The sequence below is a fragment of the Phoca vitulina genome, unplaced genomic scaffold (genome assembly GCF_004348235.1).
Source record: "Phoca vitulina isolate PV1807 unplaced genomic scaffold, GSC_HSeal_1.0 scaffold46, whole genome shotgun sequence".
Taxonomy (NCBI): domain Eukaryota; kingdom Metazoa; phylum Chordata; class Mammalia; order Carnivora; family Phocidae; genus Phoca; species Phoca vitulina.
Genome location: NW_022589749.1, coordinates 7,998,274 through 8,069,184, shown reverse-complemented (window position 1 = coordinate 8,069,184; position 70,911 = coordinate 7,998,274). Strand labels below are relative to the sequence as shown.

At 47.3% G+C, this 70,911-nt stretch overlaps 2 protein-coding genes across 2 annotated transcripts; one reads left to right on the top strand and one right to left on the bottom strand.

Annotated features, from left to right (window-relative positions):
- The first annotated feature begins 10,996 nt into the window (after positions 1-10,996).
- On the top strand, positions 10,997-41,535 carry CCDC63 (coiled-coil domain containing 63). Its single transcript, XM_032431607.1, has 10 exons — positions 10,997-11,070; positions 13,720-13,909; positions 19,752-19,871; positions 23,257-23,438; positions 24,494-24,675; positions 26,376-26,596; positions 31,886-31,960; positions 35,805-35,997; positions 38,962-39,165; positions 41,390-41,535. The coding sequence occupies exons 1-10, from the start codon at positions 11,012-11,014 to the stop codon at positions 41,533-41,535; spliced, it is 1,572 nt and encodes a 523-aa protein (XP_032287498.1). The 5' UTR covers positions 10,997-11,011.
- A 664-nt stretch (positions 41,536-42,199) lies between these two features.
- Positions 42,200-49,991, bottom strand: MYL2 (myosin light chain 2). Its single transcript, XM_032431331.1, has 7 exons — positions 49,967-49,991; positions 48,399-48,488; positions 46,167-46,242; positions 44,948-45,052; positions 44,263-44,341; positions 44,127-44,175; positions 42,200-42,531 (listed from the first exon to the last, which is right to left on the bottom strand). The coding sequence occupies exons 1-7, from the start codon at positions 49,967-49,969 to the stop codon at positions 42,433-42,435; spliced, it is 501 nt and encodes a 166-aa protein (XP_032287222.1). The 5' UTR covers positions 49,970-49,991; the 3' UTR covers positions 42,200-42,432.
- Positions 49,992-70,911: the final 20,920 nt, after the last annotated feature.

Sequence of the window (70,911 nt, the reverse complement as noted above, 5' to 3'; positions counted from 1 at the left end):
CCACCCAGGCGCCCCTCATAGAGATATTTGAATGAATGTTTGCAAATGCCCAGCACGGTGTCCGGCAGGTGGTAAAAAGCACTACATATAAATGTAAATATATCAGTTCCAAATGCTTTAGGAACTGTGTCAGGAACCAGGATTTCAAAGACCACAAGATGCTTCTGGGGCTCTCGTCACTTAGGAAATTCCAAGGGTTTTAGCAGTTCTGTGCCAGAATTGGGGGCTGAGACAAATACAGTTGACCACTGAACAAAGTAGGGGTTGGTGGCACTGACCCCCTGCCACGGTCAAAAATCCCTGTATAACTTTTGAATTCCCCAACATTTAACTACTAATAGCCTACTGTTGACCAGAAGCCTTGCTGATAACATAAACAGTTGATTAATACAATTTTGTATGTTATATGTATTATATACTATATTCTTACAATAAAGTAAGCTAGAGGGAAAAATGTTAAAAATCATAAGGAAGTGAAAGCACATTTATAGCATGTACTGTTATTTATTGAAAAAAATCCACGTAAATGTGGACCCATGCAGTTCAAACTCATGTGGTCTGAGGGTCCGCTGTGTGTATGTTTTCTATTATTTCACAGGGGGCCACATGGCAAAGCACCACAGTCAGGCAGGAGGTAGAGGGAGCGAGGGGAAAACGTGGGCAAGAGACTTTATTGTGATTTCTGCAGGAAGGATGGGCAAGCCAGGGTAAGCAAGCTGAGAAGGTTGAAGATTGGCTCATTTGAATAATTACAGCAGGCCTCAGGGTGCAGGCTCTGTCCCCAGTTGTCGCTCCCTGGCCCTGGGGTGATTAGGACTGGGGGATAGTAGCTGGGAGCTAAGAGCTTGATAAAGTAGGCATTGGAATTGGCTGGTTTGCATGTGAAAAGTGCGCTCGCACGTGGGTTGTTGGCTGTCTCTGGGAAGGAGCTAACCTTGGGAGAGGCTGTCTTTCCCGAGTCAGCAAGGCCCCGGGAGGCCGAAGCATCAGAATAGAAAGACAAGCTTACTGCCGCGCCTACAAGCATCAGCTCACTCTGTATCTGTGACCAATCTGCTGTACCAGTTGGAGTGACTTCGGCAGTTGGTACCAGAAGAACTGATTAAGAAGGCTTAAGGAATAAGATGCTTAATTCAATCTGACATAACAAGAGGGCTTGAGGTGGAAGCTTCCAGCTTCAGCTTGTCAGCTCAACAGTATCATCCAGGACGCACACCGTTTCTCTCCTTTGCCTTTTTTCCTGCCCAGCATGTTGATGATGTCTCTCCCTGTGGTCCCAAGAAGGAGAGAGGCTTCAGTGACTATTGCAATGGAACCATGCCAGAACTTTGTCGTGTAAAACAATGCAATTATTTCTTACATTCGGCGGGTGGACATGACTACAACTGGATGGTGTTTCTGTCCCATGTTGCGCAGGGACAGGACGGGAGTGGGGCCAGCCACTGAACTGCCTTCGGCTGGCAGCTGGGCTAGGCTGGAAGGTTCAAGAAGGCTTTGTTCACGTGTCTAGGGCTTTGGTGCTCCTCTGGGTGGCCTCGAGTCCCATGGCTAGCTTGGGCTTCCACACAATATGGTGGTCTCAGAGTGATCAGACGCCCCTCCCAGTGGCTGGCTTCCAGGGCCAAAGAGGGGGTGCCAGGCCTTCTTTAAGGCCTCACTTCTACTGCATTCTTTTGGTCAAAGCCAGTCACAAGGCCAGCTCCAATTCGAGGGGAGTTTTTAGAGTTGGGCACCTGCCACTCCCAGTAAAAGTCAGAAAAAGAAAGAAAGGAAGGAGAGAGTGGATCTGGTGAGACAACTGGTAGTATCTGCCACACTCAAGCTTCAGTGTCCCATGCAGGGGAGGCCAGACAGAGGTGGTCTTTTGTTAGAGCAACGGGGTGGCATGACGGGTATTCGTACTTCTTGGAGCACCAGGCTAATCTAGGGCATCCAGAGTCTTTTCTTTCCCTCTCTCTCTCCCTAGCTCAGCGTGCTCTATTTGTCCATAGCCTCGCCTGGTGGGGGGGGGGGGCAGGACCATGGGGGGGGAGAGGATGATGACACATATGGGGAGGGGGCAGGGCCCAGTTATTTAAAAAAGATGGAAGCATTTGGCACAGCTCCTGGTGCCAAAATGAAATTAATGCTGGCTTCACTCCCAGGCTGGTTCCCACCCCCTCCAGAGGGCAGAATCTCTGCAGCACGGAGTCCGGGAAGGGCATTTGCTTGTCACAGGGGCAGGTTGGGGAGAGGCCGTGACGGTCAGGGTCCCAGAAGAAAACTGAATCCCATGCAGCTGGGTCAAGGGACTTTAAAGAAGAAACTTCTCTCAGAGTGTGGACACGGTTAGGGGTATGAGAAGAGAGGTTGATGCACAGAGAGAGTGGCAACACAGGGAAGTCATTACTACCCTTAATAAAGGCTTAAGAACGAAGATGCTTAATTCAATCTGACCTAATGGGAAATCTTGAGGTGGAAGCTCCCAGCTTTAGTTTGTCAACTCAACAGTAGACAGGAAGATAGGAAGGACCCAGAATGATGGAAGCCCAGAGAGGGCTGGGGCTGGGGAGAGCCATCCAGACAGAAGCCACAGCTGGAGGTACGAGGTGGCCACCACTAGAGACGTGATGCTCAAACAAAGGAGTTTGAAAGAAATGCCCCACCCCCCTCCCCCCCAGCCTTCTGATCTCCTGCTGGTCCCTCCCATTGGCTACACCCAACAGGAAGCTGGAAGACAAGGGAGCCCATGGGTGATGTGGACTCAGGGCAGGCAGAGAAGGGTAGACAAAGAACTCGGGTAGGGTGGGCAAACGATACAGGGGTGTTAAGCACATGCCCAAGAGAGGTGGTTGTTTTTGTAATTATTTTTCAATATTCCAGAATGTCCCATTAATAGATACGCCACCATGTAAAAAATTAAAATAAAAAAAAATCCCTCTCTCGTTCATCTCTGTAGAAAACTTTTTAATTGAAGCACAATATACATATATAAGGGGGACATATCAGAATAGCAGTTCGATGAGTTTTCACAAGTGAGCTTATCCATGTAACCAGATCAAGAAATAGAACATTCAAAGTCTCCTGACTCCCCGTCAGTATGTCTGCTTCCACTCCCCTCCAGCAGATAACCTGTATTCTGACTTCTAATTGCACAGGTTCATCCTCCCCAATTTTGTACTTTACATGAATGGCATCCTTCAGTATGAGCCCCTTGGGGTCTGGCTTCTTTCACTCCAATGGCTATTTTATTGCTCTTTACTTATTTCCACTTGTCCCTGTAGAGATATTATTACAAGGGGCATCTTTGTGTCTATGGATTTTTTTTTTTTTGCCTTTGCCTTTTTTTCTTTTTAAGATTTATTTATTTGAGAGAGAGAGTGAGAGAGAGCACGAAAGCAGGGGGAGGGGCAGAGGGAGAGGGAGAAAAGAAGACTCCCTGCTGAGCAGGGTGCCTGTGACATGCTTAATCCCAGGACCCCGAGATCATGCCCTGAGCTGAAATTAAGAGCCAGATACTCAAACAACTGAGTCACCCGGGGACCCTGCCTTTGACTTATTTTTTTTTAGGAAGAATCCCCAGATTTAGGTTTCCTGGGTTGAAGGGTGTAAACATTTTTAGAGCTCTTGCTGTGGGAGGCCACATTACTTTCTGAAGGATGTGCGGTTCTCATCACTCCTTATGTTAGAAGGCTGCCACTGAGATTACCATCGCTCTTTTGGGCTTTAGTGGAAGGAAGGGCAAGAGGGAGTCAGTTTTGAATCCCGCTGGGGAGGACTCTGAAGCTCTAAATATGAATTAGGGACACCCAAACCATATGTACTTTTTCCAAAATTATTTGTTATTTTGTTTAAAAAAGCATTATGTCAGAAGTCAGAATCCCATCAGACTGCTTGACCCTTATCTTATGGATTACTACTGTTTTTATTTTGAACCCATAGGTGGAGTGAAATATTTTATGATCTTTTTAGGCTTTCAAGTTCTCAATTCCACCCTGGTAGTCTCAAGAAATTAAGGCTCAGAGAGGTCAACTGACTTTCCTAAGGGCACACAGCAAATCAGTGGCAGAGCCAGGACTAGAACCTGGGTATCTTAACAATTTGTTCAGTGTCCTCTCCACTGTAACACTGTGCCCTCCCTGCCTGTTCTCCCGTTTGTGAGATTACTTTCACAGTTCCTACAAAGGGGCTATTGTGTTCCCTCATCATGGTTCCCAGACCCCATGTGACTGGGCCGACAGTGGACATCAGATCTAGACTGAGCCAATTGGATTCTCTTTCCTAAGAAGTTGAGATTAGAACATCAATGTGTTTTGGTTTTTTGGTTTTGTTTTGTTTTGTTTTTAAACTGGGCTCCAAAGTGGGAACTCAAAAGAAGCAAGCTGGGAGGAGAGGAGAGCAAAATAAACAGTCTTTAAAAAGAGGAGGTCAGGGGCACCTGACCGGCTCAGTCAGTAGAGCATGCAACTCTTGATCTCGGGGTTGTGAGTTCAAGCCCCTTGTTGGGGGTAAAGTTTACTTTAAAAAATAAATAAAAATAAAAACAAGAGGTCAGTTTGCGAGACCAGGTAGTTTGAAAGACAGAGTTGGAGAGAAGAGCTGATTTGGTTTCTGATAGCTTTCTAGTTCTTAGTTCTTGTTCTTCATGGGGATGTGCCTCTAGTTCACACACAATAACCCTGGTATTCCTATAATTTAGCATGATTTTGGCTGCAGTAAGAAAATTTATGAATTTTTACAACAGGAAGTACAGAGCCAAGGTGGATTTCAGGCATGGTATAATCAGAGTTCTAGGCTCTTCCCTCCATTGTGTGTTGGCTTTGATCTCACACTGGTTTCTCTCATGGTTACAAGAGGGGCCATCAACAACAGGGGCAACACTCCTCCTGTTCCCAGCCACGGAGCTAGAAAAAGCATTTCCTCTCCAACCTCGGACTATAAATACTTCCCTTCTGTCTGATTAGGCCCCTGTCAGTTATGTACCTATTCTTGAATGCCTTGCAGTCTCCAGGAGAATGCCATGCCGTGATTGGCTTGCATTTGTGTTCCTGGTCCAATCATTGGCAAGGAGGATGGAAAGGCTTGGCTAAGGGTAATCGGGATCTACCCTGGAGATACATGTGCAAATCAACTTCAGTCAGCTGAATGGGAGAGGCTGGTTACCTGAACAAATTGGGATCTGCTAGGGAGGAAGAAGGGGGAACAGATGCTGGAGAAGGAAAAAAATAATCATTTTGGACTATTTCGAGTGGATTTCTGATCCTTGTAGCCAAAGAGTCATTTGGACCATCAGCTTCCTGGTCTGAAGCCAAATGCCTTTGCCCAGCTCCTCTGCAGCTTGATTCTAATTTCCTCCTCCATTCTGTGGACTCTGTTATCACCAACATTTCTCACCACTGGCTCATTGCTTTGGCAAGCTGGCATCTCACTCTGCTCCAAGCCCTGCTGATGGAGCTGAAGATCCCTTTAGCAGAATCAATTCTGGCAGGTTCTAATTTAAAAAGCCTCACACTTCTCTGCATGGGGGCTGCTGAGGTCTGTGCCCATAAAGGCAGGGAGAGTAAATTCTGCTGAGGAGAGCCTATTCTAGCCTATTCTTAACAAGCCCTGAACCTAATTGAACTTAATCACTTTTCAGTCACTGACACTTGAAATGTGTGAGTCACTAGGCTATGTATGGAGCTGAGGGCTACGGTGGCCCTTTAAATACCAAAGAGATGGTAGCTGTCAGCTTCCAGGAGGGCTGCTAGGGTGTGGGGCTGTGGTTTCACTCAGGGTTGCCCCCGAGACAGACAGCCCTGGATTCCAATCCTGGCTTCTCCACTTACTGCAACAGTCACTCCGTTTCTTCAAGCCTGTTTCCTCATCTGTAAAATGAGGATGGGAACACTTGCCCCAAAACACTTCATGTGAATCATCAAGGCCTGACACGAGGCTGCTTGAAATCTTTATTCTACTTGGCATGAATATTCATATGTTTCCTTGCAGAAATGTTAATGTGTCTGGTTATGACATGTTGCCCAAATCCCATACATGATATACCATTACACTAACTTTCCTCATGGTTACAACGTGGCTGCCAGCAACATCAGGGACAACATGTTTCCTTGTGCACCTTATTACCTTTCTGAAACCAAAAATATGGTAAGTTCTAAAACACATCCTGTCCCGAGAGTTTAGGGATAAGAGTATGGAGATCTTAGTGTGGCTGAGCTACAATTATTCCAGGGCCTAGTAGGGAAGGTAGAAATCACATGGAATCAAGATTACCCTAGGAAACCAGTACCCCCAATCATTTGCCTTGAGCAATGTGGCTGCTTCTTGAATTTAGCCCCGCAAGAAGTGGTCAGCTTGTGTTTCGGGGCCATTTGTATGAAAAATGTTTATCTTTAAACTACCAGACTGCATTCGGCCTGTGACAAATGCTCATGCCAGGAGTCACTGGTGACCTGGGTCAGGCCAGGGTTCCCTGTGTCATGCTCATAGAGGGTGGGTGTGGGTCCTCCTGAAGAAAAATGACGGGCCAATTCCCCCGCGCTGGTGAAGTTCTTTTTTGTCTTAAATTGTTTCTCTCGTTTTGCAGAGCAGGAAGAAATGGTCCCTTTTAGTGCGTGTCGAGGGTGTACCCAACGTGGCTGCGGTAGGGATGCGGGGCTGTGAGAGCCCGAGTGAGGAGAGCGGGAATGCAGATGCCAGCGATGTGGGAGCACCTGAGGTGACAGCTGAGTGGCGCTGTGAGGGGCTGTTACTGAGTATCGTGAGGGGCGCTACTCCGGAAAGGGGCCGCTGAGAGGTGTGTCGCTCCCCCACCCTCCGCCTTCTCGCCTTCGCTTGGGTCCTCTTCCAGCGCCTTCCAGGGGAGAACGCCCGTCTGTGCGGGTCACAAAGGCGCCCGTTCCAGGGGTCCGAGAACTCCCAGACGCGGGGCCGGGGGTGGGTGCAGCGGGGCCGCGCAGCAAGCCCTCGTCTTGGTGCGGTCGGACCCGCAGCGGCGGTCGGACCCGCAGGGGGGGCTGCCGGCCCCCGGTAAGTTTCACGCCCTGGCGGCCGCGCTTGCCGCTCCACAGCTCCCCCTGCTGGTGGCGGCCCCTCGCCCATGTCCTTTAAGCTGCCTTAAACCTGGAAAATATCAGAAGCCCCCTCAATTAAACACAAATAAATTACAATGTGTAAAATAACTTCAAAAAGTACAACAAACTTCCATTTCACCCCCAAAAGATCCCATTTTTAAAAAAGATTTTATTTATTCATTTAATTGACAGAGAGACAGCGAGAGAGGGAACACAAGCAGAGGGAGTGGGAGAGGGAGAAGCAGGCTTCCCGCCGAGCAGGGAGCCCGATGCGGGGCTCGATCCCAGGATCATGACCTGAGTCGAAGGCAGTCGCTTAACCAACTGAGCCACCCAGGCGCCCCCAAAAGATCCCATTTTAAAAAATAATGTTTTGTGTTTCTGTACCCCTACTTGGCTAGCACCCCAAGCATATCTTTAACTTACTACCAGGTTAGGCAGCCTTGGTTCAGGTTTTACAGGCTCCTCTCTCAGACCTGGCATTTTATAACCCACGTAGTCGTGAGTCTGGCTTTTCCTTTAATGGCAGATTGTGAACATTCAGCAGCAGAGGAGGAACCTGCCTCCCTACCCCAGCTAATTAAATGTTAGTTGGTAAAGGTGATCTCTTCATTCATTCAAACACTATTTGCTAAGAGCTTATCCTATGCCCCAGATTATAGAGATACTGTAGCGGATGGACGGAGGCCCAGGGCACCCGAGGGCATGTGCCTGAGGGCAGGCTTTGAGTTTAAGCTCTGGAATTGCCAACTCAAATTCCTGCTAGCTCCAGGCAGTTGCAGGGAATGTGGGAATTGGAGAGAGGAGTTAGGTAGGCACTCAGGAGCAGGGAAGTCTGTAGCCAGGAAAGTCAGTACATTGCCCACATTCACATTTTAAAACACTGATTGATAAACAGGATGGAAGGTAGGTTGAACCTGCCCGTAGGCGTCAAGTTTGAAACCCTGGAATGAGAAGGCAGCGAGCCAGGGGCCAGGATACTGGTGGGGCTCTGAAGGCCCAGCTGTGAGAATGGGGGTGAATCTCTCTGTAGGGAACAGAATGAGCCCAGCCCAGTGGGCACAGACAGAGAAAGGCCTATGTTGGTGTCTGGAAGCTGGAGACAGCCCAGGCGGAGACTGGCTCTGTGTGTGTGAGTGGTATCAGCAAAAATGTGGGAAGTTGATGGTGCCTCCAGCTCCTGGGGAAAAACACAAAACACAAAAACACAACCAAATAACTCAAGGGCAAGACAAACTGATACTTGACAATCCTGAGTCACAAACAAGGTAGATTCATCAAACACCTGTTATGTGCTAGGCCGTGTGCTAAGAGCTTTATAAACATTAGTTTATGCGAAGAGGTGGGTGTGAGTATCCCCATTCTACAGATGAGGAGACTGAGGCTCAGAGAGGTAGAATCACACCGTCAGTGATTGTCAGGTTTACTTGAGTCCTGCTTTTAGAAAGGTATAAGGTATATCACAGATCCACGGAGGTCCAGAAGAGCCCTTGAACATAGAAAAGCTCCTGGGCAATATGAAATTAGAGCTGCATAAAACTCCCGAGTAGAAAGAGGTCCCAAAGTGAGTATCTTTTGCCTAAACTTTATCGGTCAAGTAAATCCTGCTACAGCCTGTCCCCCACCTTGAGCTCTCTTACACACTGATCTTATTACTTTCTTGCTTTTAAGGAACATCCAGACTTTTCCAGACTTCTTTGCCATTCACTTCCCACTGGATGCTGCCACCTACCCTAGATCACACACCATTCTCAGAACACTCCTTTCACCCACTTGCCTCTCAGCCTTTGCCCAGGCAGTTCTCTCTACCCAGAATTCTACCCACTTTTCTTCTCTGCTTGTTGAGCTCCCATTCATCCTTCAAAACCCAAATTAAAACTTACCTCCTTCTTTTCCACTATTTTACCCTGGACAGAATTCATACTACCTTGAAGGCTGACTTACCACTGCGTTCCCTAAAGTGTTTAGCACTCAGTAGGGGCTTAGTCTGTGTGCTAAATGGATCGAAGCACTTCGGGCATGAGAACTCATTTGGTTACAAGTGATAGAAAACTCCTCTCAGATTGTTTTAAGAGAATATGTTGATTCATGTAACTGGACATGACCCAGAGGTATCTTCAGGCTTGGTTAAGCCCAGGGGTTTGGATGATGTCCCCAAGTTTCAGTCTCTCACCATTTTGTCTTCTCCATGTTAGCTTTATTCTCAGGCTCCCTGCAGAGGCAAGAAGGTTGCCAGCCACTCCCTACCTCATTCAGTAGGCTCAAGAGCAGCAAGAAACAAAGTCCCTCTCTTCTGAGTGTTCAAGATTAAACCCCACTATTCACTCTGCTGGGACAAGTCAGGGATACGTTCCCATCCCTGACAGGATCACACTGGCAGGAGTTGGGGGGTGGGGGTGGGATTATGCAGATCAGCTAGGGATCTGGCACTCTGATTGGCCCTTCCAGAGTCTCATGCTCCAATCCGATAGGGAGGGGTGGGGTCAGTCCGGGGGAGAAAAACATGACCGGGTGGTTTCCCAGAACAAATCCAGGTGTTGTGACCAGGAGCTAGAGGAATGCTGCACACTCCTCAAGCCTTCACAAACGGTTATTACCCTGGACCTTCACCAGATGAAACAACCCATACGATACCATATCATACCAGCCCCTGTTTACTGAGCACTTACTATGTGCCAGGCTCAGTGAGGTGCCTTAAGGCTTCCCAACCTGTGAGGTGCCTTCTAGAACTTCTCTTATTTTCCAGAGGAGGAAATGAGGCCCAGAGGACGGAAGTGACTTGCCCAAGGTTAGTAAGTGGAGGAGGAGGAAATTTGTCGAGATCTGATGATTGACACAACTAATACTTTATTTTTTAAAAAAGGTTTTATTTAGGGGCGCCTGGGTGGCTCAGTCGTTAAGCGTCTGCCTTCGGTTCAGATCTTGATCCCAGGGTCCTGGGATCGAGCCCCGCATCGGGCTCTCTGCTCAGCGGGAAGCCTGCTTCTCCCTCTCCCACTCCCCCTGCTTGTGTTCCCTCTCTCACTGTGTCTCTCTCTGTCAAATAAATAAATAAAATCTTTTATTTTTAAAAAAGATTTTATTTATTTGACACAGAGACAAATAAATAAATAAAATCTTTTATTATTTTTTAAAGATTTTATTTATTTGACAGAGACAAATCAATAAATAAAATCTTTTATTATTATTTTTTTAAAGATTTTATTTATTTGAGGAAGAGGAAGAAGAAGAAGGCTCTTCTCACACCCGGGCAGCCATCTGCTGAGTTCTCCACATGCGCCAAAGTGGTGGGAGGAGGAAGGGACTGAAGGGGGGGGTAAGGGAGAAGGTGCCACTGGGCCCCACACTGCCAGCGGGTGGCTCACACATTGTCTTCCTTTTGCCGCTGTGGACAGGACATTGCAGAGAGAGAGAAGAGCACTCACTGACTTTGACCTCCCTGGTGTCTGAGCATAGCGAAAGCACAATTCCTTCAAAATGCCGATGGTAGGTATTAGCTCCTGTGTGTGGAACGCTTACTGTGGGTCAGGCACTGTGCTAGCCGCTAGGCACATACTAGCTCATCTAATCCTGACAAATCTATATGCACCCATTTTAGAGATGAGAGACTGGAGGCTCAGAAATGTTAAGTGATTCACCCAAGGTCACACAGCGAGGCCGCCTTTCAGTATGCAATAATGAGGCCCAGCCTCCTCTCTACCCTGGCAACCCAGAGCAGGTTTTCCATGTAACAGATAAGCAGTTGACATCACCCAAGGGTGTTCTTCCACCTCTAGCCCTGCCCCCAGACACCTTCCTGTCCTCTCTGGTCACCTAACCCGTTGCTCAATGCCTCTCCCCATCTCACCCAGTCAAAGAAGCACAGGAGAAAAAGCTCCGAAACCATCCAGGAACTTTCGGAGAAGGTCAAAGAGCAGCTGGCTGAGGCTGAGCTTCGGAAGCTGAGGCAGCAGTTCAGGAAGATGGTGGAAAGTCGGAAGTCCTTTAACTTCCGCTCCCAGCAGAAGATCTCCAACCAGCAGTAAGCGATGGCCAGAGTTTTATACTGAGTGAACTTGGAGAAAACTTTGGATTTGGTTTCATGCGGTGTGCCTTCTCATGTGGCCTCTGAGCAGGGACCCGATTCTGAACCCAATCTGGGTATCTAGGTGGGATAGCTTCAGTAGCCGGGGGTATTTATTCGCAGAATCCAGGCTGTCACCAGGACTCCAAGGGGGAGCACCACACCAAGAGGCCCCCGTGGGAATCAATTCCAATCCCAAACTCCCAGGAAAGGGGGAATCTGATTGGCTTAGTTTGGGTCAGGTGTCTAATCCTGGTCCTGGTCCAGTCAGCTGTGGCCAGGGGGCGGGGACTGAGCCTTAGGATACAAAACGGCTCTTGAGTGTCACTCGCATGGTTCTAGCAACCCGGATGGGGGAGTTCTCAGAGGAGGGGAAATAACCAGGCTGTGGCTATCACAAAAGATGTTTCCTGCTATGCGTCCTTACGGAATCTGCAAGATCAAATATTTGAAATTTGGTTGTCCTAGAAATTATGATGTGGATAGCTTTTTTAGACAATAGAAAAGTGTTCCCTGGGGTTGAATAAACAAATATCCTTAGATTCCCTCCAAAGGAATGTAATTCCTTAGCTACCTCCATAACGTTTATACAGGCAGAAACTGCCCATTATTAGAAAGAAAATCTTACTGTTTGATGTTATGTGAAGTTCAGAGGATAGGGGAAGCGGGGCGGTTCAGAGTTTCTATGGATTTAACTCCGACAGTCCATACGGGATCTTCATGTGAATTAGAAAAAAGCACCCTTTCTCAAGACACTTTACTGCCATCTGTTGGAAACACTGTCATTACCTAGGGATTTTGTTCGAACAAGATGAAGCGTCTCCCAGGAAAGTATAGTAAGTCAAGAAATCAATGATTGCTTTTCAAGCAGACAGAGCTCCCTTGGACAGTGCAGTCCACAACCTGCACATCTGTGCCTGGCAGCCCTGATTCAGAGCCTACCCCTGGTGGGCATCAGGAAAAGCCTCCTTCCTGGTGGGTCTCTGACAGTTTTTCTCGAATCTTACCCTTCATCCTACTTTTACCCTAGTCCATTTGATCTGGTTTCACTGTGATGGACCTGAAGGGGAGGGGTGGAAAAGTGGAGATCTCAGATTCTTCAAGTGAAACACCTGTAAACAGGGGCCAGGACTGAGATGAGCTGAGTGAGTTGCCTAGCATGCAATATTTAAGGAGACACTTTTTCCTCAGTGCTTGTCCTGCACCTGTACCCCGAGAGTGAGGGCCTCCTTAAATTTGGGAGCACCTCACTCCCAGTCCCAGCCCAGCTGATGAGACAGACAAACCTTCCTTTTGCTTTTACTGAGTCCTCTGAACTCCCAACTCTGGTGGACTCTTGTGCTCTTTTTTTCTCTCCACCTTAACAAAGACCCCCTCCCAAGAGTGGCTTAAGAGGGGGAGAAAGGTCCCAGCTGCCAGATTTAGAAGACGAGTAGCTCTAGAATTAGGGGTACACCCCCACATGGGGCTATTTACATTTGTAGTTGATGAAAGAACATTAAAAATTCAGTTCTGCAGTTGCACTAGCCACATTTCAAGTGCTCCATAGTCTTGATGCCTGGTGGATGCTATCGGAGAGTAGACAGAGAACATTCCCATAACTACAGAAATTCTACTGGACATGGGCGCCTGGGGGGCTCAGTCGGTTAAGCGTCTGCCTTCGGCTCAGGTCATGATCCCAGGATCCTGGGATCTGGCCCTAAATTGGGCTCCCTGTTCAGCAGGGAGTCTCCTTCTCCTTCTCCCTCTGCGCTCTCTCTCTCCCTCACTCTCTCAAATAAATAAATAAGATCTTTTTTAAAAATGTGCATATGCGTGACTTGAGGATCTTGTCACAAAGCAGATTCTGATTCAATAGGTCCTGGGTTGGGGCCTGAGCTTCTGCATTTCTCCAAGCTGCCAAAGGATATGGAGTCTGCAGACTGCACTGCCCAGGGCGCTGGGTGCCCAGACTTTGCCAGAAACTCGGCCTCTGCGCCATTTCCCGTTGTTCAGTTGCCGTCTCCTGAGCCTTTTTTCTTTTCAAAAGCCCCGTTTGTCCACACTCCGACCCCTCTCCTCTCCAGAGTAGGGAGAGGGAGAGGGAGAGAGAGGAGACTCCTGTCAGCTGATTTAATAAATCATTAGCACCCTGCGTAGAGAAACTGGGCGAGGTTGGAGGTTACGGCGCATCTCTGTGTTGATGCGAAATTGAAAATGCCTGCCTGATGGGCTTGCTTCTCATTACCAGAGATAATTGGCTGTAAAGTCTGGAAAGAAAGTCAGCAAAATCAGACAGATGCCCGTGAACTGCTGGCAAAAGAGAGGACCTGCCCCCCGCTACCCCCCCCCCCGTCGCCCCCATCCCGTCTAGGTAATGGGTTTTGACAGGCACAGCTGCAAATTGTTCCCTAGGAAGAAAAGGCCCCCTAGCGAGGGGGCGGAGCCGTGGAGCTGCAGGCGCTCAGAGTTCTGGACCTGGACCAACCCCACCCCCGGCCCCGCCCCAGCCACCTGCCGGGGTGGGTGGTACCTCTCTGTGTCTCCTTGCCGCGCTAAGGAGCCTGGAGCGGCAGAGCAAGGCAAACTCGGCGGTTCAGGGTTAATCACGCGCTGCTTTCCCCACAGCAAGGAAATCAAGGCCCTGCAGGGAGAGCAGGAAGAGATCACTCTGCTTTTGGGTCTCATCAAGTCCTCGAAGAACTTGGATCTGAATGAGAAGAACTACATGGAGCTGTGTTTCCTGCTGCAGACCAAGGACGACTATGAGGCCCTGATTAAGTCAATGAAAGTGCTGTTGGCAGAACTGGATGAGAAGGTGTGGTCCTTCCCTTAGAGGGTTAACTGGAGCGCAGGGCAAGGGGAGGAGGCGGGGTGGAATGGGGGGGGAGGGGGTACCCATGATGCCTTAGGCCAGATCTGACACCCCATATTCTAAAGGTGACGGTGCTTACTCTGCCACCTTGTGACCCCTTACTCTCCCAGGCCATTCCTCCGCTGTGTTTCCCCAGCACCTCCCCACTCCACTTAGAGTAAATTCCCAAACCCTTACTGTGCCAGTCAGGAGAGGTTAGGTTATGTGGCAGTAACACCCCTGCTCACCACTCAGTGGTTTAAAACAATAAAGGTTTCTTCCCCATTCATGCTGTCTCTCATGGATTGGCTGTGGGCTCTTCTATCTTCTCCTCCTGAGACCAGGCTGATGGGGTATCCACCATCTTGAATATTGCCAGGTGTTGTGACAGAGACAAAGAGAGTTCTGGAAAGTCTCACACTGGCAGTTGAATGCTGCAGCCTGGATGTGGCACGTCACTTCTGTCCATGACCCAGAGGCTCAAAACTGTCTACCAAATCCATATATAGCCCAACTGCCCATCCCCAAAATAGTCAACTCTATCCATCCGCAAAAGTGTCTAGGAAGTGCGTGTATCCAGAAGGCAAAGAGCTAGAGACATTTGCTGAACAGTGTTAATGGTCCTATCCCTTCCCATGGCTTGAAAGGCCCTGCATGATCTAGCCCCTGCCTGCCCCTCTGTCCTCAACCCATGTCATTCCTTCCTCAACTCATCTCAGCCAGCTGCAGAAGACTTTTTTTTTTTTCAAATATGTGAAAACTGTTCTTACCTCATGTTCCCCTGATCTCTGCTTCTTGCCCTTTATGGCTCAGCCTAAATGTGACTTTCTCAGGGAGGCCTTTTCTATACCCTTTCTCCTGTTTAAAGTATATCCCCCTTGCATTAATTAATAATTGCCAAAACAAATAGTATGCTCAGTAAGGTACCTTTGAGAAGAGTTTTCTGAGGCTGTATTTACAAGGGTGTGAGCACAGAGTAGGAACATTGACGCACTGTAGGGTTAGCTGCAGTGGGCAGGGCAGACACTCTGGAACCTGAAGACAGAGAGCAAACCAGGGGGAATAGATACCCCAACCTCTGTCTTCTCACCCACGGGCCCCCAGTGCAAGGGAGTCATCATGGGATCCTGCCGGGTCAGCCTCTTGGGGCCCAGAGCAGGGTGGGTGGAACAGAGTGGAGAGTGAACCTCAGGGGGCAAACAAGATCTCAGCACACTCCCTTAACTCCTTTCATGACACCCCATGGCACTTCCCTCATAGCACCTCTGCTTGTGGTAATTATACTTTAACACAGGTGTCATCTGTCCATAGTCTGTCACCTCCAGGAGGGCAAGGACCATGTCTGTTTTGTTCCCCTCTCTACCCATCCTGTGCGTATCCCAGTGCCTGGCACATAGTAGGTCCTCAATAAATATTTACTGACTGAAAGAATCTGGAAATCTCATTCCATCTTTCCTCTGCTTCAAACCCTTCAGTAATTTCCTATTGTTCTGAGATGAGGGCCAAACTCCCCAGTGTGGTTTGTGGGCTCTGCTGCCTTGTGTCCCTCCTGCCCCTCCCACCTTCTCTCCTGCGCCCCCCTCCTCTGTTTTCAGTCCACACTGGCCACTTTCATGAACCCATAGTGCTGTCTCTCATTTGCACGCCTTTGCACCTGCTGTTCCCTCTGCCTGGATTGCCCTTCCCCGTCTTCTCTGCCTGGGGAGCTCCTATTCATCCTTCGGGTCTCAGCCCAAATGCTATTTCTGCTGGATGGTTGTCCCTTCATTTCCTCTCCAGATGCTCCTGCTGTCTGTGTCCAAAATACCTTACCTCTCCCTTTTCCCAGGACTAACTGTGCTTCGCAGCTCGTTTCCAGCCCTAGTGTTGAGGTCAGGGACCATCATACTGTCTTGGTTGCCTTCATACCCTTAGTTGTCTGGCACAGAGCAGGTGTTTGATAATCATTGATGAATGAATATATGAATGAATGAGAAAGGCAGTAACAGTGAAGAAAGTGGAAAATTGAAGAAAAAAATGGGGATGTGGGTCCTCAGAAACAGTAGGAAAAGGCAAGCTACTTTTTAAAAAGGATTTTATTTACTTATTTGTCAGAGAGAGAGAGAGAGAGAGAGCACAAGCAGGGGGAGTGGCGGGCAGAGGGAGAAGCAGACTCCCCGCGGAGCAAGGAGCCCAATGTGGGGTCGATCCCAGGACCCCGGGATGATGACCTGAGCTGAAGGCAGACGCTTAACGACTGAGCCACCCAGGCATCCCAGCTACTTTGGGATCCTCAAAAGAATATGGCACTCACTGCCCTGTACGGAAACCCTCTTTGCCCAGTTCCATCCCAGGGTGGGCAGGTCTCAGAATCCCCTGCGGCTGTGCCCACCACACAATGTCCAGAGCTGCTCCCTTGCAAGAGGTCACTGGAGGCAGGGACCTCACCGGGCCCAGCCTGGCCTCAAAAAGCAGATAAGCCTGTGCCTTTATGCTGAAGAGAGCACCTCACGTAGGCGATGCCCTCCTCCGTCTGCGCAGGCTTGGCTGTGTCTCCCGTCGGGCAGAGGCCTAATTACTCTCCGCGACACAAGAACAACGTCTGACACAAAGGTGCCAAAGGGAATAGGAGGCTGAATTTAATCACAGGAGCAACAGGGAAGTGCTGACACACACCTTCCTTCGTCAAGGAGCTGGAACCTGAGGTCTCTGGGTCAACTCAGGGGCGGGCACGAGGAAACGCTGCAGTCTAGAGAGGCTGCCTGCCCATAACACAGAAGAGGAGAACCGAGTAGAACAGGGATCTGACTTGACTTGATCCAAAGCCTGGCTGCTAATATCACTCACGCACAGCCTTCACGTGCCTTATGAGATCGTGTGAGACCCAGCGGTTCCCCTGATGCCTGATCATCTGAGCTGCCGTCTTGCTTGATGTACCAGTGAGAATAGATTGGGCTGCAGGTAAAGCAATTCTTGACTAGAAGTGGCTGGAAGAACAGAAGTTTGTTTTTCTCACATAGTAAGATGTCTATCTGGAAAAAGGTCCTCCCAGGGATTTTTTAGTAGCTCTGCAATGATAGGTTGGTCTTTTTCTCTCTGATCCTCTTGGTTGGCCCTCCCCTCATGGTCTCAAGATGGCTGCCAAAGCTTAGCTGGTGTAGCTTCTCACATCATCCCATTCAGTGATGTGAAGAAGGGATGAGGGGCTGATTCTTACATGATATCCGCTCTTATGGGGGAGAGACTTTTTCACAAAATCTCTCTAGCTGGTTTTCCTTCATTGGCTAGGGCTAGAGCATATATCTACTTCTAGGCCAATCACTGGCAAAGGGAAATGAAGAGACAGACTGTCTCTTCTTATGATGCTTTTTTAGGAAATGAAACTTTTTCTGGAAGCTTCTCTAGCAATCACACCTTCTGAATTCAGAGGCCCCAAGTGGTTAAGTCCAGCCCATCCCTGATGAATAAATCATAGGCAGAGGGGGTAAAGTCACCATGGTTGGTTTGGATCAGTCTTCTGGGGTGGGATGGGTGTTGGGGCGGTCAACCACCCACCATGTCCCCCACAGTTGTGGTTGTTGTCCCCTCTTCCAGCTACCTGGCTCTGGACCACTCTTTTGTCTTCTGCTTGGCATCTCTTGCTGCCTAAACCATCTTTCATCGGTCTACTGTGGTTCCTTCAAGACCTTAAAATATGGGTGTAGACCAAATTGGTGATCTTCAGGACAGATTAAGCCTGACAACATGAAGGCTTTGGCCTGTTCAGTGTTTAACATTTATTTTAATTAGTGTTAACATGTTTAAAATTGAGAGATTTCATGAAAAAAAAAGTGGATATCTGGCTTCTCTTCAAAAAAAGACTGAAAGATCTGGCAACATTGGGCCTGAATTTCCACAGGGCAACTGTACCTAAATAATGTTGTGGTGACACAAGAGCTGTTTACCCACTCTCTACTTCTTCCTCTCTAACAGACTCCTAAAGAGCTATGTTTCCCATCCTGCCTTGCAGCTAAGGGGGGACAATAAAATTTAAGGGGAAGTTTGTTGGGGGTATCTGGGAAAGTTTTGCTTTCTAGATTTAGGTTCCACCCTTTTACCCATATTGCTTCTTCTTCTTTCCTTCCTGGAACATGACTGTGAAGGCTGGTGCTGTGGCAGACATTTTTTGACCATCAGGGAAAGGCCAGGTGAATTATAGAGATCTTGTATTTATTTCCCTGAGTTACTGAACTTTAAGCCAGCAACGTTTATGGACAGAAAGATAAACCATAATTTGTTTAAGCCATGGGGCACCTGGGTGGCTCAGCCAGTTAAGCATCCGACTCTTATAGCTCAGGTCATGATCTCAGGGTTGTGAGACTGAACCCCTCAGAGGGCTCTGTGCTCAGCGGGGAGTCTGCTTAGGATTCTTTCTCCCTCTTCCCCTCCCCCCAACTCACGCATGCACTCTCTCTAAAATAAATAAATAAATCTTTAAAAAGCCACTGTTTAGTTGCACTTTCTATAATTTGTAGTTGCATCATATAAGCTGCTGCCCCTTAAGGCAGGGTGTGTGTCCTCTAGTTTCCTATACTCTCTACCATCCTGTAGTATCTTATAGTGCGTCCACTTTACTCTTTTATGTCACCTGCTTGGCCATAGTTTGCAAACTCTAGTATAGATTTTTCTCTCAATGTTCCATGGTCATAGCTGAGACTGTGCTGTATTAGACTTCCTGAAGGTTTGGGGATAAACAAAGGAAACTAAATCTCAGGGATGCTAACACAGGACCCCAGATGAGACTGCTCCCAGAATTCATCAGCCCAAGCTCAGCACAGGGGTGCCTTGCTCCCAGCTGGAAGCCAGCCTCCATGTAGCTGACACACTTTATATTTCATTACACCAAGCATTTAACCTGCCTCATGTGGAACTTCTCCATTCCAGAACAGGAGCTGGGCTTCAGACTGTGAATTCAAGCTACTACCTCCAGACAAACAGGGACATATCAAATTGCTTCAAATGACAGTGCCCCCACCCTTCACCCACCAGGGTTCCAAAACAAAGTCTCAGAGCTCAGTCTCAGCCCAAACCCTAAGAAGATAAGGTACTTCTGACACATTAGGACCTGGCACTCACCAGTCTTCACAGGCACTTGTCTTCAGGTAATAGTTCTCTAAACTTCTCTAGAACCTGCTAGGATTTAGCATGAGCCAGCTGCTTCTAGATGGGGCTAACTATTGGGCAGGTAAGCTGGATGGATATCTGCCTGGGTGTGGGCTGAAGCCATACGGCGGGTTGGTTATCACACTGTTGGCGGTGTGAGGAAATGACCTGATCCACTGGTACTTGTATGAAAAACTATAGAGTGAGTTCTCTGGAAAGGTGATGGTGGGTGTGTTTGGGTTTGGAGAACTTGGCCAGAGCTACCAGGGTAGGAAGAAACACCCAAATTCTTTCCTGCCAACCATGGCAAGAGTGTATTTCATTTATTTGAAGTCAGAATCAATTATCCTAAGTGCATGGTGTGTTAGGAATGCTTTTGGCCACAGGTGATGTGAAACCCAACCACAAGAAGCTTGGACCAAAAGGTGAGTGAAATTCACAAGCACAGGTAAAGCAAAACCTCTAAATTGCCTCATTTTACCCCAAACTGGCTAAGATTAAGTTGAGTTGAGCATGCATTCAAGAAAGAAATTAAAATTCTATTGATAGGAAAAGAAAGAACGTTGCAGTTTCTATTTTAGCACGCTTACGTTAGTGAACTGTAAAATTTGTACCCATACAGATGTTAATTTAACACAGCTGGGGGTTCTCTCGCTCTCTCCTTTTTTTTTTTTTTTTTTCCCAGATTGTTCAGATGGAAAAAAAAATTATAAACCAAAAACAGATCTTCACAAAGATACAGGAAGCCAATGACCCCCGGAAACTGCAGAAGCAGATCCACGTTCTGGAAGCCCGTTTGAATCTCGTACGTAAGGGGTTCTCTGCAGCTTTGCAAACAGCTCTGCCTTCTCTTGCTCAGAGTAGAGAATGATGTCTATGAAGCCTTTAGCAGAACCTACCCATCTTGTTCGTTGACTCAGGAGAAGGTGAACCAGTGGTGTTCACACAAGCCAGGCAGCCTTTTAGACTTACCACCCACCCTGCTCCACCCACTCTGTTCTGCCCACTCGGCCCATTGTTACCCAAGGTGCCTTTCTCCTTCTTGCTCTCTGCACTTTATGCACCATGCTCTTGCCCCACCCCCTCTATTCCAATCCCCCACCCCTCCTGGGATGCCTATTTTTAGTGCCTTGACTTAAAAACTCTTGCTCATTTTTAAGAAGCAGCTCAAATATCACCCTTCAGCAAGCAGAATTAGTGAGACCTTCTTCCCCCATTGCAATCTGCTCACGCCTCTATTAGACCTAGTGCTTTTTGGTTGTTGTTGATATTGTCTCTAGGAAATATTCAGCATAGACATGCATAAATTGATAAAGAGAGAAGTGGTGTTTCCTAATCACTTTCAATTTATAGTGACCTTTTGCATTAAGGAGGAGTCTCTAAATTACAAACTGACTTACACAAAAAAGAGAATGGGTTGGCCATAGAACTGGAAAATTCAGGGGCAAAAGTGGGGCCTTCAGGCATAGCTGGATCCAGGTGCTCCAAACATGTCTTGAGGATACTTTCTCTGTCCATCTCTCCTTTGGGTGGAAATGGCTTCATTCTTGGGCTGCCCCCAGTGTGAACAAACACCAGCAGAAAAGGACTATCTCTTTTCTAAGAGTTCAATCACAAGTCCCAGGGAGGGTTCCCATTGGGCCCTCTTGGGACAAGTGCCCATCCCTCAACCAATCACTGTGCTCAGAAGAATGGAATACATGGACTTGAGTCACATGACTACCCTTGGATTACTCCCCCCTCCCCCAAGTCAAGAGAGGGCAGCCCTATCCAACAATGCGGACTGAGAGCTGAGAAGAAGTGGTAAAAAGCAAAAGGAAAGGAAGAAAGAATGCTGAGCACGTACAAACACATTCCAGTCTGACTTGTGAAATTACAGTTCCCACAACATAAGCCAGGAGAGAGGGCAAGTGAATTGATTTGGAGGGAAGCCTGTCAGTGCCTCACTATACAAAGCTCTTAGCTTCCCCCAAACTCTGACCCCCAGGCTTTAACCAGGGATGGTTGAAGTTAATTGGATCTGATCTCTGTCTCCCCAGTAACCTGGAAGTGGACTGAAGGCAGGGCAGTGTCCTTAATATCCATGCACAGTGATTTGCACCCATGCCTCAGAAGGTCTAGGATGTGTGTTAAAATGCAGATTCCTGGTTTTGAGTCAGAATCTGTAATTCTCTTGATTCACTGGTTTTGAATCAGAACCTGTAAGGCTTAGACCCAGGCATCTGCACTATTAACAACCCCAGTGAAACTGAAGCTCCCTTGGTTAAGAATCATTAATGCCCAGCACAGTGTGAGGCTTGGAGTAGGTACTTGGCAAACATCTGTTGATTGAATGAATGAATGAATGAATGAACGCATGCATGATTTAATGATGACTTGTCTATAGAGGTCCACTTTTTTATAATAGATCTATTCAGAGTTTCTATTTCTTCCTGAGTCAATTAAGTAGTTTGTTTCTTTCTAGGAATTTGTCCATTTCATCTAAGTTATCCTAGTTTGTTGTTTTACAGTTGTTCTTAGTACATTGCCTTATAATTCTTTTTATTTCTGTAAGGTCTATAGTAATGTCCCCTCTTTCATTTCTGAGAGGAGTGCTGCTCCTTTACTTCTCAAACGGGTCCCCTTTTCCCTGACCAGGTCTGGCTGTGCCTTTTAGTAGATTAGGTAACCATCTTTAAAGGTTATTTCAGGGTCCCAGAATACCCCATGACCCTAAAGCCTCCTCCACTTACTCAGTGGGGCCTGAAAGTTCTCCCATTTTTATCCCACAATTAGAGGATGGGTAGCATGTCAACAGTCCTGGAGTAAAATTCACACTAAAGAGCAAATGACTGATAACCAATATCTTCTTAAGGGTAAGTGGAAGATACAGAAAGAATAAGAATGATTCTGTTCCTGGATTCCCTTCCCTTGTGGCCACTGACACATCCTACAGAGGAACCCAGGGCCAGGACTAGGGTGAGGCCAGTAAAGAGCCCAGGATGCAAAATTTAAGGAGGCACTCACTCTTAGGCTCATGGAAAGGCAGAGTTGACTCTGGGAGAGTGAGTACCTTCTTAAATTTTGCATCCTGGTGGTCTCCCTTGCCTTCCCCCTTCTCAGCCTTGCAGAAACCTAAAGTTTCTCAGAACATGTTTTAAAAACCTCTGATCAAATCTACTTTATATCCGTTGGGAATATTTTCTGTCATTGTTTCTTTTCAGTGTCTATGGGAGCACTTTGCATAAAAAACTTTTTTTATTAAGGTAAATTTATTAAGATGTGCAGAAAGGTGGAGGGAATAAAATAATGAACACCCACATACCTATCACTTAGATTTAATAATTGGTAACATTTTACTATATTTGTTTCACCCTTCTTTCCCCTGAAGTATTTTAAGGTAAATTACAGACATCTGGCTATTTCACCCCTAAATTCTATTTGCATCTCTAAAAATCAAACATTTTCTTTCATAGCCACCGAATCATACCACACCTTACAAAATTAATACTATTTCCTTAATATTGCCCACATTAAAATTTCTCTGGCTGGCCCCAAAGTGTCTTTTTAAAGTTGGAGCCAATCAAGTTTCTACCTGATTGTTAGGTCTCTTAAATTTCTTTAGTCGACAGCAGTGGTTCTCAAGCAGAGATGATTTTGCCCCCAAAGGGACATTGTCTCCAAAAAGAGACATTTTTGGTTGTCACAGCTGGGTCGGGGGCTGTGCTGCTGGCATTCAGTAGGTAGAAAGCAGGGATTGCTTCTTTAACACCCCAAAGCACAGGATAACTCCCCACCGCAAAGAATCATCCAGCCCCAGAACAGTGCTCTACAACTTTTCCCGGCCATCAACCTGTTGAAGAGTCTGGGTCAGCTGTGATACAGAAAGTTCTACCTTCTGGATTTGCCTGATTGTTTCCTTATGGTGTCATTTACCTTTTCCTCTCTCCCCTGCCATTGCTAAAAACCGACAGTTAGGTATAAAAGAGCTTGAGACATTTAAAATCCAGGGGCTGGCGGGGAAGGAACCTTGCACAAGACCACTTAGCTATTTGGTGGCCAACTCAAGCCTCTCACCCAGCGCCTCAGCCGCTGTGCTGTGGACCTGCGGCTGGAGGTGGGAGGGACCTTCCCACCTTCTGGCTGCCTTCTGGAAGCCTGTCTCGTGCCCCAGGAGTGAGCTCAGTTTTGAAGCACAGCCCTGCCCACAGGTCACCGTGCACTTCGACAAGATGCTGACCACCAATGCTAAGCTCCGGAAGGAGATTGAGGACCTGCGGTACGAGAAGGCTGCTTACGACAATGTGTACGAACAGCTCCAGCGCCGCTTGTTGATGCAGAAGAAAACCATGAATGTGGCCATCGAGCAGTCTGCCCAGGCCTATGAGCAGAGGTGGGCTGGGCGGAGACCCTAGGGGCAGAGACATCTCTTGGCCCCCTGCTGAGCACCTCTGCCCCTGGGCTTACGTCTAGAGGGATCTTAAATCATCATCATCACTCTGAGCACTGACTGTGTGCCCAGCATGATGCTAGGTGCTCTGACTATTATTTCAACCCTCACAACTGCCCCAGGGGTTATATCCCTATTTTATTACAGACCGGGATACGAAGGCTTAGAGCTGCCGAAATACTCAACCTGAGAGCTAGGTAAACGGTGGATGTGGTAGGGCTGAGATTCAAACCGCTCTGCTGTGCCGTCTCCTCTGGGCGCCCCTGCCTCTAGTCCTGGGGTCTCTCAGTCTGGGTTATCTCCTGGCCTCATACTCGTAGGGGCAAGAGGCATATAGTTGGGCTGTGAAGAGCATAGGTTTTGGAGTTGAAGAGATCGGGGTTTGAATCCTGGCTCCATCACTACTCTATTATTATAGGACCGCTTTGGGGGTTAGTGAGGATTAAATAGTATATGTATATAAGGACTGGCTGGGCCACAGTAATTGACAAGTGCTGATAATGATGAGGTGGTGGTGGTGATGGTTGTGGTGGTCATGGTGGTCATGGTGGTGGTGGAGGTGATGATGGTGGTGATGGTAGTGATGGTCATGGTGGTGATGGTAGTGATGGTCATGGTGGTGGTGGAGGTGATGATGGTGGTGGAGGTGCTGGTCATGGTGGTGGTGGAGGTGATGGTGGTGGTGGCAGCAGTGGTGGTTGTGGTGATGGTCGTGGTGGTGGTGATGGTCGTGGTGATGGCGATGGTGGTGATAACGATGGTGGTCGTGGCAGTGGTCATGGTGGTGGCGATGATGATGATAGAATGATCTGTTCCTGGGGATGGTCTAGAGCTGGCAGCTCTTGTCATTCAGGTAAGGAGGGCTGTTCATCCGCTCCAGAGCCTCCATGCATAAGAAAAGTGATGGTCACTGGCAGCAAGTCCCTCTGGTCTGGCAGGGAGAGGGGAGGGGGAGAGGGGAGCCTCTGTGCACTCAGACCCTGCACCGCCTCGCTCAGGCTGGAAGCCACGGCTCGCATGGCCGCCATGAAGGACCGCCAGCAGAAGGACATTTCTCAGTACAACCTGGAGATCCGAGAGCTGGAGCGTGTCTATGCCCACGAGACCAAGCTCAAGTCCTTCTTGCTTATCAAACTGAATGACCGTCTGGAGTTCGAGGAGCAGGCCAAAAAGGAAGAAGGTACGCTCTCCAGGCATTCTTTCTGGCTCCCTCTCAATTGAGGGGGCCCAAGGCCTTCTGGAGTAGGGTTGCCAAATTTAGCGAGTAACATTACAAGATGTCTAGTTAAATTTAAATTTTAGATAAACAGCGAATAAATTTTTAAAATGAAATAAAAAGTTATTTGTTGGTTATCGGCAATTAGGACACGATGATACTTGAAAAAAATACACGGTTCGTCTGAAATTCAAATTTAACTGGGCGTCCTGTATTTTATCTGCCAATCCTAACCCATAGGCTGCATCCTTACTCTGAGGCTCCTCTTCCATTGTTTGGGGGAGGAGACTTGGGTGTCGGGTCCCCAGGACTACCCCCCAGGTTTGGTGATCCGCTGGGAGGATTCATAAGATTCAGCATGTAGTGACATGCATGACTAGGCAGTCGGGACACAAAGCACACGCAAGCAAAGAGGAAAGGCACATGGGGGCACAGTCTGGAGGAAACCAGGCACAAGCTTCCAGAATCTTCTCCCAGGGCAGTCACACAGGACATGCTTAATTCCCCTAGCATCTCCCTGTGATATGTATGAAGAGGTGTCTACTAGGGGAGCTCATTAGAGCCTCAGTGCCCAAGATCTCACTGGGCGCTGGTCACATAGGGGTCCTCTCCCTGGCGTACCCCAATTCCAGCCTTCTGGAAGGAAAGCAGGTGTTCAGCATGAACCACACACATACCATCTCTATGGCCTAGGCACAGTGAGGCGCCCCTAGCGTTTAGGGAAAGTCTGATATCCGTGTAGGGAACTGTTTACCATCTAAGTGTCCAGGTACGGCCACGCGCCAACCTTGCAAGAAGAGCCTTTTCTGTGGAGAACAGTCTCAGGGCTGTTATTTTTACTCTCCCCTGAACAGACTGAAAAATCTGAGCTCTTTGGAGGAAACCACCACCACCTCCCCCCAAACACACACACCGGGTGACTGCATTTGTGCTTTGGGCTTTTGGCACATCCCATCTCCTCCTGCCTTTTCATTTGGGACTGTGGTGTTGCAAAAAGTGTGTTTCTGAGAAACCCCACCTCTCACTCTCTAAATAACAACAGGTAAAGGAGTCACATGGCCAGATGTGCCTAGGAAGATCTAAAAAGATCTTTGTGATGGCCATTTGGAGGTTAAATCAGAGACAAGACTGAGTTCAGGAAATGTGGGGCTGTGGCAGGCATCATGTGGGAGAGAACAAAGCTTGGAGAACTTTCTTGGTTCAAATTCCTTGAATTTGCCAAGGTCTGAGCCTGCCACCAGGTTCCCTTGAGCTTCACCCCGCTCAAATGTCACCTCGTTCGAGAGGCCTTCCCTGGCCACGCAGCTCCCCCATCACAGCATCTGATGCTGCTCCTCTGTGACCTGAGCCACAGTGTGGTGATGTACTTCTTCTGTTTACGCGGGTATCTCCTTTTCTTTCCTCTTTTTGTCTGATTCCTCCACTAAACGCTCCACGGGGCAGGGATTTGTGTCTGCAGAGCCCAGCACAGCGTCTGGCACCTAGTAGATGCTCGATTAAATATCTGTGAGGCGACTAAGGAGTAATGCGTTTGCCCCCACTCCTGGAAAAGTCTAGCCTCCTCCCCAGGGCACAGTGACAATATTATGGAGCATGTCTCCCTGCCTGGCACTGCTCTGAGCAGCTTCCTTTCAGATTCACGGTTGCCGGCTTTTCCTTCCTAGCTCTCAAGGCAAAGAAGCACAGGAAGAAAGGCAAGGGTGAGAGTTTCGAGAGCTATGAGGTGGCCCACCTCCGGCTGCTGAAGCTGACCAAGGATGGGAACCTGAATCAGCTCATCGAGGACTTTCTGGCCAAGGAGGAGAAGAACTTCGCTCGGTTCACGTATGTCACAGAGCTCAACAATGACATGGAGACAATGCACAAGAAGACCCAGAGAATCCAGGTGGGGGCGGCTCTTCTTTCCTATAGGCCTGGGAGGCGCACACCCTCACCGCAGCCTTTCTCAAAGCGGGTTCCTCAAAGCACACCTTGAGATGCCCTGTAAAGAGGGCCTCGAGGTCTAATCGGTTTGGGAAACACTATATTTCTTCAGGGATCCCCCCTTCATTTTAACCTTTCTGAAATTGGTATTTGTCTTCCAATTGACACAAACATGTAATGTGGTCCTGCCCCCACACCCCCAATAGTGACATTTATAATCCGTGGCATGTTCTATAATCCAGGGTTCAGTAAACTAGCCATGGCCAGATACAGCCTGTGGTTGGTTTTTGTATAGGCCATGAGCTAAGAATGGTTTTTATACGTTTAAAGGGTTAAAAGAAAAAAAAAAAAAGAGGATATACACAAGAGAGATCATATGTGGCCTGCAATGCCTAAAATATCTATCTGGCCCTTTGCCTTAAGAGCTTGCTGACTCCTGTGAATCAACAGCTTCACAGAATTGAGGAGAGATGGTCAATCCACCTTGAAGAGAATTGATGTACTTGAGCATCATAAAGGCTCTGACAAGTCCTGCAGTGAAGAAACCTATTTACCTTTGTTGAGTCCATAATTTCCCAAACTTAATTGGCTCCTTGGGCTACTTACTCCCCAGAACACACATAAACAGCCTGTGGAACTGTCTGCATAGCATAGAATCTAACTCCTTAGTGTGACACTCAGGCCCCTTCAAAACTTGGCTTCAATCTGCCTTGGCAGGTTCACCTCCCCTCATGACCCCAAAGGCGCCCTCCACAGCTGCCAGTCTCAGCTGTCCTCTGAGGCTTTCCTTGTGTCCCCACCTCCTGCTTTTCTTCTGATGAAATACTGCTCATTAGTCCTGACCCTGCACAAATGTCACCACCACTGGGAATTCATTACTCCTCCCTTGGAGGTCCCTGTGCTGTTTGTATGATGAAGGGAGCCACTTCCTCTTGCAGCGTCACTGTTTTCTGAATACGGAGCAGGTGCATTGGCCATGTGCAAATAGCTAGTAGCCCGAATACAGGTGCAAACATTTTAATTTACTAGTTGTGAGTTAATTTTTATGAGGATTAGGACAAATATAGTTTGCAAACTAGTGATTTAATCACTTAGGGTGATAAGTAATAATAACAGTAAACAAATACTGATAAACATAATAAAATGAACACAATCTGGCTGATTGAAAGAAAACTATTAATAGACAATAATAGAGTGATAGGTAATAATCATACAGGTGACACGCGAACATGATAGGAATGAAGGTGGTGGTATCAGGGTGGTCATGGGAAGCAGATGGCGTGCCCCAACTGGGTAAATAGAGGTGGGTTTTTTAAAAAGGGGCTATTTACAAAGGTTTAAGGAAATTACAAGGGGAAAATGCAGGACCAGCGAGAGAGGGCTCCAGAATAGGTGAGAGGAAGGAGCTGTTTCTGGAATCAGGAATGAGGTGTGTGGAGGAGGGTGTCTCTGTGTCTCTCCTGGAGGGATTGTGGCCAAGCTAGTGACCTGCCAAGTTCGGTGGGTGAGGAGGGCAAGTACCCCCAACCTCTTTCCACCCACTAATCTCCAGCTGGTGCCTCCCTTGGGTGCAACCCAAACCAGGGGACAAGGGAGCCCAGAGCCGTAGCCCCTGGGGTTTGCGGCAGAGGGTGGGGAAGAGAGGCAGGTGGATTTGGGGAGAAATGGAGTATGTCCAGCTCGGTGTGTGTAGAGGAGGTGGGGGGTGGGGGGAGAGATGAGCTTGAACAGCCCTCTGTCTCCCTTCTGGAAGGTGATCTTCCAGGGGACAGTCACAATTGTGTATTCCCTCTGCTTTCCTGATGCCCAGGATGGCCCTGCACACAGTGGGAGGCACAAGGAAATGGCTCCAAAACAATAATTGACTTTGACCTTGCCATTCACCATGAGGATGGTGTCCTTCTCTCCTTCAGCCACACAGACTGTCTCTGTCAGGACCAGTGTGTCAGGACAGATGGCCACTCCTGCCCTGTCTGGCCTCATTCTCCACATCTGTAGAATGACCTACTTGGACTAGAGCAGGACCTTCCCAACTTTTGTAAAAAAAAAAAAAAATAATAATAATAAAATAAAATAAAGCTACAGAACATTTTCATTTAAAGCCAGGTTGTGAGGAAACACGGTAGAGAAAACAGGTAAAATGGAGCAGTTTTGGATGAGCGGGCTGGGGTGTGGGAGCGGTGGCTAGAGGGGTTGCCTGGACCCTTACCTTCTTGTCTTCTTGTGGCACCTCTGCGCAAACTAGGGTTCAGGTAAGAAAAATATATAAATCCAAAACAATTAGGATTCTAACAACTGACTTCACCCCTTCCGGAGAGAGCGCCGGGGTCAGAGGTCGTAACTGGTTGAATCCTGCTCTCATTGTTCTTTTGCTTGGTCTCCCCTTCCCCCCCAATTTAAAAATTATTAGTTGCCAACATTTAAAAATCAGGATATTCCACATGAAAACCTGGATTTCTGGTTTCTCTTGGAAAATCCGATCTGACGACTCTGGCCCCGCAGCCTCCACTCTAAGCTGAAGGCCCCTGGCTCACATCCACCCGCACCAGCTGGGTCCGATGCTCTTGTGTCCCAGGCCCGCTGGGCCCTGCAAGCCTTTGGAGCTTCTGCCTCCGGTGTAGGCGCTTCGCCACTGCCCTCAGGTGGCCATCTTCAGTATTGCATGGAAAATCTTTGGACGCGGAGATCTGAAGGATGGAAGGATGGGTGGTCCATTCAGGACCTGGGAATTGGGCAAGTCATTTTCTAGCAGACAGCACCTTCCTAGTCCCAGGGGGATGACAGTGACAGACCATAGCAGAAGGATGTGAGGATGCTAGTCAGAAACTGACCCAATCAAGAAATGGTTACTAAACAAAATTGACCTTGATCTTTCCCATTTACCATGATGGTCTCCTCTCTCTAGGCTACACAGCCTATGTCTGGCCTTAGCATGAGTGTATCTGATGAAGGATAGGCAAGCCCATGATCACCCTGGGCTTCAGGCTCTCCTTTAGCAGAATGATGTTCAGACCAGAACAGTAGCTTCTGAGCTTTTCTTTGAAGTTATAGAACTGTGTCTTTTGGGACTTAATACAGCTGCAAATGCCTGCTGAATAATTCCTGAAAACACTCGTTTCTAGTGAAAATGCTTATATTTTAAAAATCTCATAAGAGAAGGATATGCTCATTATAGAAAATTTGGAAACTACTTAAGGATTGAATTTTTTGAATCACCCATTTTCCCATTCCCTAGGGATAGTCATTGTTGGTATTTTGATCTATTTCCTTCTGACTTCTTTTTTTTGGGGGGGTGTGATGCTTTTAAAACTTCACATAGTGATTATCCTATAGTATATAGAGAGTTACATATTCTTTTTCTTAAGATTTTATTTATTTGAGAGAGAGAGAGAGTGAGAGAGAAAAGCAGGCTCCCCTCTGGGCAGGGAGCCTGATGCAGGGCTCAATCCCAGGGTCCTGGGATCATGACCTGAGCTGAAGGCAGATGCTTAACCGACTGAGCCACCCAGGCACCCCAAGAGTTACATGTTCTGATTGCAAAAAATGTTCTTTTGGTTTTGTTTATCCAGCAAGTATTTATTGAGCACCTACTATGTGCCAGGCACTATTCTAGACACTGATTATGGCACAGTGAACAAAATGACAAAAAGTTCTGCCTGCTTGGAGCTTCTATTCTGGCAGAGGGAAACAATAAACAATAAGCCTAATAAATACATAAATTATAGAGTATATTAAAAAGTGAAAAGTGGTGTGGATAAAAAGAAAAAGTACAGCAGGTAAAGAGGGGTTCTGGAGCCAAATGAGGGCATGGGAAGTTGAAAAGCTAAGATTTGAGCAGACTTGTAGGTGAGGGAATAAGCAATGCAGATCTCTGGGGGATGAATGTTCCAGGCAGAAGAAACAGCAAGTGCAAAGGTCCTGACGCAGGAAAGGTGCCCATTTATAGTACTGGGACCATTCTAGACTGTTCATACTGTTTTGAAACTTCCCCCCCCAAATTCATCATAGACACCTCCCAACATCTTCTATGTTCTTTTTAATGGCTTCTGGAGACCCTGGATGCTCTGTAGTAGAATCATAAGCTATTTCTTAAAAATGCAGATTCCCCAAATTCTATCCCATACCTACAAACCTAGATTCTCTGAGAATGGGCTAGGAATCTGCATTTTTAACCGTATTTTTATTTGAGACCCATTCCCCTCATGATATGAATGTGCCATCATTGATTTAACTGATCCACTATCAGTAGACATTTAGGTTGTCTCTAACTGGGGGCCATTATAAGTAATAACATGACAGACAGCCTTGAGCAGCCACTTTGCCCACATGTCCTATTTCCATGGGACAGATTCCTAGAGATGAAATTACTCAAAAGGTAGCCTTTTCTACTTGGACACATTGTTCTAGCCCTAGGGGTTCTTGAATCTGGTCCCTGGAGCAACAGTAGCAGCAGCTCCCGGGAACTTTTGGGAAATGCACGTTCCTGGGCCCCACCCAGAACTACTGGCCCAGAACCTCTGGGACAGGGGCCCAGCAATCTGTGTTTTCACAAACCTCCAGATGGTTCTGATTCATGCTAGAATTTGATAACCCCTGCTCTGGAGCTGCCTTGCGTTCATTATAGTAGCACTAGCCATGTGTGGCTATTTAAGTGTAAATTCATTTAAATTAAGTAAAATTGAAAATTAGCTCCTTGGTGGCACTAGCCACACTTCGAGTGCTCAGTACCTATGAGGGGCTGGTGGCCGCAGGATGGGGTGGTGCTGAGATAACTCTGCCACCATTACCGTTCTATTGACTGTGCTGTTCTAGACAATTCTCCAAAAAGGATGAACCTCCCACCCACCCATGCCCTCATCCTCCTTTTAATTAAGAAACATCAGGGGCACCTGGGTGCACAGTCATTTAAGCGTCCGACTCTTGATTTCGGCTCAGGTCGTGATCTCAGGGTCCTGGGTTTGAGACCTGAGTCACATTGGACTCTGCGCTCAGTGGGGAGTCTGCTTGAGATTCTCTCTCCCTCCATCTGCCCTTCCTCTCTCTCTCTCTTTCTAAAATAAAAATAAATAAACCTTAAAAAAAAGAGAGAGACATCAGAAAGAAGAGGGGCATAAGAGCGGGCCAGGGATTTGGGGGCTCTCGAAACAGATAATTTAAATCCTCATCATCTCCTCAAGGCACAGGCTTAGTTTTAGGTGTGGTGGGAGGGGAGCACCCACTTTTCCTTATGGTCTGGTTCTCTTATGAACAGGATGAGATCATCTTCTTGCGATCCCAGCAGACCTCATCCCATGATGACAACCACTCCGTCCTGAGAGAGATGGAGGTAAGACCGGGGTGGGGAGGGAGGGACATGGGAGTCTCTGTTGTCTGTCTGTCTGTTCATCAGGTAGCCTGTCTGGTGGTTCTTGAGAGGAGAATATGGTATCTGCCCGATGAGACTCTATTGGCCTGGCTTGTGTATTGACATGTCCTGAGCCTTTGTCTCGGGCCACCTCCACTACAGATACTGCTGCAGAATTTTGTCCCTATAGCCTCTTTGTCCATTTTAAAGACTCCCCGACTTCAGGGAGCCTAGCCCAGGCACTTGTGCCTATAACTTCGTCCCAGACAGAGCTCTGCCTCAGTATTTTTTTTCTCTCCTCCTTGTCCTGGCTGTGGCCTGCTCTCAATCAATAACAGTTATTATGAACATTTGTTGAGCAATTACTACATATCAGACACTGGGCTAAGCGCCTTGCTTGTACTATCTCATTTAATCCTCACAACAGCCCTATGAGGTAGGTGCTATGATCTCTACATTGTACAGATGAGGAAACTGAGGTTCAGAGAGGTAAAGTCACTTGACCAACATTATGGAGCTGGGATGCTGTGTAAGAGCTTTGCATTGCATTTAGTTGCTAATCACAAGGAACCAAAGTAACAATGGCTTAAGCAAGGTAGAATTATTTACTTTGTTAGGAAATAAGGTTGGAGGGGCGCCTGGGTGGCTCAGTCGTTAAGCGTCTGCCTTCGGCTCAGGTCATGATCCCAGGGTTCTGGGATCGAGCCCCGCATCCGGCTCCCTGCTCGGTGGGAGGCCTGCTTCTCCCTCTCCCACTCCCCCTGCTTGTGTTCCCTCTCTAGCTGTCTCTTTCTCTGTCAAATAAATAAATAAAATCTTAAAAAAAAAAAGAAAGAAGTTTGGAGATAGGTCCTTCAGGGCTGGTCATGATGTCATCAGTGACCCAGGCTCCTCCTGTTTGCCATCTTTGGTGTGTGGCTTACATTCCCAAGGATGCCTCATGGTTGTATTGTAGCTGCCAATGATCCAGCCATCACATATATGTGCCAGGCAGGAAGAAAGTCAGGGAGGCAAAAACAACTTCGCTGACTGTTGGGCAGCTTAAAAATTTCTTTCCGTGAAGACTCAGTCAATGCCTTCTGTGTTTACATCTCACTGGCCATCTCTATTGCAGAGGAGGATTGGAAATAGAACTTCAGCTGAGCACATTGCCACCCCAAATACAATCAGGAGTTTGTTGTTAAGGTGTAAGCGGAGAATGGATAGCAAACGTCTGACAAAGATATGAACCCAGAGAGTGTGACCACACAGCCCTGTTCTAATCCAGTAGTTCCGGCCCAGGAACTGCGCTCCTGGGTCATTATCCTTTCCTTCTCTGTGACATATTTTGTTCTTTGTTGGCATGCACCTGGTTACCGGGATGGCAGTGCCATTCTCTGGGAGGCCACTGGGGGGCAGCAAAGCACAAGGCACCCATTTTGCCCCTCTGGCTCAGAGAGGCCTCTCCCAGGAATTAAACTTCCAAGCAGGTCCCCAGTCCAAGGAGACCCTCCTCAAGCTGAGCACGTGCTTGGGGTCCCATGTCCTCAGCTCAGGGCCACCCAGTGTCCAGATGCTTCCTTGGGGCTGGGACTGGTGCTGTTCTGCATCTCGGGGTTTTGAAGGCCTCAAAAGGGGCACCTTGGGGAGGCTGGTGGGGCAGCCTCCAACATCTCCCCCACCTCTGAAGTCCTTCCATCCCCTCTTTGTTCTTTTGGTTGTAGCATGACTTCTGGAGGCCTCTTTTCAAATGCAAATACTTCAAACAGGAGAATTTGTCTTAAAAGCAATGGGATCACAAGAGCCCTTGTTTCTTACCCCCTGCTAAAGATCGTTTACCTCTGTTCTAGTCCTGGAACCTTTCCACACACCTTCCATTCCATCATCTTCTGCCCCTCTGGGAGTAGTGGTGGCACCTGTCCCTTAACAGGAGGGTTTTGCATAAGAGTTTGGCAGCCAGGCCCTGGGAACAAACGCTTGGGTATGACTCTCAGAAAAGTCACTTCCTAGCTGTGTGACTTTGAGAAAGTGACTTCCCCTCTCTGAGCCTCTGTTTTCTCACCTGTAAAATGGGGATAATGATCATCCTCACTGCAGTGGGCGGCGAAGCTTGTGTCAAGTCCTGCACATACGCGCTAGGCTCGCTGCGGGCAGAGAATTCTAAATGTGGCCATCATTGTGGTTGTCCTGTAAGTCAGTGGAACCCCCAGATCACCAGCGCCTTGGGCCTAAGTAACTGCTCAAGAGATAAAGCTCAGGTCAGATACTTAGACCACTCAGTAGACGAAGCTAAACACAAGTTCGTTTTTCTTCTCTGACCTCAATATTCCTCATCTGGAAACCGAAGCAGTTGTGAGGAGGTGTTGGGGTGACGTGTGTGAGGTGCCGTCCCCATCGCATCAGGCTCTCCGTTTAACCGCGGGATCCCCTCATGCACCTGTAGGAAAGACGGCAGATCTTGCCGCCACCAGAGGTCTCTCGGCCCCGGGCGCTGGGCACAGAGGAAGCTGCTGGGCGTGGCGGTTGAGTGACAGTCCAGATCTTGGCTTCCCTCTCCGGGCTGTGTGCTTTGGAGGCTCCGTTTCCTCACCTGGAAAATGGGGGGTGTGGATAGGACTGACCCTTTGGGGCTGTTATTTGGGATGATGCATATGGAGCCACGGGGAAGAGCTCCTCACAGGGCCTGGTTTACCCCAGCAAGCCACGGACTCAGAGGGAGAGACAGGAAGTGACCCGAAGCTTTCACCCCAGAGCGGGGATTCTCAGCCCGGGGCTGCAAATCAGATTCACCTTGGAGGCTTTAAAATTCCTGAGGCCTGGAATCTCTGAGGCTGGGGCCAGGGCAGCAGGTGTTTTGAAGCTTCCAGGTGATACCAATGGGAAGCCAAGATCCAATGGACTTGCAGGGTTTCTCAAACTTCACCGTGCATCACAGTCTCCTGGAGGTTCATTAAAACACACGTTGCCAGGCCCATCCCCAGAGCCTCCGAATCAGGGTCTGGACTGGAGCCCAAGAATTTGCATTTCGAACAAGTTCCCTGGTAAAGCCGATACTCTTGGTCCTGGGACCCCACTTTGAGAACCACTGGGCTAGCGTGATGTGTTTTACACTGCAAGTGGTAAAATCAGTTCGTTGGATCAAACCAGCATTTAAAAATAATGAAACAGAACAGAAAAGATTAAAACACACAATGAGAGTATTGATTTGTGAAACTTGCACTTCATTTGATTAGATAAGACCCATGAACACACACCCATAGGCACACGTCTGTATGTATGTATGCGTACATTGGGCTGCAATGTAAACTGTATTCCTTCCTGTGGGCCACAACGTTAAAAAAATGAATCACTAGCTTCTAAGAGATATTGTAATCCTGGTGCGCCTGGGTGGCTCAGTCAGTTCAGCATCTGACTCTTGGTCTCAGCTCAGGTCTTGATCTCAGGGTTGTGAGTTCAAGCCCCACTTTGGGCCAATGCTGGGTGTGGAGCCTATTTAAAATAAAATTAAAAGTTATAGCAATTCAGTACACATATAGACACATGTACATATATGTAAGTGAAACAAAATGTACATTTAACAATATTTCCCCTCTTTACCTGTCATGCATACTAGTATTTGCTCTTCCTTTCTTTTCTGTTCTATTTATTTTCTTTCTTTAAAATGCTGATTGAGGCTTATAAGTTGATTTGGCACCCCCTGAGAGGTTTGAAAATCTGTAGTTCAGAGACCCTGTTTCCAGGGGGTCCCAAACTCCCATTGGCACAGAAGGTCCTCATTGGGGGTGGGGGGCTGAGCCCGGGGTGGCAGTCTGGCTGATGCGAGGTGGGAATTGGGGTCTGTTACCAGGAGAAACTGAAGAAGACCACAGAGGAGGCAGATAGGTATGAGAACAGCTACAAGGAAATCAGCAAGACCTTGGAGTATCTCAAGAACTCGGTGGAGAATCTGTTTAAAAAGATTAATTGTGATGCCACCACAGTCCTGGGGCACTTAGGGGAGACGGGGAAAATCACGGACAACAACCTTCCACAGTACTTTGGTGAGTCAAGCTGGGGCCCGTTGGACCATTAGGAACCATTTCCAGAGCTTTCTATGAGCAGGCACGAGGACTTGCTCTTTGGGTGGTGGTGAGCCTAGTGGTGAAGCACGTGGGCACTAATGCTAGCCTGCCTGGGTCCAAATCCTGGTTCTCCTCTTACTAGTTGTGTGCCATTGGGCGACTTTTTGAACCTCTCCATGCTTTAGTTTTTTCATCTAAAAAAAAAAAAAATGAGGAGTAAACCCAACGCCTACCTCATAAGATTGTTGGGAAGATTAAATAAAATTTAATTTTAGTAAAACTTTATGATCATATCAATAGAGACAGAAGAAGCATTTGACAAATTCAACATCCATTCATGAAAGACTCTCCACAAACTAGAACCGGAAGGAAACTTGCTTAACCTTGAAGGGTGTCTACAAAACACCTACAGTTAGGGGCGCCTGGGTGGCTCAGGTGGTTAAGTGTCCACCTTCAGTTCAGGTCATGATCCTGGGCTCCTGGGATCAAGCCCCACATAGGGCTCCCTGCTCAGCAGGGAGTCAGCTATCTCCTCTCCCTCTGCCCCTCCCCCCTGCTTGTGCTCTCTCTTTCTCTTAAACAAACCTACAGCTAACCTCACCCTTGAGGGTGAAAAATTGAATGTTTTCCCTCTAAGATCAGGAACAAGGCAAGAATGTTTGCTCTCGCTGCTCCTATTCAATATCATAGTGATGGTCCTAAGCAATACAATAAGGCAAGAAAAAGAAATGAAAAGCATACAGGTTGGAAAGGAAGAAATAAAGTGCTCAGAGTGGTGCCCGGCATGTAGCAAATGCCTATTTCACACATTTCTAGCCGTAAGCCTGAGCTCAGGATAGAGCAGGAGGGATGCACCTCCACAGATCAGGACAATTTGGAATGAACAGCTTGCACAGCTCTTAGAATAAAACCTATGGTTCTTAATACCATCTGTGTTTGGGAGTTTCCCATGATGCCCCCTCCTGCCAGGTTCAGTGATTTGCTAGGAGGGCTCACAGACTCAGCATATGGTGGTACTTGGGGCTATGATTTGTTACAGCAAAAGGATAAAAAGCAACATCAGCAAAAGGAAAAAGGAGCCTGGAGTGAAGTCTGGAGGAAGCCAGGAGCAAGCTTCCAAGGGTCCTCTCCCAGTGGGGTCACACGGGATGTGCTTAATTCCCCCAGCATTGAGTTGTGACAACATAGCTGGAATGTTGTCACCCAGGGAAGCTCATTAGAGAGACTGTGCCCAGGGTGTGGGAAAAAACAGGTGTTTAGCAGAAACATGTTTTGTATACACAGTTTAGGCACACTGAGCTGCTATTATCAGTTAATGATGATAGGAACCTTCCTGAAACCCAAGTTCCCCGATGCCAGCCTGGTGCCAACCTGGGAAGCAGGCCTTTCAAAGAAGAGGGCACGTATTGCGTGGAGCACTGGGTGTTATATGCTAACAATGAATCATGGAACACTACATCAAAAACTAACGATGTAATGTACGGTGATTAACATAATATAAAATTAAATTTAAAAAAAAGAAGATCAGTCAGGACTGCTGTGTTAACTCCTTCCTGCCCACAGCCTATCAGGTTCTGCACAGCCTGGCCCCTGCTTCCATTTCTCAACTCCCTCGTCCTACTCTCCGTCCTTGCTTACCACTTCAAGTCACACTCTCCTATGTATTCTTGCAACCCTCCCCTCAACACATTCCCACCTCAGGGCCTTTGCACAAGCTGTTCCTGGAATCCTTGTCCCAGTTCCTCCTCATTCTCAGGTCTCAGTTTAAATGTCCTTTCTCTCGCAAGGCTTCCCTCCGCTGCCCGACCTGTAGCTGGTCTCCCCTCCACACACACTATTATTCCCTGTCAGGGCAGCCCCTGAGGTATGTCACCCAGTTTGTCTCCATGTACAGGTGGCTTTCACTCTCTGAATCTATGAGGTTTTCGAGATCTGATAGCAAGTTCCAGATGCAAATATTTTTGGTTTCCGATTTTCAGAAAGAATAGCCACAGTACAGGTAGTGTAAGGTTTATTTAAAACATTGTATCCAAATCCAGTAGTTACCTGATCTAGATAATGAGCATCTGTATAGCAAGGGATATGTTTATCTATTTGTTTCCTTGTTGAATTTGTCTTTCTTTCCATCTTCTTCACATACACTGAAACTTATGAGCTTCATCGGGTCAGGGACTGCATCTTGTCTTCGTTGTTACTGTTACTGTCGTTTTGTCTTTCCCCACGCATTGGGAGCATCCAGCACTGCGCCTGGCAGGCATCCGATAATCATTTGTAGAGTGAGTGAATGAACACATGCCTCTGGTGACAGTAGGGGGCTATGAAACACAGAGGCAGGGCAGGTCCCCCGGAATAGGCAGGTCAGAGAAACGTTCCTGCAGGGGGCAGAGCCCTGATCCAAGTCTGAAAACACCAGCAGGCATTATCCAGGGAGGGGTGTGGGGAAAGGCATTCTCGGCAGAAGGAACAGCATGAGCAAAGGCCCAGAAGCCTGAGACAGAGAGTGCATAGGGGAAAAAATCAGTAGTTTAAGGGGCTGCCCAGGGCTCCCAGTTTTTGGTGTAACCCAGTGTTTCTCAACCTCCTTTTCATTATTGCCTCCCAAGGAGTCTTTTTAGACATTCTTTTCCTTATTGTCGTCCTCAGGCAATTTTAACACTCTTGATACACTGTATAGTTGTTTATGTTCTGTATGCATATCTGTTTTATGTTATAAAGTCAGGTTTGTTGTTGTTGTTGTTGTTTTTGCCTCTCAACTACCAAATTTTGCCCCCTCGGGGTGATACTGCCCCCTGGAGAATGCATGGGATAACCCACAAGAAAGGCCTCCTCCTGTTCCTTCCCTTCCTCTCCAGCAGGGGGCGTCACTCCCAACCCCTACCCCGCCTCCCCACCCCGAACCAGGTCTCTCAGCTGCCGTCTTGGTTCTGATCGATTTTTTTCCAGCCATCATTGAGAAGAAGACCAACGACCTGCTGCTGCTAGAGTCCTACAAGCGGATCCTGGAGATGGAAGGGGCAGAGACTGAGGTCCAGCCGCCATTTGTCAACCCTTTCTGGGGCGGCTCTGCCCTCCTCAAGCCTGCAGAACCCATCAAGGTCGTCCCCCCAGTGTTCGGGGCTGACCCCTTCGGCGACAAGTTGGATGAAGGTGAGTTCTCGTCCTCCTGCGACCTGCGCATGTAGCTAGGAGACCTGTGCTGGCGAGAGACTGCAGGCTAGAGCCTCAGTTTCCCTTTATGAGCCTCGTGGGCCCATGTGTTCCATTGGGTTCCACCGTGGTTGTGGCCCTTGACTGTTTCTCCAGGGGATGCTTCTCCTTAGGGCGCAGTGAAGATCCCGGAGTTTAGTGATCCTGGATATATGTTTTTTTAAAGCACTATTTTGTGACCGTTTCAAATGAACCTTAAAATGTCCACAGTTAACAAACTGGCAAATTGCAGGCACACGGGGTTCCCTGATCCCATCTGTCCCCCTCACTCTATGCCCCTGAGTCTTACTCCACCCTTGGCCCGCCCCAACCATGTCCCCCAACCTCATGGCTGAAGCAGCTGTGACTTGGCTGGTGACAGCTAAGCCTAACTGTGGCCCCTGGGGCCAGGCTGTTGACCTTCCCGCCTTTCTGGGGCCGAAGCTCAGGACGCTCCCCTTACTGTGGGAAGCAGCCCTTCTCTCTGGAGGTGGGGAGAAAATCGGCCCCACCTGGGTTTTAGAGGACAGCGTGGTCACAGGTGTGGCAAGTCTGAGACATGGATACACCTGTTAAGCCCGTAATCTCACCCTTGCAAACTGGTCCTTCAAGAAACATTTACTCAAGAGTCCAAGATGAAAGTAGGACGATGTTCACTGCAGCCCCAAACTGGAAGTGACTGAAATGCCCACCCATTAGAAACTGGTTACATGATACCCTCTAGTTCCATCCACGCCGTTGCAAATGAATTACAGTTCACCCATCCATGCGATAGGAATACTATGCAGACACGGAAAAGAACGCAATGGGACAGTATAAACTCTGTCTCTCTCACACACAGGGGATATCAATTATATATATAATTGTAATAAATATGGATTATAAGAATATATATACATATATATATATTCAGTAATTCTCAACCAGGGGTGATTTACCCCTTAGGGGACTTTTGGCAATGTCTGGAGATATTTTTGGTTATCACAACTGGGAGGTGGGGGTTGCTGTTGGCATCTAGCGGCCAGGGATGCTGTTAAAAATCCTACAGTGTACAAGACAGCCCTTGACAACCCTGATGTATAATAGGGAAAGAGATGTATATAACGAGAGAGAGAGAGAGAGAGAGAGGAGGAGGAGGAGGAGGGAGGAAGGTATCTTGATAATGCATATAAAACAGGGTTTTATAGGCTGACTTACAGTGGGTACTTCTGGTGGTGATTTACAGAGAACTTTGCACTTCTAAGTTAAACCATTCTGTATTGTTTAAATTTTTCTTTTACAATGATCTTGAGCAGCTTTAATAATCAGAGAAAACTGGGTTTTTTAAAAAAGTTGTCCCACTTCCCTAAGTAGCACTTCAGGTGTGCAGGTCTGTCAATGATGGGGGGACTGGGGGAAGCGTGCCAACACACAGGTGCGCACGCATGTGCGGACACACACACACACACACACACACACGCACATACCGCCCCCCCCCCCTTGTTTGATTTAGTCGAGGCAACAGAAACTTAGCAGGAGTGAAAGCTGGGTCTGGCATCAGCCACCTTAGCACAGCTTCCCTTGGCCCTTTGAGTTCCTAAAAGGAAGGCGGCAGGGCGCAGTGCTGGTAACGCTGCCCCCACGAGGTCAGGAGCTTGCAGATGATGTCTTCACTTCTGCTCAAGGCAATGTTGGTAATCATTGGGTTCTCTTAGCACGAGTCTCTATGGCTCATATGTATGAATTCGAAGAGGCGCCCCCTCTGGACAGATTGAGAAAAGGGGCCCCTTCTGTGTGGACATGGTTTGGCAATCAAGTAGGGGTTGGATTTCAGCCCATCCGTTCACCTGTCTCCACCAGATGTCTGGGCAGTCTACATCCTGAATGACTGCACATGGTGGCCCTGTCTCCTTGACATTAAACTAAACTCACCTTCACATCCTCTTCTGGGAGAAAAAAAACAATTATTGTCTGGGCATCCCTGTGCAGTATATCTCTACTAATGCTCTTCCTCCCTGAACCTCAAGAATGCTCACCCTCCACTCCCAGCACTGTGAAGGGACCCCAGACCAGGCTTGGACATCCTTGCCTTGGGCATCCACGAACGGGGCAGAGACGCACTGTCCCTGGAAAGGAAGCTGCCTACGCCTACCCCATGCTGGGTTTGACTTCCAAACCCCTCACACAAGTCCTCTCTTTGGTACAGTGGAGCAGGCCCTGGACCACAGCAGCCTTCGGCAGCTCGTGCTCAGCAACTATACCGCGAGAGAGTTTCGAAGCAGGGACTTACACTCAGACAGCATACCGGAGAGGGGGGATGATCTGAGGCTCAAGAAGAAGTTAGCGATCTGAGGCGGATGGGGCTGCGTTTGTACCTTAACCAGAGAGAATAAAGGTTTTGTTCCGTAACCCTAGTGCCTCCTCACACTCATTACAAAGAGACTAGACTAGGGTTCTGGGAGCCACCCTGGGATGGGATAGAGAAATTAGGACAGAAGAGCTGAGACAGGAAGCAAGAGTTGTAGGAGGCCACCATGGTTCCTGAAACCCCCCCCCCCCCGAGATTGTGACCAGAACAAACCACTAGTACTTCTGAAATTAGAAATTAACTTCTTATAGTTAACGGATGTGATTTTTTGCTGAATGAGCCATATTCTTAGAATGAATGTGAGGCCTCTTCCTCTTCATTTCTCATGGGGCCTGTCTAAGCACATCTAAGGGAGAAATATTCCAATGACATCCTAAAGGAGAGGAGGTCATGGAAGCTAGGCTCTGCAGATGCTTGAGCTCTTTGAAGAAAAAGGCTTTGGTCCTCTAGTTAACATTCCAATAAATTGTGGACCTTCATAGAAATAGTCCTGAGTGGCTGTGAAGGTCTATTTCAAATAAGAGTTATTAAAATTCAGTAATAATGGCAGCAGGGACATCACTCGCTCATACTCTGCCTTCATGGGAACTAGCAAAGGATCTTCCTTACTCAAGGCACTTCTGTCAGAGAAACACCGTGAACAAATACACAACGTCCTGTTTATTTGAACACAGCTTCTGGATGGATTTCCATCTGCGGGGTGTGTAGCCACGTGGTATCTATGTGCCCCTGAGGCTGCAAAGAAGATGGAGGTGGGTAATGAGGCAGCCGCCAGCTAACAGGCCCGTAGCAGGGATGGCAGCATTACTGGGCAAAGTGAGAGGAGAGCAGGGACCACCTCCCCACCAAAGACAAGCCCAGGGTTGGGTGGTGAGCCCCTCTCAGTCCTTCTCTTCCCCGTGGGTGATGATGTGCACCAGGTTCTTATAGTCCAAGTTGCCAGTCACATCAGGGGGGAAGGCGGCGAACATCTGGTCAATCTGCAATGAACCAGCAACACATACTGAGCATGACGGGAGGGGAAGCGAGAGGGACCGCTGGGTGTGGGCTTGGTCCCCGTGCAGAGGCAGCAGGGCTGTGGTGGGTGTGGAGACTCGACACTCAGGTCCCCCTCCAGGAAGGCCTTGTCGCTCAGCTGCTGCAGAGAGCTGCCAGCCCCAAGGTCATGGCCTTCCTGGGGCAGCCCACAGCCAACTGATCAGTGTGGGGCCCAACTTGGGACCTCTTAGAAGGGAATGCTAGCTCTAGGGCTCCCTGGGAGGTGGGGGGGGAAGCCAAGACACTCTTTGGGCCTGAACTGAGGTTCAACATTTCCCTCCGTGCTCCCTGCTTCCCTGTCCTTCCTTGCTCTTCTGCAGGTGCTGACCCCACGGGCCATCCGGCAGGGATGTTCCCGGGAATCCAGCCCTGTAGTAGCAGGTAAAGCAGGGATCGCAAATGCAGGTGTACAAAGGGGCTAGGCAGACTGTGCAAGGGAGCAAAGGGGGGCCTGTGGCTAAAAGCAGACACACAGCCCACCTACAGGGGCAGCAACTGGGCAGAGCCAGCTGAATGTTGTCAAATGGGCTAGGAGGTCACACTTTTTGAGAGAATCTGACTCTTTGAGGGAAATGAGAAATCTAGATTTTTTTTCAACATGCAATTTCCACATTTAAAAAGTATTGACTAGTTATTTTTAAAAATACCTCTTGGCCAATAATAGCTAACACATTGTCCTTATCACATGCTTCAGCATGTTATGCATATTAACTTGTTTAATCCTCACAGCGTACTACCAGGAAAGTTTTATTACCATCCCCACTTTACAGATGAGGAAACTGAGGCACAGTGGGATTAAAGAGCTTGTCCCAAGTCACCAAGCTGGCAGGAGGTGAAGGCAGGCTCTTTTAAGTGCTTGAGTTTTAGGGGGAAATCTAAATACAATTTTTAGTGAAATGTGAAACCTGATGCCATCAGGCCTGACCAGGAGCTATTTTTAAATATTTCATTAATAACATTGATGGGACTGTTGCTTATTGATACAGGACTTTGGGAGAATTAGCAAAAGTGCCCCCTTTTGCGCCTGCCAGAAAAAGTCATATATACTGCTTTGAGAAAAAATAAAATTACAACAGGACACTTTACTGCCATCTGCTGGAAAACAATTGCAACAAATAGATACTCTGCAATATTATGAGTACAGCATCCAGAAGAATTGCACAGTGCGGAACCTACATGACAGTATGCGGCGCCCTGCAAGCTACCCTCACTCCATCAGGAAACCGGTGCTCTAACCAGGGCTCCGTGCACTGTGAGGAAAGTAGACCTGGAGTCAGACAGACCTGGGTTTGAATCCAGGCCCCAGAGTTGAGCATTGGTGGTGTCCTTTAAGGCAAGTGACTAACTTCCCTGGGCCTCAGTTTCCTCAACTATAAAATGACAATAATACTAGTCCCTACCTCATAGGGTGGTTGAGAGAATGAAATGAGATAGGGGGCTCAGTAGCAGGTTCTCTGTCAGTGTGGGGCCAGGGGTATTTTAGGAAAGGGGGTAACACAGGAGCTGGGGTGCAGTGTTGTGTCCAAGGGGCTGTTACCTCGTCTTTGGAAAATCTCTCTGCCTGCGTGGTCAGCATCTCCCGAATGCTGCCAAGAAAGAACAGCAGGTGTTGGCACCAGGTGTGTGTATGGGAAGCAGGGAACCCCCGTGTCTCCCCCACACATCCCACTCACTAATCAGCCTTGAGCACCCCTTTGCCTTCGGGGTCAAACACTTTGAATGCGTTGAGAATCGTCTCCTCGGGGTCTGCCCCTGAAACAGAAAACAGGGTTGAACATGCCCTGGGTGGCCGAGAACCCATGGTACTCCAGGAGGCAGGGCCCAACTCCCTCCAAAGATGGAAGGGCCAAAGCCAGGCTGTTTTGCTTGGAGGAAAGGCCCTGCCTTCCTCTGAGCACTGAACCTTGGTAATTGCAAAGAGTGGGCTACAAATCCAGTCATTTCTGAGCAAACCTAAGCTCAAACATGGATCTAGATTTAGAAAGACTGGGATTCGAATCCTGACTCCAGCATTTGCTAGCTGTGTGGCCATAGACAAGTGGCTTTCCATCTCTGAGCCTTAGACCAGGGATAAGAAGAGAACCTACCTCCTAGATACTAAACGAGGTAATGCATCCAAAGTGCGTGGCATGAGGTCTGGCTCAGGGTGAGCCTTGGAACAATGGGAGCTGCTGCTTTCTCCCCCGCCCCCAGTGTTACTCTGCCTTCATCTTCTGCCAACCTTTGTCTGCCCTACTGGTGCTTTAATTCACGCCCAAAGATGAAGACACGTAAAGATACATACACACAGATGCACAAATGCACACACACACACACACACACACAAATATACACATATGGACCTACACATGAACTTACCCTTAAGTTTCTCCCCAAACATCGTTAGGAACACAGTAAAGTTAATTGGACCTGGAGCTTCCTTGAGCATTTCATCAATTTCCTCATTTTTCACGTTCACACGCCCTAGGGCAGGAAACACACAGTCAGGGCCCCCCCGGGCTGGGCCGGAAACAGCTGTCAGGACCCTGGCATTTGCCCTCGTAATTCCACTCGAGGGAATCTAGTCTAGGGACAATCAGAGATGCCAGATACACTGGAAAAGATGTTCTCCACAGTGTTATTTATGATAGCCAGACAGCTGGAAACAACCCAAACATCCAACGGGGAGAGGGGCTAGCTACTTTTATAATGGTGTCTTCAGAACCATTTTAAACAGATCTTTTAACTTTTTACTTAAATGGGAAATGCTCCTATTATAAATGATCCCTCTCAGTTGGAGGTGGGAGAGACAGATGAGAATCGCCTGAGGGACCTTTTTCAGATTATACCTGCTGTAACCCACACAGCCTCGGAGGTTCTGATCTACCTGGGTTATAGCCTCTGCCACAAGCCCACATTGCACCTTTGTGCAAATTTTTAAAAGCCACCCCTTCCGAAGATAATTTATGTTTTAAATATAAAAACCTACGGTGACTACAGACATGAATAGTAATCTGTAAAATGGTGTAGTGAACAACCTGCACAGCTGTTCCTGGTAGCCCTGAGTTCTGAGAGTGGGAGTGGAGGGGGGGTGAGTGGTGGCAGGTTGGACACATATATTTTGAAAAAGCTCCATGCACTCGTGCTCACACTGTTGACATGTTAAATTTAAAAAGGTGAATCCAAAATAGAATGATTCCAATCTTAAAACAACCACAACAACAAAAAACTCACAAAAAACCAGATGTATCTAGAAAGGATTTGGAGGCTGAAACGTGACAGTGGAATGTGACCTAATGGTTAAGTTTTCTTCTTTATACTTTTCTGAATTTTGCAAATTTTCTATTGTGAGCTGGCATTGCATTCAAAATCACAGAAAAAAATTTATTTTAAAAGAAAAATGAAAGATATGTGAAGACACTTAAAGCCTAAACACTTTGCTGTCTTCCGAAGTTTGTCTTAAAGGCCAACCATGATTGAGCCGTTTCTTGAAAAATGACAAGCTCTTGACCTTTTCAGTGGTCCCACCTTCTGCCCCTCAGGCTAGTGGGATAAGGAGACCCTCCTGCACGCCTAGCGGGGGCGGGGGAAGACATACCAAGAGCAGCAAAGGTGTCCCTCAAATCATTCTTGTCGATGAAGCCATCCCTGTTCTGGTCCATGATGGTGAAGGCCTGTGGAAAGGGGCGGTCAGCTGGTCAGCCCAGGAGAAGTTGGGTGGAGGAGCCCAAGAGATTGGGCTATGGACTGGGGGAAATGGGATTCTGGGATTCAGGGAGCACTGAAGGACATGAGATCAAGAATCAAAAATCGGAAATGTCTGGCCGTTCCTCAAAACGTTATGCATAGAGTTCCCATAGGATCCAACAATTCCACTGCTAGGCGTCTACCCAAGAGAATTGAAAACATCTGTCCCCACGGAAACCTGTGCCTGAGCGTCCATAGCAGCTTTATTTACAATAGCCCCAACCTGGAAACGGCCCACATGTCCATCAACTGATGGATGGATCCACCAAATGCGGTCTAGCCACGTAACAGACCACTACTGAGCAAGAAGGAAGGAGATCCTGACACCAGCTACAACACGGATGAGCCCTGACTCAGGACACTGAGTGGAAGAAGCCAGGGCAAAAGGCCACGTGCTGTATGATGCATTTCTACGAAATGCCCAGAACAGGCAAATCCATGGGGACAGAAGATAGATGGGCGGTGGCCAGAGGCTGGGGGCGGGGGAGAGCGGCTGCTAACGGCCCTGCAGTTTCTTTCTGGGGTGAGGAGAATGTCTGGAAGTTACTGGTTATGGCTGCACAACTCCGTGACTTCAGTAAATAACCACCAAATTGTGCACACAGCTAACAAAGGTGAACTTAGGGTTGTGTGAATTACATATCTATGAAGTTGTTATTTAAAAAATCAAGTTAATACCTGGGGTCTCATTCCCCACCCCCACCTCACCACCAAAGCCGTTATCTATAAAATGGGGCTGGTAATGTTGCCCAGGTGGCTCCCATGAAGGCTCCCAAGAGCCTTGTAAATGCCCTGGTCATTTACAAATGACTTATCATCTCCGTGTTTTTTTTGAGTTCTTTGCAGCTGATTCCTGAAAGTATTTGCACCACCTCCCACGCCCCCCAGCAGCTGATCTCATTCCAGAGATTGGAACAGTGTGAGGGGGAAGGGGCAGCAGCGTCTTCTCCCTGCAAGGTGATAATTTCAAGTTCAGATACGAATATTTCGTCCTGGGAATTCTTTCCCTGGGGGCCTATGGGACACAACATTCCTGTGATCTGAACATTAGTGAGGACAAAAAAGTGCAAGTGTTCGTGTCCCACTTGGAAGCCCCAAATGGTTTCCTCTTTGATAGAGAACACACGGGCCTCTGCAGCATATTTTCCTCTAAAGGCCCAGGTGGGAGTGTGGATGACTCAGTGTGAGCCATCACGACGGCTGGAAAATTAATTCAGAGTCTATCCTTCTAAGCCTGCGGGCAGTGGCTTAATTTGGCCTAATTGGTACTTAGGTTTACTTAATAAGGCGCACTCCCATAGAATGCGATGGGGTTTCCACCTGGCTAGCGTTCAACAATGGGGGACTATATAATTTAAAATCCAAGAGATACTCTTTTTCGTCTCTCAGTTTGGCAGAAATAATATTTTAGGCTATTAATACCTAATGTTTGGAGATACAGGGGGAAAAGGCAATTTTTCCTTTTGAGGCTGATGGGGGTAGGGATTAGTACAGCATTTCTGGAGGGCCAGCAGTCCTGGTGTTTAGTTCCTTTTTTAAAATGCCTTTGACCCAGCAGTTCTGCTTTTAGGAATTTACCCCAAGGAAATAAGTAAAGATGTGTTATTCATAATTGTAGAACAGTCTAAACAAAGATAACTTCCAACCATAAGGAGTGGTTTCGATAAATGATAGAAAATGTTGCTGAGGAATTGCTCAAAGAAAAATAGCAAAATAGTTTAAAAATAGTTTAAAAGTTTATAGGCGTAATACAAAAACGACTTGAAGGATGGATAGCAGAATGTTAACTGATTATCTCTGGGTGGTAGAACTGCAGGTCGTTTTATGTTCTTCTTTGTGCTTTTCTGAATCCCCCCCCCCCCAACCTTTTCAACAAGAAACGTGCTTTATTTGATGATCGGCAAAAAATATTAAAAATAATTTCTTTAAATGGTTCACCCACATGTTGAGACTGGATCTGGGATTGTTTGGAGGATAAAAACATCTAGCCCAGAGGTCCCTGCAGGGAACATGAACCGAGGGAGCGATCTCTCTAACAGGTGGGACTCTCCATCTGGGCGGATGGTTCAACAGCTGCACCCACCTCCTTAAATTCCTGGATCTGGGTCTGTTCAAACATAGAGAACACGTTGGAATTGGCGCCTTCTGCTCTCTTCTTGGCTTTCTTCGGTGCCTGGGGGGGGGGGGGGGGGGGAGCATAATGAAAAGAGTCAGAAGCTGGGAGCTAGAGAACTAGGTGAGGTTGTCCCATTTCTGAGTGAGCCTCAGCTGCTCATCTGTGAAATGGGGGTATGAGGCCCACACTCATCTCAAAATGGTGATACGGGAGGGATCGGAGGAAAACGGAATCACGTGTCTCAGAAGCACGCTGGTTCTGGTGGATGGTCAGAGATCGTGGGTCCTGCAGCAGCTCCTTTGCAAACTAGGGGAGGTGGAGATGCGTCTCTGGGGAAGGAGGCAACACTTTCAGATCAGCCCCAGCAGGATCCAGCCGCCTTTGTTTCAGGACATTTCACAAAATTTCAGTAATGCACAGAAGGAGAATTGATTGGAGGGGGGAACACGTCAGGCTCGCTAAACCATGAGGAATACCCTTACGAAATGACACCTTTTCAGGGTGTTAAAGCCCACTGCTCCCCCTCCCGAATTCTCCTTTGATCCAGATGGCAGTGAAATCTCCTCTCTGAATGTTCTGTCCTTGCGTATGGCAGACAGTGCAGAGAAGAGCAAGTTAACCTGTGTCCCCACCCGACCCCACTAGAAATAGAGCAAATGCTTGAATGCCGTACACACAGGATTTCATTTAACCCCCCAGGCAAGTAGATGCTATTTCTTGGTAAAGATTTTACTTATTTATTTATTTGAGAGAGAGACCGAGATAGAGCATGAGAGGGGAGGAGAGAGAGCAGCAGACTCCCCACTGAGCAGGGAGCCTGATGCAGGACTCGATCCCAGGACCCCGAGATTATGACCTGGGCCGAAGGCAGACGCTTCACCGACTGAGCCACCCAGGCGTCCCACAAGTAGATGCTATTACTACCATAGCCCTTTTACTGGAGAGTCAGCCTGGGCTCAGAGAGGTTGGGTCGCTTGCCCAAGGTCACACAGTCACAGAAAGGCAGAACCGGAGTTGCACTTGGGGCAGTCTGCCTCCAGAGTCTGTGCCCCTAACCATTCCCCCAGGCTGGCTCTGATTTGGTGGCTTCCTGCTTTGGGAGGGGGACACCTAACCAAACACAGGGAGAAAGGTTTTAAATTTGCAAGTTCAAAAGGTGAAACAAAAAGATTCTTTTCCCCAGCTGCCTGAACAAGAGAAAAGAATTACAATTTGATCCTTAAAAGCGTTCAATCCCATTTTGCAAGCCCTGGGAGTTATTGATTCCTCAAGAGGTCAGTAGACAAGCCATAAAAAAGCCAACTCTCTTATTTTGTTTTTGCGAGTCCCTGGGAGCTGCTGTTATTTGTGGCTTATCGGGGCATCGATTGGGGTTCCTCTTTGCGCACACTGCAAGGACTGCTTTTTTCACCAGGGTCCGGGGCCCTCAAAAGCCACCTTTCTCCCCCTCCCCTCTGGTCCTCTGCTCATAGGTGCAGTTTCCCCCCACCCCCAACCCCTGCAGCATCACACCTCTCAGAGCCCTCGCTACTCACCATGGTGGAAAGGACACAACACTGCTTCCCCAGAAGAATCCCTCAGGCTGCCCAGCTCTCCTCGGCTGGGAAACAATAAATACTTCCTCCCCATGTTTAAAAATAACCCCATGACCACTTTTGGCAGTAATAGGTGAGGCGGACACCACCTAAGGCCCCCCCACCCCCATGCCGTTCTTCTGAAGTAAGGAGAGCTCACTCGCCACCCGGTGACACATGAGACCCAAAAAGGCATTCAAGGTTAAAGAGACAGGCGGCTGGGTCATAGGGAGAGATGCTGCACGCTTTCGGCAGCCCTTGGGAGGGAGGCACTTGTGCTTGTCAATTTTGAGAAAGAAAACGGCAGAGAGGAGACTGTTAAAATTCTCTAACGTGAGCAGGGTCCCACCCCAGGGCCTTTGCACCTGCACTTTCCTCTGCCTGGAGTGTTTTTCCATCAGACATCTTCGAGGCTCCGTCCCTCACCTCCCTCAGATCTTTGCTCAGATATCACCTCCTCAGTGAGACCTCCCCACCACCCTGTTTAAAATAGCCACTCACCCTCCACCGTCCAGAACCCCTTCTCTGCTTTGTTTTTCTGCAGAGCCCTTATCACTTCCTGACATACTGTGTAATTCACTTCTTTATTTTGTTCAGTGTCAGTGAACAGCTCAGGGAAAGCAGGGTCCTTTTCAGTTTTCCTCACTACTCTCTCCCTGGCTCCTAGCTCGTGGCGGGCGCACAGCACCTGCTCAATGAATACTTGTTGATTGAAGAAATAACATCTTTCACTTACTGAGCACTTGCTACGTGCCAGGCACCATGTACACGTGTTTCACGCTCATAGTTAATTTTCCAGACACCCTGTGGGGTAGAGACCACCTTATCCTCTCTGTCCCCAGCATTCATCCCTGCCACTGTGTGCCAGGCGCTGTGCTAGTGTGGGGGAGAGGGCTGGCAGGTGACAAACTCCCTGTCATGACACTGTGAGTAAGGAGTAGATGGACAAAGATAAAGACATGCATAACCAAGATACTTTCAGGTAGTAACACTTCTTACATAGGAATGAGATAGAGAGGTGTGGAAGTCACGGGCGGGGCTGCCTCCCGTGGGCTCAGGGGTCCTCTCTGAGCAGAGACTGGGAGAGAATGCTCCTAGCAGCGGGGCCAGCAAAAGCCTCAGAGGGTGAATTGTCTTCTTTGAGGAGCAGAAGGACCTGTGTGGCTGGAGCTAAGTGAGTGAGGGGGTCTGGGGCACAAGGTGAAGTCAGCAAGGCAGGTGGGGCAGATCACAGCCTTGGGATTTTACACCAGATGCAAGGGGGAGCCGTAGGGGACTTCAGAGCAGGAGACCCTTTGTCTAACCAGTCCCGGGGGGCTGCCAGTGCATTAGGGGAGCAAGGCCAGCAAGCACAACTGTGGAAGGAGATCCTATCAAGCAAATCAATCCACAAATATGTTCTCAGTTGCTCTGATGTTTTAGAACCTTCCATGGGTGTTGCCGGGAGAAAACCGACAAGATCCTTGGCTCCCAGGAATGAACAAACTAGTTAATAAAGGAGTAAGGCAGACTCTGCCCTCCTGGCCTGAGTGGGGGTTGTTAGAATGTCTCCATTCGACCTGAGAAGGTTTGAGGCAGGACGGTGGAGTGATTTAGCCCTCAGGCTGGGAAGTCAGATGAAATTGCATTTGAACCTGAGCTCTGTGTGACCTTGGGCCCGTGACTTCACCTCTCTCAGCACATAAAGTGGGAATGAAAAAAGACCTTCCTTATGAGGCTCTGGGCAGGGCGAGAGGAGATGAGGCCCAGACAGGCATCACTCACCTCCCCTCTCAGGTGAAAACAAAATTCAGTTTTGAGGGCACAAACCCAGGAACCATTTATTGCCGTGACAAAAAAAAGATGTAAATTCTCCTCTTTCCAGTCACACGTGGGTCACAATTACCCAGGAGCATCCTCTGACAGAATCTTTAATAACAAAAGGTGTGTTTCTCAGTGTGCGCCCAGGTGTGTATACACACACACACACGCACAAAGACATCCATGTATTTGTGTGCATACACGGAGCACCTAATACGTGTGCACACCCACGTGCACGCTGGCACGCACACCCATGCACACTCGCACACCCATGCGTGTGTGCACAGATCAGTCAAGAAGAGCTTTTCTGTCCACGATTCTCTGACACCAGAATAAGTGTTTCCCTAGCTAATAGGAACACCATGGATTTTCGTTAGAACACTTGTGTGAGCAGTCAGTGGCTATAAATGGCCAAGCAGCATGGTTGTTGCAGCCGCAGTAGGTGTGTGCAGAATGCATGCTGGGGGATGGGGAGCCCCCGGTTCAGGGGTTCGCATAGGCTCAGGCCCTCCAGAGGCAGGTGGGTGTATAAGTGTGACTCTGAAGGGCGCCCATAGAGCTAGTCCCCCTGAGGACATATATTTTTTTTCAACTGGATCTTTGGGAGGGGTGACAGGGGGAGAGTTCTGGCTGAGGAGCTAGAGGTGCAGGGTCTCAAACAGGGCACTAAACTTCCTGGAGCCTCAGTTTCCTCATCTGGAAAATGGAGACCATAATAGTGCATAACCCCATAAGGCTACTGGGGGGAGTGAGTGAGATTATGTGTGTCAGGCAGATTCTGGGAACATGGCTGCTGGGACTTAGGGCCCACAGGATGTGCGTCAGGCCTTGGGCTCTGTTGAGAGAACTGGAGACCCAGAGGTGCCCCCCCTTGCCAGTGGGTTGGGTCACCACTGAGGAGTCCCCCGGAGCCCTGGGACAAGGTCCTAGGAGTGGAGAATCTGGGAAGACTTGGGGTCTGGGTCTATGTAGACTTTCTGGGATTTCAGCATCAACCTCAAGAGCGCATTGGAGGGAGACGCCTGGGTGGCTCAGTTGGTTGTCTCCCTTCAGCTCAGTTCAGGATGCCAGGACCCTGGGATCGAGTCCCGCATCGGGCTCCTTGCTCAGTGGGGAGCCTGCTTCTCCTCTGCCTGACGCTCCCCATTCTTGTGCTCTCGCTCTGACAAATAAATTAATTAAATCTTCAATAAATAAATAACATCTTTAAAAAAAAAAGAGTGCATTGGAAAGAATGGGGGGGCTGGAGCCTCTCTGGCCTCAAGGGTGGGCTGGCTGTATTTTACCTACGAGCCATAAGCTCACAGGGCCCGAGACCCCCTCGAGACCCTCCACCTTTCTACTGCCTGTGGGATTCCTCCGGCTGAGAAGTGTCCCCCAACCACACAAATCCCATGGAGCCAAAGAGAAAAATAACTGCCCACCTGAGGTACTCAGAAGCCAGAGAAGAATGCTGGGCAGGTGAATCAGAATAGCAACTTCCCAAACAATCAGAAAATAAACCCAGTGTATTCACTTCCTATCGCTGCTATAAAAATATTATCATAAATTGGTGGCTTAAAACAGCACCAGTTTACTATCTCACTGTTCTCGAGGTCAGAAATGGAAACTGGGTTGGCAGGGCTGCATCCCTCCTGGAGGCTCCAGTGAAGAATCTTTTCCTTGCCTTTTCCAGGGCCTGCCCACATTCCTTGGCTCATTTGTTGGCCACATCACTCCAGTCTCTGCCTCCAAACTCTGATCCTCCTGCCTCTCTCCCATCTTCTAAGGATCCCCTGTGACTATACTGGGTCCACCTGGATAGTCCGAGATACTTCCCCGATTGCCAGATCCATAACCACATCTGCAAAAGCCCTGTGAGTTAACATATTCCTGGGTTCCGGGGATTGGGATGTGGACGTCTTTGGAGAACTTAATGCTGCCTACGTACCACATCTACGTACCACATCTAGAGAAACACAGCAGCTGGAGAAAACAGATCAACCGCTGAGTAATATTAATTACAACAATAAAAGTTGTTAAAATTCATGGAACTATACACCAGAAAAAAGGTCAATTTTATTGAATGGTAATTTAAAAAAAATTACCCATTGACAATTTTAAAAGAAGAGGTGGGGAGAGGGGGAAAATGTAAGTAGTGCTTACAGATGTACTCTGTTTTTAAGCAAGAATGATTCTGATCCCCAATTCAAAGGATATTGATGACTTAATTATTTTTTGAAGCCTTACTATGTGCCAGGCCCTGTTTCCAGGGCCTGATGTACATCAGTAAAACTTCATTCAGGTAAGCGGAGACACGCATATAAGAAGTTTAAATCTGAGAAAAGTGGGTATTTATGTTCAACTGTAATATGGCACAATATTCTCTTTTAAAACTGTAGCAGTGTATTAATTTGATTATTTTTTAAAACACCGAGTGTGTGGTTTACTCCATAAAACTAAAACAAACAAATGAAAAAACGCCTAGGGAAATTCAAGTGAAATTCTAAAGTGACTTCCTGGGGCTTTAAGACCTGATTTCTAAGCTAAAAATTAAGTGGATGAATAGCAAAAAAATGGATGGTTCCTATTGCAATCCAAGTACAAGGTCTGAGTCCAGGCCAGCTTGCCTGTGTGATCTTACGCAGTTTCTTCTGAGTCTGTTTCCCCATCTGTAAAATGGGGATAATTATAGCACTCACCTCAAAGGGTTTTCATGAGGCTTAAATCAGATAGCCCATTGTGAGCACTCCATAAATATTAGCCGCTGTGATTGTTTTGGGGTGTTTGACTGTTAGACCCCCACTTGGGGCCAGGAAGTTTCCAACCTTTTCCCAGGCCTAGGGGACAGGAATCTGAAAGGGAGACAGTCTTTTTTCCATTGACCATTTGGAGCCTCACCATGGTGCACCATGGAGCGTCTCAGGGTCAATGTCTCCATTTGAACTTGGATTTAATGCCTTTGCGTGGTTGACTGTGTTTTCAGTGGGTAGAAGGGAGGCTTGGAATGAGGGAGACAGGTAAGGAACATTTGAATTCTTATAAGGCTTTGATTCCCACTTTGCTAATCACTGCTCCTGAGGTTCTTCTTTTTTTTTTTTTTTTTAGGGTTTTATTTTTTTATTTATTTGAGAGAGAGAGAGCACGAGAAGGGGGAGAGAGAGGGAGAGGCAAGCAGACTCCCTGCTCAGCAGGGAGCTGAAGCAGTGCTCTCCTGATGTTCTTCTTTACATTAACATTTTAAACTTCAGGACCGCCTGGGTGGCTCAGTTGGTTAAGCATCTGCCTTCAGCTCAGGTCATGATCTTGGGGTCCTGGGATCGAGCCCCATGTTGGGCTCCCTGCTCAGCAGGAGAGTCTGCTTCTCCCTCTCCCTCTGCCCCTCCTCCCTGCTTGTGTTCTCTCTCAAATAAATAAAATCTTTAAAAAAATTTTTAAATTTCAAAATGATGCAGGGTCAAATAGGCAAAATGAATCTGTGAAGTTCCTGGGTTTAGCAAAAAATATAGAATGCCCAGTTAAATCAGAATTTGAGAAAAACAATGAGTAATTGGGAGCTTGACGGTGTTGGGGATGTTCTGTATCTTGATCTGGGTGCTGGTTCCACAGATGTAATGTTTGGGAAGATTCATGGAGCTGGACTTCTCTATCAGGGCCCTTCTCTATGTCCATGTTACATGTCCATAAAAAGTTGAATCGATGCTATGTGAATGAGTGCATTCTTAATATAAAACAATTTGAAATACTACAGAAATATATTGACTAAAAAGCTTCCTTTCTATCATTGCAGCCAAATCCTCCCTGGAGGGAATGAATGTCTTTGTGTGTTTGGTATAAAGTCTTCCAGACTATATGTTTTTGTTTGTGTTTTGTGCTTTTATAATTTTTTATTTTATTTTAATTCCAGTATAGTTAACACAGAGTGTTCTATAGTTTCAGGAGTACAATATAGTGATTTAATGATTCTGTGTATTACTCAGTGCTCGTCACGATAGGTGTGCTCTTAATCCCCTTCAGCTCTTTCCCCCCATTCCCCTACCCACCTCCCCTCTGGTAACCACCAGTTTGCTCTCTATACATAGTTAAGAATCTGTTTTTTGGTCTGTCTCTTTTTTCCCCTTTGTTCATTTGTTTTGTTTCTTAAATTCCACATATGAGTGAAATCATATGGCATTTGGCTTTCTCTGACTGGTTTATTTCACTTAGCATTATACTCTCTAGATCTATCTGTGTTGTTACAAATGGCAAGATTTCGTTCTTTTTTATGGCTGCATAATACTCCGGTGTATAGATGTATACACACAAATACGCATACCACATCTTCCTTATCCATTCATTTATCAGTGGACACCTAGGTTGCTTCCATAATTTGGCGCTTGTGAGTAATGCTGCAATAAAACCTAGAGGTGTGTGTATCCCTTCAAATTAGTGTTTTTGTATCTTTGGGTAAATACCCAGTAGTGCAATTGATTACTAGATCATAGGGCAGTTCTATTTTTAATTTTTTGAGGACCCTCCATACTGTCTTCCGCAGTGGCTGTACCAGTCTGCATTCCCACCAACAGTGCACGAGGGTTCCTTTTTCTCTACATCTTCTCCAACACTTGTTATGTTTTCCAGACTATATTTTTAATTGTTTGCTTTTTTAACTTGAGCTGCACCTGTGGGAAAGTGCATGTCTCTTAAGTGCTCAGGGCAACAAGTTTTTGCCTATGTCCACGCTGTGTCACCACCCAAGTCAAGACAGAACATCCCAGCTCCCAAAGCTTTCCCTAGTGCCCATCAACATTCCACCCCCCGCCATAACCTTTTTTTTTTTTTACCTCTAGCACTGTAGATTCATTTTGCAATTGTAGAACTTCATAACATTCCTTCTAGACTTGCTAGAAATAAAATTTTAATGTTGGAATTCACAGAAAAATTGCCACGTTCCCATATACCCCTCACTCAGTTTCTCCTAATGTTAATCTCTTACATTACGGTGGGACATGGGTACATTACTATTAACTAAACTCCAGAGTTTATCCGGATTTCTCTGATTTTTCTACTGCTGTTCTTGTTTCTGTCCCAGGATACCATATTGCAGTTCCTGACTATTTCTCTCATTTGCACATACAAATATACATTTTTTCACATTGATATCATACCACACACATACATACACATACGAATACACTTTTTCACACAAACGGTAACGTACACTCACAGGCCACCTGGGCCTTTCCACCCCAGGATCCGCCTTGGAGACCTCGAGAGGAGTCCCGGGCCCTCACCTCACTAACGAGATGGGATGCACGTCTTCCTCCCTGTGGCCAAAGGAGAGGCTGGGGGCAGAGCCAGGTCACGCGGTCGGCACACTTAATACATGCTCTTTAGAACACCAGCTGAGCAGGGGTGCCAAGAACAAAACAAAGAAAAACTCCGCAAACTTTTTTTGGAAAGGATTAGATATATTTTTAAAAAGGATTAAAATAGTCATCGTGGGGGGAAAATCAGAACATTGTGGGATGTTCTTAACGCTAGTTTGACCATTACGCACTGTTTTTATCTTTCATTTTATATGAGGCCGTGGGAGTCAGTGTCTTTTCTGTTTTTAGGTATTTTAGAAGTTTTAATCCAGCCCCAGCTGGGGGCATTTTAAAATTAATTTCTTGTGTAAGGTGCTTTTTCCTCTCTAGCTCCTGGATTGCAGATGCAAGCCGTTATGACCCACCTTGTAAGGTAAACAGGAAAGCCTTCTCCATATGGTTGTTTTATAAAATTCTTTGACAAATTAAATGAGTTCATCTATTAATATCGGTGACTTAAAGAGTTAATCTAGTAACACGTTAAAATTTAGGACAGAGCCTGGCACAGGAAAGTGCCAGATACACGCTCACTGGATACGATACCACTGGAAGTAACTGGCTTAGCGGGTCAACTTGCCTTGGGGTCATGCCCCTTTAAGGGGGGGTGGTGAAGTCAGCCATCTCCAGATAGAACAAAGGCATACCAGGCCCTGCCAGCCCAAAGCCTGGTGGCTGATAGACTCTGTCATCAAGTGATAGCGCCTATCTCCCTGTGTCAGGGCCCCCCAGGCGTCAGCGGGAGCTACCAAGTGGGGAAGCAGCTTCTCCAGCAAGTCAGACGTGGGTGGACCAGGCCTCGTGCCCAGTGGAGACAGGTCAGCCTCATTAATGAGACCCTCACTGTGGGCAAAGTGCAATTTGGGCAAGCAACAGCAACGCTGCCTGCCTCGGTTTTCTCATCTGTGAAATGGGGTTATATAATAATGGTCCTTACTTTAAACATTCTTAGGAGGTTTGAATGAGTATGAGTATAGGTAGCTGACATTTGGAAAGTGCTAGGACACTGCTGGGCACACAGGGAGTGTTCAGGAACTGTCACCTCTTATTCTTGGCTGTCACCTGGGTCCAGGGAGATGGGAGTCAAAGAAATAACATGATCAAATATGAATTCATTTTTTCTCCTCTTCCTCTCCCAAACCCTTTGTCTATTAACGACTTTACCACTCTTTTAGGCACCCAGACCAAAATCCTCAGCCATCTTGATTCTGCCCCATTGGTGACAAAGTCTATCTATTCTGCCTCTAGAATGTCTTTTTTTTTTTTTTTTTAAGATTTATTTATTTTAGAGAGAGAGCTCATGCATAAGCAGGGGGAGGGGCAAAGAGAGACAGAGAGAGAAGCAGACTCCCGCTGAGCCACCCAGACGCCCCGCCTCTCGAATGTCTTGCAAATCCACTTCCCCCGGTCCTGTCCCAGGTCTGGTCTACGGTAATAGATCTCAATTGGTTTGGGGCCTGTCCTCTTATGACTTTCTACCCCTATCTTTCACATACCGCAGTCTAAATACTTTCCTCCATGCCTCATTCTGATGATGACCCACACATGTTCCAGAACCCTCAATGGCTCCCCACTACGTCGGGAAGAAATCTCCCCTCCTTGGCTCAGCAGTGAAGATCTTTTACCACTTGACCCTGACCTACCAGAATGGTGCAATGATTGAAAGCTGGCATCCAGGTCAGCTCCTCCACTTCCTTAACTGTGGGGGCTCTGAACAAATGACTTAACCACCCTAAACCTCAGATTCCTTACTTGTTAAAAAGGGAAACAGTGGTGCTGACCTCAGAAGATTGTTTTTAAAGTAAACTAGAAAATTGTGATACTAACGATAGCAGCTAACATTTATTATGTGCTTACTCCGTGCCGGGCACTGTTGCAAGTGCCGTCCACAAACAACTCCTGCCGTGTGTGTGTGTGGTTTTATATAATGCTGGGCGCAGAGTATCTGCACCGTGAGTGTGTGCCTATATGCGCATACACACGCAGGTGTGTGTATGTGGTTATTATGGTTTACTTTTCCAGGCTCATTTCCTACTCCAGCCCCGCCCCACCCCCAACCTGCTAGGCCCCTCATGCATAGCTCTTGTGGGAAGATGCTCTGTGGCACCTGGCGAATATGCTCATTTTTTGAGTTGTTCCTCCTTTCTTGGTGGAGAAAGGACACACCTGAGCTGGCTGAGTACAGCAGGCGTGTGTTGGCTCCTGGCGGGGATACTAAGTCTGGTGGTGGATCCTCAGGGGTAGGCAGGAAGGACTGGGGATAGTAGGCCTGCCCCCACCATAGCTGCCACCCAGCCACCGCCCCTTGAGCTTGCCAATCTGAGGTCCCCAATGACACCGGACTCTCGCTTATCTAGAGTTTCCCGTGTGACCGGGACTGTGCTCAGTGCTCTGCCCATCATCTTAGTTCATCTTCAAACAACGCTGTAAGGAAAGTACTGATATTAGACCCATTTTCCAGATGAGGAAACAGGCTCAGAGAGGAGCAGTCAGTCTGGAGGGCCCCACTGTGAGTACCTGCTGGATTTTGACCCAGAACGTCAGGCTCTAGCCCTGGGCCTTTCTCCACCCTGATATTCCGATTTTAGGGCTTGGGGATCCGGGCCCCAGCTCTCACCGCTTACAGGGAGCCCAGAGGTCGGATCCAGCCCCAGGCAGCCAGACAACCCCTTGGTGGCTTTTTCTCTCTTGGTATTTTTAGCTCTTGGTCATCTGCCTTGTCTGTGTGGGGGACAGAAGCACCCAGACAATTCCATTTTTACTGGTGCCCTTCAGATGCCCGCCTGCCCACACCCTCCCGCCCCACGGGCTCAGCTGTCTTAGTGGCGTGCCTGCCATTCCGGGGGGCATTGTTCCTCTTGGTGAGGCCCAGATTCCAGCAGCAGCTGCTGCCCCAGTCTCCCCCCCCCCACCAGCTTTTCCGCACCCTCCTCTGCTCGCCTGTCAGAGCCCCTTTGCTGAGGCCGGGGCACCGTGACAGCCAAACCTGTCAGCATGGCCCCGCTCTGAGCTATATAAAGGTCGCGCTCCTGGCTCATTAGTCATCCGACCTGAGGTTCTCAGGTGAAGGACCTTTCAGCATGCCTTCAGCTAACACACAGCTTTGCAGGCCCGCGGCCCCTGTCCCTTCCCAGCACAGACATGGGTGTTCACAGGCCTTGATTCTGGAGAAGGATTCTCAGCCTCAGCTCTATTGACATTTGGGGCCAGATCATTCTTTATTACAGGCAAGGAGGCTGTCCTGGGCATCGTAGGACACGAAACAGCATCCCTGACCTTCACTCAGTAGATGCTAGTATGTTGGTAGCAACACCCCCCGCCCCCCGCCCTCTGGGACAACCAACAATGTCTCCAGACACTGTCCCCTTAGAGGGGAAATTATCCTGGGTTGAGAACCACTGACCTAGAGAATTATTACTAGGATGAGAGAGAGGGGTTCCCTGCCAGTAGAGAGTTTGAGGGTAGTTTAGGGATGCTGAAGTCCACCGACCACCCTTTGCCCTTCCTCCTGGTGTCTCCTGATCTAGCCGTAGGGAAGAAGGGTAATTTGGAGTCAGGTCTGGGATAGAATGCTCCCTCTGCCACTTGCTGGCTGGATGAGGGAGGACAAGTGGCTTTTCTTTGTGGAACCTCTCTTTTTTCATCTGTGAAATGGGTTGGGTAAGAATACTGACCCCATTGGGGGGGGTGGTCCTGTGAGGCTGCATTGAGATCGTGTTGAACAAAATGCAACTTTGTTTTTGCCTTCCTATTTCCCAGGGTAATCTAGCCTGCCCTTAGATGAAAAGGCAAGACTTTCCTGCTCATGACTTTTCTGCTCACTCTTAGGTAAAGGACAGCCCTATGGTCATTTAATCCCCAACACAGTCTTACATCAGTATTTAGAATGTTCAGCTCCAAATGGGAGCCCAGCTCAAAACTTCTCCCTTGATTTCATGTCCAATCTCCTGTCCTCTCTCAGCTCAGGCCTGCAGAGAGTGCACAGCTATCCTGACATCAAACCCCTGCAACCACCCACCTGGATGACTCCAAAAACCTCCCCACGTAGCTCCCCGCTTTCAGCCTTTGACTCTCTGCAGACCGTTGCCACATGGCAGCCAGAGGGACCTATTCAAAGCTGGTTGTCACCACCCATACTTTCAAGGGACTGCCCACACTCTTAAGATAAAGACTCTTCCACCCATTTGGACCCTTCTTCCCTCTTCTCTTTATCTAGATCAGGGTTTCTCAATGTCACCATGCATGGCCCTAGAACTTTCTCTCAGATCTCTGAGGGTGCCTACAAAGGAGGAAGAGCAAATGCACCACCCCTGCCTCATTCAGTACCCATGGCAGACATCGCTAGCCAATCACAGCACTCTCTCTAATTGAGCCAGGATGGCCATGCTAAATTGGAGTTGGCAGGGGAGATGAGCTGACATCTTTGACCTCTCCAACATGGTTGGAGGTGGGGGATAAAGAGTTAGGTCATCAGCACTATTGACATTTGGGGCTATATAATTCTTTGTTGTGGGGAGCTGATTTGTGCATTGGAGGATGTTGAATAACATCCCTGGCCTTTTCCCTCTAGACATCACCCAGTGACAGTCCAAGATGTCTCCATACATTGCCACATGTCCCCTGGGGAGCAAAATTGCCCCCATTAGAGAACCACTGGTCTGCTCATGGCTTTTCTGCTCACTCTTAGGTAAAAGAGTGCTCAGGCCTTTCTCATGCGTGTTCTGGACTCACCTTGGGACCATCCTCAGTCCCTCTTGAATTCAGTTTCATGGAACAAGTCCGTAGCGATCACCTATTATGTGCCAGGTTGAAGGGCCCTGGGAAGATGAATGAATCCTGGCCTCTGTCCTGGAAGGTTCTAGAGAAAGAGACAGACTCGCAAGACAATAAGGCAGCATGCAGTGAATGATGCAATAGAACAGCATTCAGTCATTCAACAAACACTTACTGAGTGACTACTATGCGCCAGGCACTGTGTTGGGTGCGTGCTGGGGGAAAATGGCAAGAAAGGCACAGTCTCTGCCCTGTGGAGCCATAATCCAAGCAGAGTCAGATGCTCATCAAATAATTGGACAAACAAATGTGAAATGCAACTGTGGTAAGTGAGGGAGAGAGGGGCCTGGTGCCGGAGACCTTTATCTGGGGAACTGCGTAAGAATGAATAAATTAACTAGACCATCGAAGATGTCAGTTCATCTCCCCTGCCAGCTCCAATTTAGCACGACCATCCTGGCTCAGCAAGAGAGAGTGTTGTGATTGATTAGCAATGTCTGCCATGGGTGCTGGCTAAGAGAGTGGTAGGGCATGCCATGTGCCATGTGTTTGCTATCCCTCCTTTGTAGGTATCCCCTGAGACCTGAGACAGAAAAAAAATTCTAGGGCTATGTGTGGTGAGGAGAACAGGAGGGTTGGGAGACATAATGGAGCCGTTCTATTTCCCCAGGAAAAGCCGAACAGAAAAGCTAGGTTTGCCCTGTTCTCCTAGGTGACTTTGGACAAGGGAACAGGAGCCTAAGGGATTAAGGGGGAGTGCATGCTTATATTTCTGTATCCCAGCCAGGGTCCAAGGCATTTTACAAAGGACAAAAATAGACAGGAGAGATGAGAAAGACAAAGAGGGACAGATCACAGAATCTGCTGTGGAATGAAGGTGTGAGGCCAACTAGGGCCTCTGAGGTGAGTCATGGTCTCACAAGGGGAACAGGCCCCAGGGAAGGGAAAGGTTCTGCCTGGTACAATGCCCAGAAACTGTCCTCAAGGTGAACGAGTGAGTGTTAATGCAAATGGAGAGAACCGGGCTGATCTTAATTCCGAACGTAGAGCTGGGACCCCTGGATCAGCGAAGAATGCTTTGGGCTGCAGGTGACAGAAGACCATTAGCAGCAGCTTAAACCAATGGGGAGTGATTTTTCTCCTATAACAAGGAGTTTGGGAATTGGGAATTCCACGGTCGTTTGGTAGCTGGACACTATCAGAGATCCTGGTGGAGTTTCTGTGATTCTATTGGCTTTCCCTTAATGCTACCAAGATAGCGGCCGCAGATCCAAGGAGCCTGTCTACTTCCTGTCAGGGAGGGAAATATCTTTTTCAGAAGCTCCCAGGAGACTCCATGTATTTCATTGGCCAAAATAAGGTGAGGTGCCCATGTCTACACTGAGCTTGGCCTACTTTCTTTGAGATCAAAGGCTCTTTGGCCAAATCCTGAACATAGATGGAGTTCTGTTAGCAAGAAAAAAGGTAGCAAATAGATTTGGGGTAGGCGCTGCTCACCCCGTCGCCTACAAAATAGCTGAAGTAATTTTCCCCAGAAATATATAGTGGAATACAAGATGTTCTGTAACCAGAAGCTTCTCCAGCCAAAGAGTCTAGTTAAATAAGTTCCTCTGTTACAGAAGTTCTCAGAGCCTTTTCACAATAACAGTATGTACTGAGTACTGACTACTTGTCAGGCTCTGTGTTAGTTGCCTTATTTCTATTATCTCATTAAATCCTTATAATAAGTCTATGGGCAAAGGATGTGGAAATTAAGGAGAGGGCGGAACTAGAACATGAACCCAGGATTCTGATTCTAGACCACTGTGCTAAACCGTATCCCACAGAGCAAATATTTACTAAGACAGGCAAATTATTCCTCTCACAGGGGATGCTTTGCCAAGGCTGAAAGCCTGGAAATTTCCTCCACCAAGATTGCTTCTGGCTACTAGGAGAATAATTCAGATTTAAATATCATGTTCTCATGTGGACCTCCCCAAATCAAAGTCTACTTCTGCTTCTCTTTTTCACAACATCCTGTTCTTCCCTTTCAGACCCCTTACTACAGGGTTAAATTAGATATTAGAATTGATTTATGGGCTAAGCATCTGTCTCCCCACTAGAAAATCAACTCCATGGAGGCTGAGATTTTTGTGTTTCCTCTGCTCTATTCCCAGCACCTAGCACCATGTCCAGCCCACAGTGACTGCCCCGTAAAAATGCCAAGTCAGTGAACAAATCTGGCCAATCCATTTCCTCTTCTGTAACTGAACTTGTACATTCATTTACAAGTCTGGGTAAAAACTGGGTTTGAAATTCTCGTTTTGTGGGGGTGGGTTGGGTAAAAGAATACATGCTGAACACGAAACCGGAGAAAAACTCTGGGCTTGAACTGACTCTAGAGAAACCAGAAGTTTAAAAAAAGATCACTGGAGGGTTGACTTAGAATTACGGCTGATTTCCATCAAGGTCAGGCCAGGCCTAATTTTTCAACAGGAGAAATCCATCCACTGTGAGAGAGGAACTCAGCCTGAATTAGGACTCGGAGCCGAGGGAGTGGGCCCCAATTCCTTCTCAGCCCCTCTTCCAGCCTGGAAAGGCCCCCACAGACTTGTCTGGTGGCCCAGAGGAGAACCCAGGGGCCTCCTCCACCTGGTTCCTTTCCAAATTCCCAGGTTTAATTATTTGGAATGCATCTGGGCCATCAGCGGAGCACTGCAGTTCTTCATATTTCCCAGCAGGGGGCGGTGCGACTTTAGGGCTCAGCCCAGCTGGGCCTGCTCGCCGGCAAATACAGGGAGCAGGAATCTGCAAAGGTGAGAGGGACACCTTTTCTCCTGTCTGTCCCTCGCAGGTCTGCCATATCCATTTCATCTACACTACTTCTGAAAATCAGAAGAGCGAGGACGAAAGTTTTCATAAAGGAAAACCGTTTGCTTGTTTGTATTTCATTCATTCATTCACTCATTCATTCCTCCAGTATTTATTGAGCTCCTACTATGCTCCAAGCCCTTTTCTAGGCTCTCAGAATCAACAGGGAACAAAATAGACAAAAATACCTACGCTCCTGGACCTGACCTGGATAGGAAGAAGAAGGGGAGGAGATCATAGGTGATGAACATAATAAATAAGCAAATTGCATATTAGGTTAGAAATTATGTTCTTCTGTGGAATAAAAGAAGGAAATGCCATATAGTAAGAGGGAAGCGAGAGAGAGGTGTGTGTGCGTGATTTTTAATAAAGAGGTCAGGAAGGGTCCTGGAGAAAATGACATTTGAGCAAAGACTTAGAGGACGTGGAGGATAGCTGACGGAGAATATTCCAGGCAGAGCTAGCTGCCAGGGCCAAGGCCATGCTGCCGTTATTTAGTTTATAGTTTTAAAAAGTGCCAAGTGACATCTACCTACTGTGGGAAAATCAGATGTTGAAAAAGAAAATTATCACCTGTAATCCCAAGAAATAACTTGGTATATATTTTTATGGTCTATTTTTAAGCACACACACGTACAAATACACATATATGTTCTTTATTTTTTTTAACAAAATGGGGGGCATTCCATTCATACAGTTCGTTACATAGCCACTTGTTTGCTTAATAGGGTAACCAGAAGATCATTCCATGTCAATAAATATTGATCCACATATCAGCTGTAGAATGTCCCATTGTATGGATGCCCCATATTTTATTCATTAATTTCCCCCTGTAATGAGCATTTAGACAGTTTTCCATCTTTCTATATAAAGGGTGATGCAGCCACCATTCTTGTAACATTTTTTTACGTTGTCCAAATATCTCATTATTTTCCTAGGAAGCACTTTTGCAAAATGCTGGCCCGAAGTGTGTGCATCATTTGAAAGCTTTTATATGTGAGATGTATGTGTTCGTCAAGAGGGCATTTGGGAGGGCTTCAGGGGGACCCTATGGTGGCCTGAAGACGTGCTCCTTGGTATGAAATTGTCTTTTTTGAAGAAAAATAAATATCCTGCAGGAGGGTTTGTCTCCAGGGGCTGGCCATATGGGTAATTTTTATTTTAATTTTCTTCTTTACACATTTCTATATTAATTTTTTCTATATTGGGCATGGATTGCTTTTTATATTAATTTTTCTCACAAAAGCAATATTTGCTTCTTATAAAAACCAAACGCAAGAGAAGTGTGGAAAGTAGAAAGAGAAGGGTCCTATCTCTGCAGAACTTGCCACAATCGATTGTGTGGATCCAGCTTTTAGACATGGTCCAGCTCCTGTCCACATTTCTGCTCTTAGTGACACATCTCTCTCCCCTGTGCTCACTCTGCTCTAGTCACACTGGCCTTCTTGCCCATCCTCAAGCACACCAGGCTCATTTGGCCTCAGGGCCTTTGCACCAGCTGTTCTTGCTGCCTGGAGCCCTTCTCTCAGATCTTCACGTGTTTGGTTCTTTGTCCTCTGTGTGTCTGAGCCCAAATGACCCGTCCTGAGAGAGAGCCCCCCTCCGACCCCCAGAGTAAGGAAGTCCTCCTCTGACTCTATCACATTGTCTTGCTTACTTTCTTCTTAGCACATAGGGCAATCTGAACAGATCTTGTTTTATTTATTTGCTTCCTTATTTCTGTCTCCCCTATTAGACTTGAAGTTCCTTACAGGCAAGGATTTTTGTCTGTCTTGTCTACCACTGTCCAGTGGCTGGCACATAGAAGGTGCTCATTAAACATTTATAAATGCTGTTGCATGAATGGACATACATAAACATGCATATGCTTGAAAACTAAATGGAGAACTCTTACAACTCAACAACAAAATGATAAATAACCCAATTTAAAAACGGGCCAAAGACTTGAATAGACCTGGCCAAGAAGCACATGAAAAGATACTCAACATCATTAGTCATTAGGGAAATGCAATCAAAACCATAATGAAATACCACTTTACACCCATTAGGATGGCTATTAAGAAAAAAAGAACCCAGAAAAGAAAGTGTTGACGAGGACGTGGAGAACTTGAAACTCTCGTAAATTGCTAATGGGAATGTAAAATGGTACAATTGCTGTGGGAAACAGTTTGACATTTCCTCAAAAAGTTAAACAGAATTACTATATGACCCAGCAGTCCCACTCCTAGATGTAGACCCAAAAGAATTGAAAACAGGTACTCGAACAAAATCTTCGACACAAACATTCATAGGAGCACTATTCGCAATAGCCAAAAGGTGGAAACAACCCAAACGTCCAGCAACTGAGAAATGGACAAACAAAATGTGCTATCCCCAGACAATGGAATATTATTCAGCTTTAAAAAAGAAGGAAGCTTTGACACCTGCTACAACGTGCATGAACCTTGAAAACAGGATGCTACGTGAAAGAAGCCGGACACAAAAGGCCACATACTGTATGATTCTTTTTATATGAAATATCCAGAATAGGAAAAACCATAGAGAGAGAAAGTAGGTTGGTCGTTGCCAGGGGCTCGGGGAGGGGACTCTTTAATGGGTGTGGGGTTTCGTTTGGGATGATGAAAATGTTTTGGAATTAGAGGCGGTGGTTGCACAACATCATGAAAGTACTAAATGCTACTGAGCTTTTCACTTTAAAATGGTTAATTTTATGTTTTGTGAATTTTACCTCACTGAAAAGAATACTGTCATAACAATAATCAATCAATCAAATTAAGATCATGTTACACATTAAAAAAAATCACATGGGCTCATTTAAAACATGTCTTCTGTTCTCGTTTTCTTCACTTAATGTATCTTAGATATTGTTCTCCAAGGGGCTACTTTGGACTTTGTAATGGCTGCAGAGATTTCCATTGTGCAGAAGTCTTGAGTTATTTATTTGATCCCTTGTGGACGGACAGCCGGGTGTTTGGCCATTATAAACAATGATGCACGGAGCATTTCGTGGAGGGCAGGATCAGACTGAGTGGGGCTGGGAAGGGAGACAGACTTCAGCAGCAGCCCCACTCTGTGTGCTCTGCGCGCCTAGCACAGGGCTTCACTTTAGAGCTTGTTCAGGAAGGAGGGACTAAAGGAAGAAGCAAACCAGAGGAAGGCGTGAGATGGGAGATGGGGGGAGAGGAATGACAGAGCAGAATGTGGTCCCAGCGTGGGCGAGGGAGACAGGCAGCCTGGGCTTGAGCCCACTCTGTACTGCCTCCTACCTGTGAGACTATGGGCAGCACACCTAGCCTCTTGGAGCTTCAGTGTCCCCATCTGTCAAACAGGTGCAATCACAGTCCCCGTCCCCACTTCATGACATTGTGAGGATTAAGAGAGCAATTTCTGCAAGCGTATGGTACAGGGCTGGGCACATAGTAGGTTTTCAGGAAGTAGTGGCAAATAAACGTGTTGGTGTTATTTCTAGCATCGTTGCTATTTTACCTCGATGAGTGGCCAGGGAGAAGTGCAATGTGCCCATTTTACAAATAAAGAAGTTGAAGGAAAAGGCCACCAGCCAGGTCCCATAACCCATAATGCACATGTGGCAAAGAAGAACTCATTCAGGGATGCACCACATTCCCAGACCCCTTCAGCTTCTCCCACGGCATCCTTCCTTGCCTTGATGAGCTACCCCAGATGTCCAGGACGGGAATTTCCTAGGGAGCCAGCATCCAGTATCCAGAGAACAAAGAATCAGAGAAGGTTGGCATCTGGAGGCATGGTTTGACCATCTCTACTTGGGGCAGTTGTGCCACCAGCTTGAGGCATGGAGGGGCGATAGAAAGCAGTGACGCACATGCTCCAAGAGGAACACGGCACCATGGACAGGCAAGGGAGGTGGCAGTGAATGAGACTGTGGACTCTCAGGAACCTGACTCCACTGGCCCCAGATGCTGTAAGACACAAGGAGGATAAGTGAGCTGTGAGGATAGACCTGCGATCCGAGACTCCCCTCCAAGGATACTCCCAGGCAAGACAACTTTGCCCAAGACAACTTTAGGGTCTGCCAAGACTTCAGCAGATGTTTCATGATGTGTTTTGAGATCCACAGATGAGAACAGCCGTGGGATTCATAGCAATGTTTTCAGTTTCCAGCCAGAATCACATCTGTGCTTTTCTGTAATTGTAAAAAAAGAAAGAAAGAAAAAAGGTCTGCCTAAAATTTTCTGATAGAAGTAATATATGCTCATAGCCAAATAAAGGTTAGAAAACGCAGATGAGTCTAAAGAAGAAAAAAAAAAATGGTCTCAAGCTCCCCCATCCAGAAATGAGCATGGGTAACATTTCTCCTAGACTTCTAATGTATTCAGACTCATGCACTCCCCCGCCCCCGTACTGTACATATTGCTTTTTATTCTGCATTTTTTTACACTTAAAGTATGTCATGAACACCTCTGCATGTCAATAAATATAGCAGAATGTATCCTTCTCAAAGGTTGCCCAGTAGTCCATGGATGTACCAGCATTTCTTTGCAAACCCCCTCTGCGTGGACCTCTAGGTTGATTCAAATTTTTGCCTGATTATAAGCCATTCTCTATCACTATCCTTGCATCTTATCTGACTACTTCTTTGGAATTAATTCCTAGTAGTGCAATTGTGGGGGTAATGGCACTTTCTAAAGAGATTTGATGCATGGAACCAAACTGCCTTCCAGAAAGATGCTAATTTACACACTCACCAGCTGTACATTATCCCACACTCTCACTAAAACCACTTGAGAGCTTGAATATATTTCCAAAGTGCTTTTTAGCCATTTTGATTTCCCCTCCTCCTCTTCATCCTCATTCTTCTTGTATTGCATTGCAGGTTTCTGTCACTTTCCCACATAAAAAAAAAAAAAGCAATATATTAGTTATTTTTTTTTTTTGCAAACACATTGCAAATATTTTTCCAGTTTTCTGTGTCTTTATTTTATTTCATTTTCATTGTGGTAAAATTTTCATGTATCAAATGTATCGTTGTAACCATTTTTAAATGTACAGTTCCGGGGCCTTAAGTGCACGCAGAGGGCTCTGCATCCACCACCACCATCCATCTCCAGAACTTTTTCATCCTCCCAAACTAAACTTTGTACCCATTAAACACCAACTCCCCATTCCTCACTTCCCTCAGCCCCTGGTAACTTCTATTCTTCTTTCTGTCTCTCTGACTTTGACTACTCCAGAAACCTCATATAAGTGGAATCATCTCATATTTGTCCTTTTGTGACTGGATTATTTCACTTAGCATAATGTCTTCAAGGTTTATCCATGCTGTAGCATGGGTTAGAATTTCCTTCCTTTTTAAGGCTGGATAATATTCCCTTGTATGGATAGACCACGTTTTGCTTATCCGTTCAGGCATCAGTGAACTTTGGCTGTTGTGAATAATGCTAATATGAACATGGATGTAGAAGCATCTGTCTGAGTTGGGTATGTGCCTGGAAGTGAATGTCCTTAACTTTTAACTTTGCCTCTTAACTTTATGACTTTTTCTTTCATGTGCAGAAGTTTTACATTTTGAAGTATTCATCTATTAATCTTTTCTTATTGCTTTGGCTCTATACTATTTTTAAGTACCTCTAGGTAAGGACTCTCTTTATTCATTACTGTGTAACAAACCACCCCATACTTTAGGGGCTTGAAGAAACAATCTTCATTTCTATTGCTCATGAATCAGCAATTTGGACAGGACCCAGTGGGGTTAGCTTATGTTTGCTCCAAAGGACTTCAGCTGAAGCAGCTCAGTGGGGGGTGCTGTGAAGATCCACTTCTAAGAGAGCTCACTCATATGGCTAGCTTCTTGGTTCTATTAGCTAGGCACTCAGCCAGGGCGCTAGACTGGAGATGTCAGTTCCTCTCCATGTGAACCTCTTCAAGGGCCACTTGGACTTCCTCACATCATGGCGGATGGGTTTCAAGAGGGAGCACCCCAAGAGATCAAGGTGGAAACGTATGGTATTTCTGGGACTTAGCTTCAGAAGTCACCTAGTGTCACTTTTGCTGTACTTCATTTGTTCAGGCAGTCATCAAGGCCAACCCAAGTTCAAGGGGATAGGACATAGATTCCACCTGTTGATGGAGGAATTGCAACATGCTAGAAGAGCACGTGGAATGGGAAATATTGTTGCAGCC

Bases quoted from the DNA above. Each gene is read 5' to 3' on its own strand.
- CCDC63 (XM_032431607.1), top strand. From the start codon at position 11,012: ATGGTGGAAAGTCGGAAGTCCTTTAACTTCCGCTCCCAGCAGAAGATC. The intron at 26,597-31,885 runs GTGGGGGCGGCT...TCTTATGAACAG, and splicing joins AGAAGACCCAGAGAATCCAG to GATGAGATCATCTTCTTGCG. The intron at 31,961-35,804 runs GTAAGACCGGGG...GTCTGTTACCAG, and splicing joins CCGTCCTGAGAGAGATGGAG to GAGAAACTGAAGAAGACCAC.
- MYL2 (XM_032431331.1), bottom strand. The intron at 46,243-48,398 runs GTGGGTGCAGCT...CCCTTTCCACAG, and splicing joins AGATCCAGGAATTTAAGGAG to GCCTTCACCATCATGGACCA. The intron at 44,342-44,947 runs GTAAGTTCATGT...TTTCTGTTTCAG, and splicing joins GTTTGGGGAGAAACTTAAGG to GGGCAGACCCCGAGGAGACG.